Raw genomic sequence first — 72,089 nt, 5'->3', positions numbered from 1 at the left:
ACAGTTAATCTTATTGAGAGATTTGTTATCCAAACGATAGGATATTACTAATAAGTATTCCGTAGTGCATGAAATGAATGGAATTACTAACTAATCCAAGAATGCAGGTATCCAATCCAATCCAATTTTCTAAAACCAGCACCTTATTAATGCTATTTTGTTTTCTAACCGGTCAACTGAAATCCAATAATTTACACACGCTGTAACACAACCAGTCAACCTACATTTTGGAGCTCGGTTTCGTAGGCGGCGTCGCAGAGCTTGGGCTTCTCCTCCGGCGGCAACCCGGTGGCGACGACGTCAAACGCTGCCAGCCCCAAGGCAGAGGCTCCCAGGGCCACTCCTACCAGCCCAGTCTGGGTATTGCTGCCACCACCGATAAAGAACTCGTCAGCCACCCCGCATTGCGCCGCGCTTCCACCGACAGCGGCGGCCTTGCAGCAGCACACTGCCTCTGAGATCAGCGCCCTGCTCCTGAACGCGCCGCCGCCGCCGAAGCCACGCCGTCGCCAAGGCCGACGCATGCCTCGGCCCTTGTCGACGAAAGCTAGTCGGCAGTCTACCTTGGGGTATACCCACGGTAGTAGTTTATCGGTAGACGGTGCGCAAACTACGAACTCGATGGTGACGCAAGACACGGACAAGCTTTTTATCCAGGTTCGACCGCCGAGTTGGCGTAATACCTACGTCCTGCGTCTGATTGTATTGGATTGAGAGAATAATGTGTCCTAGGGAGGGTCCCTTGCCCCTCCTTATATAGTCTGGAGGGCAGAGTTACATTCCTATTCTAACCGACTAGAATGTTGGCTTGATCTCCACATCTTGTTTCCTTGCGCGAAACTCCAAGCTGTCGGATGAAGCCTGGAACTCGTCTCGTAATGGACCAAGCTTCCTGGCCCAAGTCTAGCCGTAAGGGTATAGGGGTTTATACCCCCACAGCTAGTCCCCGAGCACCATGTATTATGATGTAACACGCCGTCTTGAGCTTCTTCGATCAGTTAGACTTGACGTCTTCAATAAGCAGGGAAGTCGCCCGAACAGCTGCAACGGTTCTTTGACCAACTCAAAAGACAGTTGATCAACATTGACATCGAAGAAGCGAATTGTTCGAAGAATGCATGGTGCTCTAAATTAAAAAAGATTTCTTTCTTGGTGAAGTGTGCCCACTTTACTTTTTTGAAAGGTATAAACCTCAAAAGAGCAAGCAAATTCACCGCTAGGTGAAGTGTGCCCACTTAGTCCCCGAGCCTGGTAGTAGGTGACGTAGGCACGTGGTGCCAGGGTCAAAATAAAAGTCCTCAAAGAAATTCTGTATCTGAGATGTATCGCCAGATGCATCGTACCGATGTAGTCCCCGAGCTTGCTGGAAGGCGAAGTATAAGCCTTGTAGCAAGGTCTAAAAAATTGAATTTACCAGTCCGTCTTCAATTAAATAGACTAATCGACTAGTCCCCGGGTATATAATAGTATGACGACCAGTCCCCAAGCACCGAGTGCACTCCTTAGAATTCTGCGTTGCTATACTGTACGACCAGTCCCCGAGCATCGAGCGCTCAGTGGTCGGTGCGATATATTAAAGTTCGGAGCTGATAGACTGGGCGACCAGTCCCCGAGCATCAAGTGCTCGGTGGTCGGTGCAGTCCTTGAAGTTTCGAGTCGATAAACTAGACGACCAGTCCCCGAGTGTCAGGTGCTCGGTGGTCGGTGCAGTCCTTCGTGTTCGAGCTGATAGACTGGTCGACCAGTCCCCGAGCATCAATTGCTCGGTGGTCGGTGCAGTCCCCGGATTGTTGACTCTCTGCCATATTTGTCTTCTTGTTTTTGAAAAAATCTTCCCAGTTAAAGTTGACGTGACGAGACCTTCTGATGGTGTGTCAGATGGATGCATGAAAAGTTGCATCTAGCAACTGTGCAGCCGCCCTTTGCGTGGTTTGAGAAAAGGAAACCATCAATTGGTACGAAAACTCCGCCGCATTAATTGTCTATAGTCATTGAAAACCGAAACACCGCATCCACCGCATGGCCCGCCCACTTCCCGAGAATATAGGAAGTGGGAGGGGTGGAGCTGCGGGTTATAAGAGCTGGACAGTTCCGCCTGTACTGCTTACCCTGCCATTGCCATCAAGCCTTCCTCTTTTGCCTCCTTCAATCACCTTCATCCCCGTAACCTAAGTCCACTTCCTCACCTCCAATGGCGAAGAGCGACTCCAAGAAGAGGGCCGAACTGATGGCCAAGGAGTGGAAGAAGTCCCGCAGCACCACCAAGTCCCTCGGTGACCTCGTCGACATGGGACTCCTGCACAGCTCGGAGCTCGGCGGTTGGAGAGCGCCGGAAGGAGAGAGCTTCCCCGACCCTCGTGCCGGTGAGATCGTCGTGTTCGAAGATTTCATTAAGAGGGGTTTTGGGGTTCCTGTTCATCCTTTTCTTCAAGGTCTTCTTTTGTATTATGAGATCGGGATTTGCAATCTGCACCCGAACTCAATTCTCCTCATCTCTACTTTTATCCACCTGTGCGAGGCCTATGTCGGCATAGAGCCGCACTTCGATCTTTTTCGTTATCTTTTCTGCTTGAGGAAAAAGGGAGCAGTTGGAGGCTCCAAGGTTGCAGGTGGAGTATACCCTTCGTGATGGAATGAAGAATCGCTACCTGCACTGTCCATGGAACACTTCCTTGACCGAATGGTACAGGAAGTGGTTCTACATCAGGGAGGAACCAGGCAGCTCCACATTCTGCGATGTGGGATACATTCCTGAGAAGAGGGTGAGCTGGACAGACCGCCCGGATTTTGACGGTCAAGTGGCGGATCTCATGAAGCTGATCGACTGGTCGCGCCTGGACGGGATTGGCGTGGTCGGCAACCTCATTTGTCGCCGAGTGATGCCCTGCCAGAAGAGGGTGCACGCGGCGTACGAGTATGCCGGAAGCGTGGACCCGACCAGGATGCGGCCGGAGATCTTGGAGAAGGCGGAGGTACAATAGCTGTTGAACGAGCTGTTCAACTTCGCGGACGGAGGCTTCATCCGTGGCAGTGATCGGGTGCAAGCGTTCAAGTTAGGACGACCAGCACCAAAGGTATGTAGCAAATTATTTTGTTTTAGAACTCGTTTATCGTCTGCAGCTGACTTATCTTTGTTGCTTTTGCAGATCGGCGAAGTCGACCGGTGCATAGTGTATGTATCACTGGCACCGGGGATGGAGAATCCTGCGGGAGAAGACCCGCCAGAGGAGGACGCTGCTCGGTGTACTCATTACACCAGCAGTGAGGAGGACCAGGCCCGCCCCGTCCCGACCACCGAGGAGAGGGTGGCGGGGAAAAGGCCACTGGCAGCGGATCCTTTGCTGGTGCCAACGTTGCCGGCGGAGAGCAGCCAAGCGCCGAAGCGCCGTCAGCTCGTGCGGATCGTTGACGACGACGACGACGAGGAGGCCGCACCGTCGCTAGTTCGACGTCCTCGGAGCCGCCCAGATAGTGCGCCGGCCACTACTGATCGGTTGTCCAGCGACCCTCCTGCACCGCGTGTTGTCGAGATGGGAGCGCAGGTGCCAGCTGGCCGGACGAGGAGGAGGTTCACCGAGACCCACCGTCGATCGGACCTATAAGTGTTCGACCAGTCCCCGAGTCCCCGAGTGAGACTTGGGCATTTTTTTTGGCATTTTTTTTATTATACTTTTGTTCTTTTAGCGCGGCATCGGATGTCAACCCCGGCCATGCCGCCGGCCAGGGGACGGGTAAACCTGCCTGCGCTGCTGAAGATGCGGCGCCGCAGACCACGGAGCAGCCTGCGGCTACAGCCGTGCCTGTGAGCACCGAGGAGCCCCCTGCCGCGGCACCGACCACGGCGAGCAGCCCGGCCAGGGCTGAGGAGGCTACAGGGGCACCTCCCCTAGCGAACGCGACAGAAAGGGAGGGGAGAGCCCCGACCCCTCGTCCCGCAGAGGAGAGCGAAGTCCCCACGCCGCCCCGAGCAGGGGCCGCTTCGACTGCAGGATCCCCGGGTCTGGCCCGGGGGCCAGTGATGCCTTCGACTGCTACCGGGGGCAATACGACGGTTGAGGAGGAAACCCAAGCGGCCTCCGACGACGAGGTGGAGGAGATTGAAGGTCGTCCCCGCGATGGCCGCCAACACGTGTATGTGTGGCGCCAACGCGGGGATCACTTCATCGGGCATGAGGAGCTCGCCGAGACCGAGGAGGCCGCCAGAGTCGAGCGCGCGGCCAAACGCCTCGTCGACGAAGTCAAGGTAAGCGGTTCTTTGCGCTGTTGTACATTCTGTGCGTTGTCTTGCTTGGTTGTCATATGTTCGTTTTGTAGGGCGCGATGAAAACGGCGAAGTACCGGAAACGGTGCTTCGACCAGATAGAAGGCGTTGTGGCCGAGAACAAGGCCCTGGCCGCGGTGGTGGACCGGCTGCGATCGGAGGTTGGAGAGGAAGTGGCCGAGATGAATTCCCAACAGGAGCATCGTCTCGAGCTTACCCGTCGCTTGGCCGACCAGTACCGTCAGTGAGAAGGTTAGTCACGCGCTCCGAGCACCTGCGTGTATCTGTGTAGTTTGCTTTGCTGACCAGGTTATGATTCATTTAGACCTGGAGGAGGAGGTGACGCGCCTCCGACAGGAGAAGGAGCAGCTCAGCCAAGAGCTCGCTGGTGCACTGGAGTACGGGCGTCGAACAGGAGAGGAGTTGGGTCGTAAGGACCGGGAGTTATCTGGTAATACGCATCGCCTCATTATCTGCCCCTTGTAACCCCCTTTGTTTTTTGATATGTCGAAGATAACGTCCTGCTTGACTTGCAGTGCTCAAGGTGAAAGCCAAGAAACACCTGGATGAGCTGGTCAAGGACCGGGACTCCTGGAAGGTCAACTGTTGTAAGATCTGGAAGGGAGTGTCCCCGGTCCTGGATCTGATCAGTCCCGAGCTCCCAGAGAGCCAGCCCCGCGCGCCGAAGTTGACTCCGGTGGAGAAGGCGCAACGGGCGTGGGACTGGCTCCAGCAATTTGTGAAGGACGCCGGGGAGTTCGCTGGCGCGCATGTCCTTAGCATGGTGCGCGCCCACTACCCCCTGGTCGACTTGTCCAGGCTGGAGAAGGGGTACCCCAAGGAGGTCGGCCCGCAGGAGGCGGACGAGCTTCGGGGTGGTCTGTTGGACTTGTCGTCGATGGTGATCGGCGACATCAATCTGTGCGGAACGGCCACTCCCCCCGACCAGCCAGGCTCAGACAGGTCGGCCAGGGAGCTGTCGGGCGCGTCCGTTGCGGGAGATGGGCGGTCGACGCCTGCGGTCTCGACCAGCTAGGCGCCGGTGGCCCCGACCCCTTCGTCCGGGCGGCAGGGCCAAACGGGTGATCAGCCCGAGCAGTTAGGCCGATAGGGTAGTCTGTAGGAATAGACTAGCGTATGCCCGTCAGGGTATTTATTGTAAAATTTGTATGTAAAGTTTGTAACAAAGTTTGCTTTTGTCATGACTGTTATTTTGAGCGCTGTACAATTTTCTGAGTGACGTGTCACCGTATTCGACTTTGTAGTCGCTAGGAGCTTCCATTGCAGAAGGTTTGCCAAGAGTTCTGCATGCAACAAAGTATAGGCAAAAAATAGAAAACTTTATTATTGACAATTATAAGATATTTACAAGCGAAAGTTATTAGAATTTATGGGTAAAATCGTCGAAGTTTGTCTATGTGCCAAGAGTTAGGCACGCGTGTCCCGTCTGGGTATGCCAATCTGTAGGACGTGGGTCGTGTGACTTCGGCGACCACGAAGGGTCCTTCCCAGGGAGTGGAGAGCTTGTGCATTCCCTCTTGGCTTGTTCTCCACCTAAGTACCAGGTCGCCGACCATGAAGGAACGGTCCTTGACGTTCCTGTTGTGGTATCGCCTGACTGCCGCGAGGTACTTTGCTGTTCGGAGACAAGAATTCAAACGCTTTTCCTCCATGCAGTTGATTTCGAGTTCTCTGGCGTTGTCGGCTGTCGCCTGGTCGAAGTGTTCAATCCTAGGAGATCCGAAGGTTACGTCAGACGGCAGGACTGCCTCGGAGCCGTAGACCATGAAGTAGGGAGATACTCCTGTGTTTCGACTGGTCTGAGTTCGGAGGCCCCAGACCACGGCAGGTAACTCTTTCATCCATCGACCGGGTGCTCTGTCGTTCTCGGTGTACAGCATTTTCTTTAGGGCGTCAATGATCATTCTGTTTGCGCGTTCAACTTGACCATTGGCCCGTGGATGAGCCACTGACACATATTTTATGACTATGCCTCTGTCATCGCAGAAGTCCCAAAATGTGGTGCCAGTAAACTGAGTACCCAGGTCGGTGATTATGTTGTTCGGGATGCCGAATCTGTGTATGATTTGATTGAGGAACTCTACAGCCTTCTCGGAGGTTGCTTTGACCAGAGGCATGTATTCGATCCACTTGGAGAACTTGTCGATTAATACGAAAACAAACTTGAAGTTGCCGGGAGCTGGTTTAAATGGCCCGATCATGTCAAGCCCCCAGCAAGCGAAGGGCCAGGACGACGGGATGGTTTGAATTTCGTGAGCAGGTACGTGGGTCCTCTTAGCGAAAAACTGACATCCTTCGCAGTGTCGGACCAATTTTTCTGTGTCGTTGACCGCGGTTGGCCAATAAAAACCTGCCCGGAAGGCTTTTCCGACCAACGTTCTGGATGCGGCATGATTGCCGCAGGATCCAGCATGTATGTCTTGTAGGAGCTTGATACCATCATCTTGGGATATGCATTTGAGCAGTACCTCAGAGGCTGGTCAGGACCTCTCGCATCGTCTCGGATTAGTTTTTCTGCGTCGTCGGCGTCGGCATAATTTTTGGCCGTGGCGAGGAGCTCCGCCACCGTTGTTGGCCGTTTACACAACAGCTTGTTCCTTAGCGCTTCATGGAAGCGCAGGCCCTTGATGAAGGCAGAGATGGCCTCGTCGTGGGAAATCTTCGGGATCTTAAGGCGCATATCCGAGAATCGTCGGATGTAATCGCGCAGAGGTTCGTTCTTCCTGTCCCTTATCCTTTCGAGGTCATACTTATTTCCAGGCTGCTCGCATGTGGCGATGAAGTTGTCGATGAAAGCCTGGCGTAGCTCTTCCCAAGAGTCGAAGGAGTCCTCGGGCAAGCCGAGAAGCCACTGATGACCAGCCTGGTCGAGGACTACGGGGAAATAGTTGGCCATGACGTGCTCATCTCCCGCTGCTGATCGGATGACGATTTCATAGAGAGTGATCCAGTTCTCTGGATTTTCCTTGCCATCGTATTTTTTAAGTTTTTCGAGCTTGAAGTTGCGGGGCCACACGACCTGGCGGAGGTGTGAGGAGAATTGCCTTAGGCCCGGGGGGCCGTGTGTTGCATCGTACTCAATACGGCGCAGGTTTTCGTGGGCTGCTCTCTCTGTGGCACGCCTGTTGATGCGGTCCCGAGCATCTTTGGGAGGGATGTTGTGCCGGAGATCCCTGTGTTGGTTTACTTCTTGACCGCGTCTGCGGTTCTGCTCACGGTGACCGTCAGTGTCCCGACCACCATCGTCGCGCCGTGAATTTTTTTGATGGTTGTCGGGAGAGCGGCTACGGCGACGCCTGCTTGGAGGTGGTGAGGTCCGGCTACGATTAGTCTGGTCGGAGGTGGCTTCTGTGTAAGAGACGTCCTGGACTCTCTTGAGCAGAGTGGCTGTCTGTCCCATTGCGGCGATCAGGTGTGCTCGGATGCTGGTCCGGACTCCTTGGCACTCAGGGGTATCAGGGAGCCGATCTAGATTAGCCATGGCGACAGCCACGTTGGCGCTTGGCGTCTTGTAGACTGGCTGGTCCCCGACCATGTCAAAAGCGTCGTTGAGATTATGCGGTGGAATTTGTTGTTGCTCGTCCGCACGTCGTCGGGCGCGATCGGCGTTGCGCTGCTCGCGGAGTTGCCTCTGCTCGTCCGTTTCTCCATCGACGACCGGTTCGTCGGCGCTGACGTTGAAGACAATATCTCCTCGCCGAGGGGGGAATACCGGGAAACGAGGGAAACCCGAAGGGTGCGAGGGCAAATCCAGGTCGTAGTCCTCGTCTTCGGTGTTTATAACTTCGGTGGGGACGGAACCGGTGCTCGAGTTGGTGCTGGAAGCCTGGCCGTCCCGTGGTTCTTGGACTGTCACCATGTTGACGTAGTGTCGATCGTTCCTTTTTGGCGACCAACCCGCTTTGCTGAAAACGGATTGCATGTGCCGCGAGTAGAGAGAGGCCGAGTTGTTGAGGCCGCAAGGATAGTCTCCCTTCTTGAGCTTGACGGATCGTCCTGAGGGAGTTGAGGTTATCGTCAGGGACGTTCCCAGCCGTTCGTGTGTAACGACACGAGTTGGTCGACGGGATTTGAAAAAATCCGTTGGAGCAGCTTGATCAGGTTGACGCAGGATTCCGTCCACTAGCTGGGAGGCTTCAAGTAGCTTGGAATCAGCGCGATCGAGCGCTTGGAGAAGGTCCGAGCAGCCGATCTTCTTTCCCTTATAGCGCGGGAGCGGTGGTCGGGCGCTCGGTGCCGCCACGCGAGTGGTCGGAGACGGCGTGGTCTCAGATCGGATTTGAGTTTCTTTCGAAACTGTGGTTGTGAGGCCGTCGCTGCACGTCGTCCACGTGACCTGGCCGACGGTGAACGTGAGGCCTTCAGGCACGGTCGCGGAAGCTGGGATCGTAACCATCTTGTTCGCCAGAGAAGTTGCACGCACACCCCCTACCTGGCGCGCCACTGTCGACGAAAGCTAGTCGGCAGTCTACCTTGGGGTATACCCAAGGTAGTAGTTTATCGGTAGACGGTGCGCAAACTACGAACTCGATGGTGACGCAAGACACGGACAAGCTTTTTATCCAGGTTCGGCAGCCGAGTTGGCGTAATACCTACGTCCTGCGTCTGATTGTATTGGATTGAGAGAATAATGTGTCCTAGGGGGGTCCCTTGCCCCTCCTTATATAGTCTGGAGGGCAGAGTTACAGATCTGGAAACTAACCCTAGTCGGTTACAATTGCCATGGATAATTCGATATCAATTCCTATTCTAACCGACTAGAATCTTGGCTTGATCTCCACATCTTGTTTCCTTGCGCGAAACTCCAAGCTGTCGGATCAAGCCTGGAACTCGTCTCGTAATAGACCAAGCTTCCTGGCCCAAGTCTAGCCGTAAGGGTATAGGGGTTTATACCCCCACAGCCCTGTGGACAGGCAGCACATTCATCAGCAACGGAAACGGATGGAGTGGGCTCAGATTGCAACGAAAGAAGATATCTGAGGGGAGGAGGAGCGGCGAGGCAGAGGAGGACGCTGCTGCAGCCATGGACAGCGGGGAGAGGAGAGGACAGACGAAAGCAGGGAGAGAGACCTGAAGAGGTCGCCATGGGAGGAGCAGCGGCGGCGGCGGCATCGAGAGAGCGGAGCCAGCGAGGGGGAAGGCCAGGAGAGAGACCCACAGGCTACACTCGGGAGGAGATAAGGTGGACGGGCTGTGCGTGTGGTTAAGAGAAGCTAGAGTTTGGGAGGGACAATGTTCTCAACCATCGGATCGAGAGATCGACGGCTGCTATCAATCGAAGTTGCAACAGGGCCTATGACAAGTATTGGGCCCATCTCACATTTTGGGCTAAAATGGACTGGTCTTTGCCTAAGAATATTTCTATTTTTGTCTTTTCTTTTGCTGTTAGTAATGTATTAAATTCTATAAGATAGCATAAATGAATTCAAATGAAAATTTTGTCAATACAAAAGTAGTAGAACTCATCAAAGTTTCCTATCTTTGTCTAAAACTTATATATATATAATTTCAAAGTTTGTTCTTTAGAAAAACTTAAAAAATGCATGTAAAATATTTGACTTGGTCAAACTTTGAAAACTAAAACACTAAATGACCTCAGATAATTTCCTATAATACACACAAAATAAAACTCATCAAGATATACATTTTTTATAATTGTCAACTTTTCATTTGACAAAGTTTGAACCACTCAAATTTTGAATTTTGGAATTTTCACACCTACATGCTAGTTTTCGAAACCCTAGACTGTCTCAACTCAAAAATTCATAAATACCAAGATTGGTCCACTCATTAAGATCTACATTTTATACATAGGTCATTTTTGCATTTGAAAGTGTTAAGAAAGTGTAGTTCTAAATCCACAAGTCTCACATATAGTTTCATAAAGTCTATGTGAGGTTCAAGAGTTTGTGACTAGTGTTTACTAACACTTTCTCAAATGCAAAAATTAGCTATGTATCAAATGTAGATATTGATAAGTTCTAACACCCTTGTATTCAAAAGTATTTATTAATTTGAGGTCATTTAGTGCCTTATTAGACCAAATTTGATCAAGTCACATCTTGGATTTTTAAAACATGTGACTAGAGTTTGATAAAACTTTTCTAAATCGTAAAATGAACTATGTATAAAATATAGATCTTTATGAGTTATAACACCTTTGTATTCAAAACTTTTTCATTTGAGGTCATCTAGTGCCTCAATTGACCAAGTTTGACCAAGTCAAAACTTGGATTTTAACAAAAATACACTTTGACTGAACCCTAGATGGTCTCAACTACAAAAGTAATGAATACAAAGAATATCAAAATCATCAAGGTCTACATTTGGTATAATGGTCAACTCTTCATTTGACAAAGTTTGAACAACTTAAATTTTGAAATTTGAAATTTTCACACCTACATGATAGTTTTCAAAACCCTAGATGGTTTAAACTCGAAAAGTCATGAATACCAAGATTGGTCTACTCATTAAGATCTACGTTTTATACATAGGTCATTTTTGCATTTAATAAAGTGTTAAGAAAGTGTAGTTCTAAATCCACAAGTCTCACATATAGTTTCATAAAGTCTATGTGAGGTTCAAGACTTTGTGACTAGTGTTTAGTAACACTTTCTCAAATGCAAAAATTAGCTATGTATCAAATGTAGATCTTAATAAGTTCTAACACCCTTGTATTCTAAAGTATCATTTAGTGCCTTATTTGACCAAATTTGACCAAGTCACGTCTTGGATTTTTAAAACATGTGACTAGAGTTTAATAAAACTTTTCTAAATTGTAAAATGAACTATGTATAAAATATACATCTTTATGAGTTATAACACCTTTGTATTCAAAACTTTTTCATTTGAGGTCATCTAGTGCCTCAATTGACCAAGTTTGACCAAGTCAAAACTTGGATTTTAACAAAAATACACTTTGACTGAACCCTAGATGGTCTCAACTACAAAAGTAATGAATACAAAGAATATCAAAATCATCAAGATCTACATTTGGTATAATGGTCACCTCTTCATTTGACAAAGTTTGAACAACTTAAATTTTGAATTTTGAAATTTTCACACCTACATGCTAGTTTTCAAAACCCTAGATGGTTTAAACTCAAAAAGTCATGAATACCAAGATTGGTCTACTCATTAAGATCTACGTTTTATACATAGGTCATTTTTGCATTCGATAAAGTGTTAAGAAAGTGTAGCTCTAAATCCACAAGTCTCACATATAGTTTCAAAAAGTCTATGTGAGGTTCAAGACTTTGTGACTAGTGTTTACTAACACTTTCTCAAATGCAAAAATTAGCTATGTATCAAATGTAGATCTTAATAAGTTCTAACACCCTTGTATTCTAAAGTTTTTTATTTGAGATCATTGAGTGCCTTATTTGACCAAGTTTGACCAAGTCACATCTTGGATTTTTAAAACATGTGACTAGAGTTTACTAAAACTTTTCTAAATAGTAAAATGAACTGTGTATAAAATATAGATCTTGATGAGTTATAACACCTTTGTATTCAAAACTTTTCATTTCAGGTCATTTGATGCCTTATTTGACTAAGTGTGACCAAGTCAAATCTTAGATTTTAATGAAAATACACTTTGACTAAACCCTAGATGGTCTCAACTACAAAAGTAAAGAATACAAAGAATATCAAAATCATTGAGATCTACATTTGGTATAATGGTGAACTTTTCATTTGACAAAGTTTAAACAACTTAAATTTTGAATTTTTAAATTTTGACACCTACATGGTAGTTTTCAAAACCCTAGATGGTCTCAACTCGAAAAATCATGAATACCAAGATTGGTCCACTCATTAAGATCGACATTTTATACATAGGTCATTTTTATATTTGACAAAGTGTTAAGAAAGTATTGTTCTAAATCCACAAGTCTCACATATAGTTTCACAAAGTCTATGTGAGATTCAAGACTTTGTGACTAGTGTTTACTAACACTTTCTCAAATGCAAAAATTAGCTATCTATCAAATGTAGATCTTGATAAGTTCTAACACCCTTGTATTCTAAAGTTTTTCATTTGAGATCATTTAGTGCCTTATTTGACCAAGTTTGACCAAGTCACATCTTGGATTTTTAAAACATGTGACTAGAGTTTACTAAAACTTTTCTAAATGGTAAAATGAATTGTGTATAAAATGTAGATCTTGATGAGTTATAATACCTTTTTATTCAAAACTTTTTCATTTGAGGTCACTTAGTGCCTCATTTGACTAAGTTTGACTAAGTTTGACCATGTCAAATCTTAGATTTTAACTAAAATACAGTTTGACTGAACCCTAGATGGTCTCAACTACAAAAGTAATGAATACAAAGAATATCAAAATCATCAAGATCTACATTTGGTATATGGTCAACTTTTCATTTGACAAAGTTTGAACCACCCAAATTTTGAATTTTGAAATTTTCACACCTACATGCTAGTTTTTGAAACCCTAGATGGTCTCAACTCGAAAAGTCATGGATACCAAGATTGGTCCACTCATCAAGATCTAAATTTGATGCATAGGTCATTTTTGCATTTAACAAAGTGTTAGGAAAGTGTAGTTCTAAATTAACAAGTCTCACATATAGTTTCGTAAAGTATTCGTGAGATTCAAGACTTTGCGACTAGTATTTACTAACACTTTCTCAAATACAAAAATGAGCTATGTATCAAATGTATATCTTGATAAGTTCTAACACCCTTGTATTGAAAACTTTTTCATTTGAAGTCATTTAGTGCCTTATTTGACCAAGTCACATATTGGAATTTTAAAACATGTGACTAGAGTTTACTAAAACATTTTCAAATGGCAAAATTAACTATGTATCAAATGTGGATCTTGATGAGTTCTAACACCTTTGTATTCAAAAGCTTTTCATTTGAGGTCATTTGGTGCCTCATTTGACCAAGTCAAATCTTGGATTTTAACAAAAAGACACTTTGATTGAACCCTAGATGGTCTGAAATACAAAACTAATGGATACAAATAATGTCAAACCCATCAATATCTACATTTGGTTCAATGGTCAACTTTTCATTTGGCAAAGTTTGAACCACTCAAATTTTAAATTTTGATTTTTTTCGACGGTACATGTCTATATTCGAAACCCTGGATGGTCTCAACTAAAAAAGTCATGAATACCAAGATTGCTCCACTCATCAAGATCTACATTTGATACATAGGTCATTTTTAAATTTGACAAAGTGTTAGGAAAGTGTAGTTCTAAATATTGGATTTTTTTTAAAAAAGACACTTTGACTGAACCTGAGATTGTCATAAATACAAAAGTCATGAATACAAAACTATGTATCAAATGTAGATCTTGATGAGTTCTAACATATTTGTATTTATTTTTTTTCATTTGAGGTTATTTAGTGCCTTATTTGACCAAATTTGTCCAAAACCAGTGTAGGGGCGGCTGGGGATAAATTGAGCCACCCTATGACTAGTGTTTACTAAAACTTCCTCAAATGCAAAAATAAACTATGTAATAAATGTAGATCTTGATGAGTTTTATAATCTTAGTATTCAAAAGATTTTTATTTGACATTATTTAGTGTCTCATTTGACCAATTTTGTCTAAAACCACTGTAGGGGTGGCTGGTGATTGAGTTGCCCCTATAGTAGTCCACTGTAAGGGCGTCCAGTGATTCAGCCGCTCTTACTGTGACCTACCACTGTAAGGGCGGCTGATAACACTAGCCGCCCTTACAGTGGCCACTGTAGGGGCGGATGACCAGTTGGGGCCCGTCCAAGCCACTGTAAGGGCGGCTCCAAAGCCAGTCGCCCCTATAGTGGAAGGGGGTGGCGTTCTCTTAGTGCTTTTTTCACGTAGTGACAGCTTACTCATTAGCTCGAGTATAACATGGAGATATATGTTACTCTCTCCATCCACAAAAAAATACAATTCTCACTTATCAAGGAATCAACCAATTTGAACTTTAACTGAAGTTATATTTAAAAAAATACTAACATTTTTTATACAAAATAAATATCAGTAGATTAATTATAGAATATATTTTTTCATGAATTTATTTGAAGACAAAAATGCTAATACTATTTACTATAAACTTTATCAAAGTTGAGCAAAGTTAACTGGCATAGATCCCAAAATAGCATTCTTTTATGTATGGAGAGAGTAGATGTTAAATTATAAATGTTACTCAAATAATTTTGTCACGTTCTACGAGTACTTAAGGATGTTTGTCCAGTAGCAAGGCAAATTCCCTTCCCGAATGTCTGTACTTTTGTTTCAAAAAAAAAAGATGTTCTTTTAAGAAAAAAAGGTCAGCTTTTGTCTCGTGGTAGGGAACCTCCTCCCTCTTCTCCAATCTCCATGCCCCCGGATTTTTTTTATTTTTAGCCCAAATTTAAAATATATATTAGATCTGACCTATTTTTGAAAATATTTTCAAAACTAGTCCGTTTGGCCCCGCCACCATGCATGGCGGGGCAAATGAACTATACCCCACCATGCATGGCGGTGGGGTCAAGGTGCCACATAGTCTGGCACCCCAGAGGCCTGCTGACGTGGCGGGATACGTGGCAAAGTGTACCCCGCCACCCATCATGGCGGGTTAGGCAACCCCGTCGCACATCATGGCGGGTTAGGCAACCCCGGCGCGCATCATGGTGGGGTGCACCCGGCCTGACAAAACGACTGCCCCGTTCGCTTCCCTCTATTTTTTTTCTCCTTCCCCTGCCTGTTGTCTCTCCCCTGCCATCGTTTCTCCCCTGCCGTCGCGCCGCACCCCGCCCCCTTGAAAGTCCTAGTTTGGTTTTGGATAATTGATGAAATCCTAGTACTAAACTCTATACTAAGTGTGTAGACTTAATGAGGTTGGTACATGCTAAGTGATGGAGCAAGAGATGATCATGGTTATCATGGTGATGACCACAAGATGATCAAGTGCTCAACTTGGAAAAAAAGAAAGAGAAAAACAAAACCCTATGGAGATCAAGGCAAAGGCATTGCTTAGGGTTTTGGTTTTAGTGATCAAGACACTATAGAGGGTGTGATCACATTTAGGATAAATAGCCGTACTATAAAGAGGAGAAATCTTTGGCTAAGCGGTTATCAAGTGCCACTAGGTGTCATTGTTCATGTGCATGCATTTAGAACCTAGTGAGCTAACTTAACTCCTTCGAAGAAAATGATTGTGAAAATGCTAACACACTTGCACATCGTGGTATATGTTGATATTTGGTAACGCAATAAGGAATTGATCCGCAAGCACACGGATATTGGTGAGCACTTCACCCGAGATGTTATCCAGAGTATCGTATTTATATTTTTACCACTAGGAGAAAGAGTGCATCTGACTAACCCGGTCTATTACTACTAACCTTTAGGCTACAAAGAATGTGACTCGATGTGAGCGATGTATAGAGAAGACTACAATCGTAATCTCGTTCTAACCTTGGTAAGGATGATCTACTGTTCTGTTGGGGAGGCTGACGGAATCTAGACACCACAGAGGATGTTCAACCCGCACCTATAAACCCTATCGATCCTACTAACGGAATATGGGCTTCAAAGGTAACTCGGAAATGTCACGTTCCTCGCTACTACCACGGTCCAGCTAGTCAGGGGATATCTATGAGTATCCTAGCCCAAACACCACGTTTACGGTAGAGATGATTACTCTAAACTCTACGCGAAGAGAACAAAGTAAACTCATAAACCAAAGAACAATAAAACAAGAACTTACTAGAATTTAGAAGTCGAAATACTAAAGAATCCTAGGAGCAAGCCTCGGGTTAGAAGACTTGATCCCGCAGGTACAATCTCGGAGTAGACACCGACAGGCCGGGCTTCCTCCGATCTACACCTCCACTCTATCTCTCTCAATCTAGTAGATCTAGTCTACTCTCACATTGGATGCTAAGCTCTAAGTCTATGTAGGGGAAATGTTATCCTTCGAGGGCACCTCTCAACTCTATGATGAACTTGTTCTCTTTCAGGGGCCAGGAGGTCTGCTTATATAGTCCCCTCAGGTGAACGTGGGCCGTCGGATCAAATCGACATTGATTGAACGGTTATCCTTGATCCTTTAGGTCGGTGGAGCATGATCCGCGAAGTTGAATGCGATTGGCCGAAACACCAAGGCGGGTGCCCTGCCCCCGGGCCCGATCGCCTTCCCATTCATTCCCGTGGCTTCTGGAGTCTTCTAGATGATAGAAAATTGCGCGGTACGTTAATATCTCTATGTAATCCCAACATGTGGGCCTTTCTTCCCTATTTCCTGATAACCTCCTGTAGAAACAAATAAACAACAAAACTCGTGGAATTCTGTCATATCAAACCCTAATTCTAGGTGTTGTTTGTATATTGGTCCTTTTCCTTGTTTATTTGATAATTAAAATTGATACTTAAGAACCGTCAACAAACACCCCCATACTTAGGCTTTTACTCGTCCTCGAGAAAAGGATGGTTAAGAAAAATATCTACGGTTAAAACATTGTAAAGCATTTTCTTCATATCTGTAGGGTGTTGTAAAAATTCACTGTGTACCGTAGTCAGGGAAATATATGGTCAAGAGTAGAGATCCTTTCTTCTCAATCCTGTTACTTGGAGTTTTTGTATATTTTTTAAAAGAAATTTAGCATACCTTTATCCTCATATGTTCTCTCAGGTCACTCATTATCTTTTGTATATCTCACTGAGGCTGTTTTAATTTGTAAAAATTCTCAAGCATACTTACTTTATATTTATTGCCTGATCAAAATGGAATCCGAGGAGAGGAATGTCATACTCTTAGATCAAAGACTTTGGAAATTAAAAACGTGTCAACTCTTACTGGCATATTGCTTATTAGAGGGACCATGGGCTATCATTTTCTTTCTTTTCTCTCTTTTCAGGTGGATACTGAGGTACCCCTAATTCTTCTGCCGGACACTTGTCCATTTTTTCTGCGAGGTTGTCGAGCACTTGCTCCTTTTTATTTCCTCGAAATATCCTTTTTTTTGCATAGCCCATGCCTCTAACGCAATAATACTTCGGAAGAGTGAATCTTTCTAAATAAATGTCTTGATCTTAGGAGTATGATAAATCTCTCAATAAGGGTCTAACTCATTTTGAACAAACTCAAAACAGAGCAGATAGCTTTTATAATTATTAATATGTTCAGGTTTAGTAGGTATATAAAATACTGAGGATGGTAGCTAGAATTTTTGAATAAATTCTCCAAGCAACAATGATATCAAGAATAAGATACTCATACTCTACCATCTCACATTCCACAATGACTTAAGTGACACAGGGTTTTAAAATGTTTTTTCAATAATTGCAGGTTTTTAGGAAATATCACAGAGTGAGATTAATCATGATTAGAAACATTTTAATCTTTTTAATTTATCATGTCGGAGACAATATTCTGCATAATCCAAGATATATATGTATGTGTAAAGTGTGCAGAGTATGTACCTGAATCGTGGAGTGGTGTAGTCGAAGTACGTTTGGTGTGCCGAGGGATCTCCCCCATACTTGTTTTCTGCTTTCTTGCATAAAAACAAAGTAGAGACACACAAGACATAATAATAATAATACTCTTTATTAATCTTGAGGCATTTATTACAAATGACTAGTGATCTAATAATAGATCTAAACCGAATTTAAAGATAAATAACTAAGACGCATTGCCTCAAGATCTAATCTAGATAACTTACGGCGCTCTAACTCCCTAATCTTCTTATTGGCACTAGCAAGATCATGCCTAAGACCTAGTATAATGGTGTTCTGGTTAGAGAGCTGCCTAGTGATAGAGTTAACCAAGGACTGGAGCTCTATGATGACCCTGTCTAGCCTACGAACGTCCTCATCAATATCTACTATAGTCTTACGACGCTTAGGAGGTGTCTCGAGAGCGTTGAGAGCGTGCTTCGGGGCTGCCTTTGGAGGGATGAAACGGACTTTGGCTGCTCTAATCCCCTCAAAGTAAGGCCTCTCCTCCTCCATAGTGTAGCGGATGCTGCTGATCTCGCCGCTCCGGTTGGTCTTGACTCCAACGACCCGCTCATTGGGCTTGGGTGGCAGGATCCTCGTGTCGGCTGGCACCTTAACGGTGGCCTCCTTCTTGGCTGACGGTCCCTTGAGAAGTAGGGGCTGCGGCGGTGCGGTGAGAACTGGTTGAGCATTGTAGGATTGGGTGGAGCTGCGTTGGCGTAATAGGATGGCTTCTAGCTGTCGCTCTGTGTTGGCCGGGACGAGAGCGTAGGCGTCGGGGTCTTCCTTGGGCTTCTTGTTGAGGTCGTAGGGGACGACTTCGCAATCATCGTGGAACTCTTCGGCTATTGGAGTAGCGAGGGACTAAGCAAGCTCTAATTGAAGAAGGAGAGAAGGCTTGTATGAATTGGTGTTGAACACTGACGTTAGAGGTCTGTTTATATAGGGGTCAAAAAGTGCCTCTAGGGTTTGCTCAGGCTACTCCCGCTGCCGTGCGTGCGAAACTTTCCATCTGTATGATTATTTAGTTTATTATAAATGTGTTTATCGTGACGGAGTAAATCGGGATTGAGAGGGGACAGGGGTTGGGCACCCGCCCTCATCATCAGGGCGCCCGCCCTGTGTGTGGCCCCTCCGTGGGCCCGCTTCCTCGAGCGTGCTTCTAGATGCAGACTTTATTCGAAGAATATATACGTGGCCCAAAAACGTCAGACTAAAAAGGTCGGCCTCTAATTCTCCATGGGAAGGTAAAAATGGATCACGTCTATCTCTTCTAATTCTTTATTGGGCTCTAAACATAATTTAAGATGTTGACCATTTACCTTGAATAACGTACCTTCATCATTTTGAAGCATGATAGCTCCGTGGGATGATGAATTAATTACCTTGAATGGTCCTTCCCATTTACTCCGGAGTTTTCCATGCCCGAAAAGCTTCACCCTGGAATTAAAAAGTAATAACTTATCTCCGGGTGCGAATTCCTTCTTAATCCTCTTGTCATGCCACCTTTTGACTCTTTCTTTATAGATCTTTGAATTGTGATATGCTTTCTCTCGTCATTCTTCCAATTCTGATAGTTGCATTCTTCTATGATCTCCAGTGACATCTAGGTCCATATTCTATCTCCTTATTGTTGACGGTCCTTAAGTACCAAATATAATCATCAAATAAATAAAGAAAAGGATCCAAATGCAACCAACACCCAGACTTAGGGTTTTATCTAACAGAATTCCACGAGTTTTGGTGTTTGTCTATTTCTGCAGGGGGTTATCAGGAAATAAGGAAGAAAAGCCCACATGTCAGGATTACATAGAGATATCAACGCACCGCGCAATTTTCTACCATCTAGAAGACTCCAGAAGCCACGGGAAGAAAGCAGAGGCCGAAAGGGGCCAGGCCCAGGGCGCCCGCCCACCTCTGGACTCCGTTCGGGACTCTCTTCGCACACGATGTTCCACCGACCTAAAGGATCAAGGATAACGTAGTACCACATTGCCTACCGACCCAAAAACGCATAGAGGAGGAGGACTATATAAGGAGACTGCCCTGGCCCCTGGAGGAGACAAGAAGTTATCATAGAGTTGAGGGGTGCCCTCGAAGGAAAACCTCTTCTCTAAATAAAATTTCTTTTTAGGCTTAGCAAACAATGTAAGTAGAAATAGATCTTCTAGTTTCTACTAGATTGAGAGAGATAGAGTGGAGGTGTAGATCGGAGGAAGACCGGCCTGTCGGTGTCTACTCCGAGGTTGTACCTGCGGGATCAAGTCTTCTAACCCGAGGCTTGCTTCTAAGATTCTTCAGTAATTCGACTTCTAATTCTAGTAAGTTCTTGTTTTATTGTTCTTTGGTTTATGAGTTTACTTTAATCTCTTTCAGTTGAGTATTAGAGTAATCATTGCTAGCGTAAACGTGGTGTTTGGGCTAGGGTACTCATAGATATCCCCTGACTAGCTGGACCGTGGTAGTAGCGATGAACGTGACATTTCCGAGTTACCTTTGTATCCCATATCTTGTTAGCAGGACGGGTAGGTTTATAGGTGCGGGTCGAACATCCTTTGTGGTGTCTAGATTCCGTAAGCTTCCCCAATAGAACAGTAGATCATCCTTACCAAGGTTAGAACGAGACTACGGTTGCAGTCTTCTCTATACATCACTCACATCGAGAAACATTCTTTGTAGCCTAAAGGGATAGTAGCAATAGATTTGGTTAGTCAGATGCACCCTTTCTCCTAGTGGTAAAAATATAAATACGATAACTCTGGATAACCTCTCGGGTGAAATGCTCACCAATATCCGTGCGCTTGCGGATCATTTCCTTATTGCGTTACCAAATATCAACAAGCATTTCTGGCGCCGTTGCCGGGGAGAAAGACGATTTGCTGAGATAACTTTAAGTCTTGCTATTATCTTGTATTATACTTTTATACTTTTATTCTTTTATCTTTTTATTGTTTTCATCTTTATGGATAACTCAAATTCCATACCTGTTATTGAATTCTTTGCACCTTCGGAGACCAGCCATAGACCATGGGAGTCAACAAGTCCTGCCCCTAATTATGATGTGTGCCCGGAGTTGATTGCAATAGGTCAAAACCAACCCTTTTCTATAGCTGAGGTCCTATCTTTTAATCAAGAAGATAATGCACTTTTAGCTACACCTAGGGAATCTGTTAATTTTTCTATAAATTCTGGTTTAGACCTAGCCCTACAAGACCATGTTTTTTCTTGATATTTTCACATTGGTCTTAATTATATAACCATTGGTAGAGTCTTTCTTTCTTTATCTATTAGTAAAGGAAGGTATGTCTTCATTCGTGGACATCCTTCTTATACTAGTCTTCATAGAAAAATCTTAGAGATAGAGAAGGAATCATCTCCTAGACGAGGAAAGGAAGTTTCAATAGCCAATTTCCAAACATTTCAATCCCATGATTCGGCTATCCATCCCATCCTTGAGCTTAATAGTTTCTACTATGCTCTTTCTCTTGAACCTCTCGATAATCCTATGAATCTCTCTAGATATCCCATGCATAAGAAGGAGGATCGAGAAGAGCAACATCAATGGCTAGAGGGCATTTAAAATCCATGTGCTATCACCATTGAATGGATAGATAAAACAAACTTGAGAGACAATCCTAGAGGAATTTTAAGCATTCATGAAGAATCATCCTTGGAGTTTGAGAATGAGAGAAACAACATTGAGCATGGAAGTTATTTCATAAATACCTCACCAAGTCCTTGCTCATATAAAACATCTCCCCAATCAATTGGTCTCTCCAACATCACCACATTTGAGATCTCCAACCCCCTCTTCTTTTCTATTTATAAAAACTTTAAAAGGGCGGTTGTCGATGCATGTGTCTATAATAAATATTGCAGATCTCGTTGAGTTGATCTTGATATAGGTCAGCGTTAGAGGGGAAACCACTTCGCCGACATAATTTGATGGTTTCCCAAGGATAAGCTTAGCGTCCTTAAACAAGCACTTATCAGATCGTAACATGAATTTGCAACATTGCCTCGTGTATTGAGCATATTGAGATAATTGTAGAAATATTCCTTCGGGTATTCTTGCCACTAACCTTTCCAGGATTGGAGCAAGAAGATCGGATGAATGACAAGCACAAGGTATGTCCAACCAACCATCATACAACATTGAATTAAATTCATCCAAACTTGAATTTCGCAAAATTCAAGCTTGGGGGAGTACTTTACATAAAAACATCCTTTGCCATGTTGCTATGTTGGTTGTCCCTACCTTTGAGACATGCTCAATTTGTTAAGTACTAATCACACTACTTCAATAGATCTCTATAATTGTTGTCATGCCACCTTTATCTATTTACTAGCAAGTGTTGGTTTGGAAGTACTCGACATACTTCCATTGGCATTTAAATTAAGCATGGTGCTTAGGTTAAATAGCCTTCCTTAATCTGATTAGACATGGAGTCTAGTTTGGTTACTGAACTAAAAACTGCTTGAGTAGATATTGGTATATTTTGTGGGACTAACCCCTGCAGGAAAACTTTCAATATCAACCTAGGAAGTCCTGAGATAAACTCACATTGGAGATGAAGAAATTGACACATGAAGTTTAACAATTTGCACAAGAAAGACGTAGCTCATAAGAGATGATTCATGGAGGGTGCCACAAACACGATGCACAACTGCTAAGAAAAGGAAAGCTTCCACAAGGTGATACTATTCCATCACACTTCAAGTAAGGTAACATCTTAAGGTACTTGACTATTGCTTTTATAAGCTTCTCCTTGGTTCTAACAATCACATAAATAAAGAGACAAACATGTATGATTTGTAGCTCCAAATTAACCAACCCAACTGATTCAGCATGTTTAGTCCTTTACTCTGTGTTCTTAGTACTACCTTCGTGATCCCACGCTTCTAATCATATAAGCTAATATGTTGCACATTCAATCTTTGGAAGATATAAACAAAATATATATATAGATAGATTATCTTTCCATTAGGTCAAGCAATCTGATCTGGCAAATGTTTTAAATGCTACACTCATGATCCATCAACTTTGTCTTGCTCACTATGCTTAAGGAAGAACAATTACACTTCTGGTTCTGTTGGTGTTTTCCACCAACAGGGCCTATGCACTTGATCTCTGCCTTGTCTCAGTGAATAGGTACACTTCAAGCAAAACATGAAGGAGTTTTACAACTCCTAGATTCCACCAAGTGAAGGACTTGGATCTACGAGCACAAACACACTGAGCAGGATATTGCCAACACCGCACTTCGAACTGCTGGGCAAACAAAGAACATGGGTGACACCGTATCAAGAGGTACAGATGTCAAGGTCCACACCTAATCAAATGATGCACCTAAAGGATGAAGACAGTGAGAAGTCTTGTCCAGAAGATTTAAAACTTTAGATCCTTGTCAGAGGAGGTCAAGATCATCGACTCAAGTCACCTTTCTTGATCAAGAAGGACGACCCTGGTGTTCCAAGCATTGAGTGCACAATCAACAGATACTCTTTTTAGAAGACACTCTACGACACCGGATCTGACGACAACATAATGGCCGCAGTCACTTATCCGCTCCTGCATGGAACCACGCCCCTACAATCAATATATATTCAGCTCCAGATGATTTTCAGGTCATTAACATGGGAGAAGACGAGTACGATCCACCCATCATCCTTGGAAGACCATTCCTCAATACTATCAAAGTTATCATCTACATTGGAATCGGAGAAGTCCACGTGTACTTCCCCTCTGAGAAGGTACGCCGCTATTTTACTGACCCTAACTATATAGTTGAAGACTCTAAGTAGGTCAGGACAAGAAGAAGACAACGCAACCGCAACCAGAGGAGGCAAATCATCAAGAACGGATGGGTAGACTACGAAGGAGAAGTGATAAGGTCTAAAGACATATAGCTTGAACAGAACTATCCTGAGGAGACCGTAGCACCGAGTCAGGTGTGGAGAGAGAAGATAGTTACACACGAAGAGGAGGCGCCGCCGGAACCACCGACTACGCCATCCAGCGAATCCCAGGACGACTGAGAAAATGGAGAGTCCCGTTCGGAGGACTTAAAAATACCGAACGCCTTGCCAAGAGGTAAACTTGGTAGTTATCCTTTTCCATTCAATAGTTTTCTTAGTTAATCAGGTTCATGCTATCTTGAAAAAAAAATAAAAATGTTAAAAAAATAGTAAGCCCCATGTGAGTATGCTCATGGCATAAAACCCATAAGTACATTCACTGTGGTGGCATAAAAATAAAATAAATAAGTTTTCATCTTACAATAAAAATATAAAAATAATAAGTGCACGATCCTGCTAAATAAGTAATATTTATTGAGGAGGCTCAACATGATAAAGGCTAGATATTTATGCTAACACTTAACCAGTTCCACAAAGCTTTGTTGTCTATTTGAGCTCCACAGGATTCAAGGATCAAAAAAGACTAGCAGACGGAGGACATCCTAATCGTTGTTAGGGTGCTGCCGACTTTCAAATACACCTCCATCACCTGCTAGCTACATCAGAAGAAATTACGTCAAAATCCAGCTTGGGGGAGAGCACTCCCATTTATCTAGCTAAGTGTTTCTACTCGCGTTTATACTTTACTCAAATAATAAAAAGATGCATAATCATAAAAACCCAAATAAAGATTTTGTGCTTTTATATATATCTTTGCTTAGTTTGCTAAATAAAAAAATAAAGTTTGCTATGAACCCTCATGATAAGCTTTCACATGCAAATAATGAATAGTTGCTCTGCCATGACTAGTTCTCAAAATTAAAATCCCTCTCAAGTTTAGGCATAACTGTTATAATTCAAACCTGCTCTAAACCTTAGCTTGTGGGAAGAGTACTTGATCTAAAGTCTAAGTTGTTAACGGATATGATATGGGAAGGTTGAGCTGTTGTTTATCTGTTCCTAGAGATGCTAGAATTCTGGAAAATTTTATTTTGAAAATCTTTAAAATAACACATGATGAGTTCCTGTATGATGAGAGTTTAAAATCCTACCACAGCCATATATACATGCTTATTAGACTTTGAGCCACACATTTACTTTACTGCTTATGAGCATTGAGTGTGGTCTAGGAGCTTGTCATGTGGTTAAAATCAAGATTCACTTGCACGTTCACTCACACATGATGCTTCTACTCCGGAAGTACGCATCCACATATATCCACTCATTTCCATCTCCAGACCAACCCAAAAGTATTCTACTCCTAATCCGAGAGAGAATAGCCAAAAACATTCTCCTATTTCTGTTTTCCCTATGAAATAAATGCTCAAGTTATCTTGGTTACTACCACTTGCTATATTATTTCAGGAGATGAGTGCTCTAAAAAAAATAAAAAAAAAAGAAAAAAAAATACGAGGAAATAAAAAGGGGCAAGTGCCCGGAACCTCGAAGAAAAGAAAAAGTGAGACGAGAGGTAAAAATGGACAAGTGTCCGACAGTAGAATTAGGGGTACAAGATACCCACCTGAGAGGAAAGAAAAAGAAAATATAGAGCATCTCATTCTCCTCAAAAAGCTTCAAAGTGCAAGAAAGGTATGTATCTCCTTAAAAGAGCAAAAATAGAATTAGACTTTCACCATTGTTATCACCATCATCACCATACACCATTCATTCGCCACACATGCACATCTTGATTTGACTTATTGACTTGTTTCTCTGGATCCATGGTTTGACTATGCAATAAATGTCTTGTAAGTATGTATTAGCTGTCTCCCACCGATGAGCTCCAGATATCAAAACCTTATTAGAGTAGGGTGAGAGAGAAAGCAATATCACTATGCCTCATACCACAAATACTACATACTTTGAGAGAAGACATATACCATTATTGCCTTGGTAAGGATCCAGAAATACCACAAAAGAGAGATCTGAGAGAGTCATACAAGGAATCTCTGAGTTTTATTTGGAAATCTGCAGAAACTCCAGAGCTATAGCTGATCAAGAATAAGAGACACGGCGCTTGACTTGACCGTTCTATCTTTTAACTGCTCAAGACACAGGTAACGGTTACAAGCCCCATGGTGAAAGGTAAAATGAGTAAGTTTTAAGTCTTAACAGTTTATTCTAACTCAGAGATGAGATCTTGCTTGAATGCATGTGTACTTTTAAGGCATGAAACCACTGCAGAAACTCTTGAGTTCATCCTTGCTCAGGGACGAGCAAGAGGTAAGCTTGGGGGAGTTGTTGACGGTCCTTAAGTACCAAATATAATCATCAAATAAATAAAGAAAAGGATCCAAATGCAACCAACACCCAGACTTAGGGTTTTATCTGACAGAATTCCACGAGTTTTGGTGTTTGTCTATTTCTGCAGGGGGTTATCAGGAAATAAGGAAGAAAGGCCCACATGTCGGGATTACATAGAGATATCAACGCACCGCGCAATTTTCTACCATCTAGTAGACTCCAGAAGCCACGGGAAGAAAGCAGAGGCCGAAAGGGGCCAGGCCCAGGGCGCCCGCCCTGAGGACCTGGGCGCCCGCCCACCTCTGGACTCCGTTCGGGACTCTCTTCGCACACGATGTTCCACCGACCTAAAGGATCAAGGATAACGTAGTACCACATCGCCTACCGACCCAAAAACGCATATAGGAGGAGGACTATATAAGGAGACCCCCCTGGCCCCTAGAGGAGACAAGAAGTTATCATAGAGTTGAGGGGTGCCCTCGAAGGAAAACCTCTTCTCTAAATAAAATTTCTTTTTAGGCTTAGCAACCAATGTAAGTAGAAATAGATCTTCTAGTTTCTACTAGATTGAGAGAGATAGAGTGGAGGTGTAGATCGGAGGAAGGCCGGCCTGTCGGTGTCTACTCCGAGGTTGTACCTGCGGGATCAAGTCTTCTAACCCGAGGCTTGCTTCTAAGATTCTTCAGTAATTCGACTTCTAATTCTAGTAAGTTCTTATTTTATTGTTCTTTGGTTTATGAGTTTACTTTAATCTCTTCCAGTTGAGTATTAGAGTAATCATTGCTAGTGTAAACGTGGTGTTTGGGCTAGGGTACTCATAGATATCTCCTGACTAACTGGACCGTGGTAGTAGCGAGGAACGTGACATTTCCGAGTTACCTTTGTATCCCATATCTTGTTAGCAGGACGGGTAGGTTTATAGGTGCGGGTCGAACATCCTTTGTGGTGTCTAGATTCCGTAAGCTTCCCCAATAGAACAGTAGATCATCCTTACCAAGGTTAGAACGAGACTACGGTTGCAGTCTTCTCTATACATCACTCACATCGAGAAACATTCTTTGGAGCCTAAAGGGATAGTAGCAATAGATTTGGTTAATCAGATGCACCCTTTCTCCCAGTGGTAAAAATATAAATACGATAACTCTGGATAACCTCCCGGGTGAAATGCTCACCGATATCCGTGTGCTTGCGGATCATTTCCTTATTGCGTTACCAAATATCAACACTTATGGCCCAGTGTGCTTTGAATTCTAGTTCACCAGGTAGATGGCAAGTCTTCCCGTACACCAATTGGTATGGGGACATTGTAATTGGAGTCTTGTATGCTATTCGGTATGCCCAGAGTGCATCGGGTAACTTGTCTTTCCATGCTGTTCCCATCTCATTGACTGCTTTCTGAAGAATATTCTTGATTTGCTTGTTGGGAGTCTCTGCTTGGCCACTTGTCTGAGGATGGTAGGGGGTAGCGACGTTGTGACAGATTCCATGTTTTGATAGATATTGCTTGAAGCGTTTGTCGATGAAGTGTGCTCCTCCATCACTTATCACTACTCTGGGGACTCCAAATCTTGGAAATATAATTTCTTCAAACATCCTCTTTGAACTGATGTTGTCGGCATTCTTGCAAGGTAGTGCCTCTACCCACTTGGAGACGTAGTCAACTGCCACTAAGATGAACTCACACTTCTTTGATGGGGGAAATGGACTCATGTAATCTATTCCCCAGACATCAAAGAGCTCAATCTGTAGGTTGTTGGTGAGTGGCATGGCATCTCTTGTGTTTATGTTTCCATGCCTTTGACATGGCCCACATCTTCTGATATATTGCTTCGTGTCTTCATACATTGTAAGCCAGTAGAATCCACACAGCTAGATCTTTGAATGTGTACGGAATGCTCCATAATGACCTCCATATGGTGATGAATGACATCTGTCGATGATCTTCCATCCTTCCTCAGTGGTCACACATCTCCTGAGTAAGCCATCAGAGCATACTCGGAAGAGGTATGGCTCATCCCATATATGTGAACGACTTTCTTGAATAAGCTTCTTCTTGTTTGCTCCTAGTGGTACATACCCTGAAACCATAAAATTAACAATATCTACATACCAGGGGTCAAACCTGTTAATCCCGTAGAGCATGTCGTCCCGGAGTGAATCATTGATGGGGGTTTCCTGTGGATTCTTAAAATACATTCTAGACAAGTGATCAGCAATAGAATTTTCTACTCCCTTTTTATCTTTTATTTCTAAGTCAAATTCTTGAAGTAATAAGATCTATCTAATCAGGTGAGGTTTAGCATCTTTTTTAGTGAGTAGATATTTTAGTGTAGCATGATCAGTGTAAACAATTATTTTAGCTCCAACTAAATAAGATCTAAATTTATCAATGGCAAAGACAGCAGCCAGAAGCTCTTTTTCAGTGGTTGCATAGTTAAGTTGAGCTCCTGTCAAAGTTTTACTGGCATAAGCAATTGCATGATGCTTCTTATTTTTAGTTTGTCCCAAAACTGCCCCCACAGCATAATCACTAGCATCACACATAATTTCAAAAGGCAACGACCAATCAGGGGGTTGAATGATTGGTGCAGAGATGAGTGCATTCTTTAATAAATTGAAAGATGTTAGGCATGCATCATCAAATTCGAAAGGAGCATCCATTGCTAGCAAAAGAGTAAGTGGTCTAGCAATAAATGAAAAATCTTTTATGAATCTGCGATAAAAACCAGCATGGCCAAGAAAGCTTCGAATTCCTTTTATAGTCACAGGTGGAGGTAGTTGTTCAATTACTTCAATTTTAGCTTTGTCTACCTCAACTCCTCTTTCAGACACTAGGTGTCCTAGCACTATTCCTTCCCTAACCATAAAATGACATTTTTCCCAATTAAGGACTAAGTGCTTTTCTTCACATCCTTGCAAAACCTTGTTTAAGTTTTCAAGACAACTATCAAAAGTTTTTCCATAAACAGAGAAATCATCCATGAAAACTTCCATAATCTCTTCAATCATATCAGAAAATATAGACATCATGCATCTTTGAAAAGAAGCTGGTTCATTACATAACCCAAAAGACATTCTACGGTAAGCATAAATTCCGTATGGGCATGTAAAAGTGGTTTTGCTTTGATCATCGGGATGGATCGGGATCTGGTGATACCCTGAATATCCATCTAAGAAACAGAAGAACGAATGGTTCGCTAATCGCTCCAGCATCTCATCTATGAAAGGTAAAGGAAAATGATCCTTTCTCGTGGCTTTGTTTAGTTTTCTATAGTCTATGCACATCCACCACCCTGTGACGGTGCGTTGCGGAATTAGCTCGTTCTTTTCATTCATAACGACAGTCATGCCTCCCTTTTTAGGCACAACTTGAACTGGGCTCACCCACTCACTGTGTGGTACAGGATATATAATCCCTGCATGCAGCAACTTTATAACTTTTTTTTAACTACCTCTCGCATCGCGTTGTTCAGTCTAAATTGGGGCTCTCAAGAAGGTGAAACAGAAGGATCTGTCGGAATACGATGGGTACAAATCATAGGACTGATTCTTGTAAGATCTTGGAGTGAGTAGCCGAAAACTGAGTGATGTTTCTCAAGAATGGCCATCAATCGTAGAGTTTGCTCCAGAGTGAGTTTATCACTAATGATCACAGGAAACTCTGGATTATTGTTTAGGAAAGCATAGATAAGACCGGGTGGTAAAGTTTTAAGCTCTATGGGAGGTCTAGGCGTTTCTGCAAACTCGTCTAAGGGTTCAGGTTCAGATGGTTCAGCTTTTTCTTCTATGAAGAAAGGAGCTTCGTCTTCTAAGTCCGGTTCATCTAAAAGCTCTAGAGATGCAGCCTTTACCTCCTCCATAGGATCGGCAAAAGATATGACTCGACCTTATTATTTAAGGAGTGTGAAATCATTATTGGAAATTTAAAAATTTTTCCAAAAGAAATGTGTAGCTTTCCAGTATGACCTTCATAAAGGAGTCTTCTAAAAGGTTGTCCTATCAACAGGTCAAAGTCCCATGTATCAAAGATATAGAAGTTCCAATGAACCATGGAGCCTTCTACCATAAGGGGTAGGACATTAATAATTCCAAGACTGGGGACTAATCGTCCCGAAGATTCCTTTATGACCTTTGTTGTGGGGGTTAAAACCAAATTTTTAAACAATTTAAGTGCAAAAGATTCAGACATGATGTTGATCCCCACAACAAGATTATAGAGAGCATCAAATTGATCAGAATCATAAGCACAGCGTATAGTTATAGGAGGTGTGTCCAAACGGATCACATCAGAGGAAAGCTCTGATTCCTCCAACCATTCGCTACTCATGACTGCGATAAGCTCTCTCAATTGATGTTCAGTTGGCAAACAAATGCTAAAATGGCCGTTTTGGGGTCTGTCTATAGAATGGTAGTTTGAAATGTTTCTAAAATTGGCAAAAAGATCAAATTCTATATCCAGGATGAAATCAGGTGGTGGAATTTCTTCCTTTTGTGGCTCAGAACTTGGGATAGCTAAAGTAGATGAAGAATTTGGCAGAGTGTCTACTTTGGCTTCATGGGTTTCATCATGAAGGGTATTATCCATCTCAGCTTCTAGGATTCTATCTAGGATCACTCTAGCGTCATCAGTAGGGATGCGAAAGAAAGAACCTCTAGACATTGTATGTAGCATTTGTTTAAGATCTTTCTGAAGACCTCGAAAAAAGTGAAATAAAAGAACAGGGTCTTCAAGATTAAGGTTTGGACTAGATTCTAAAAGATTAGAAAAACGTTTCTAGGATTTTCCCAAAGTTTCATTATCTTTTTATTTAAAAGATAGGACTTCGAGTCTAAGGTCGCCGATACGGTCGAGGGAATAAAAATCTAGGCAAAAGTTGGCTCGTAAAACTCCCCATTCACCTCGTTGTTGACTTACCTTTTGATTATACCATTGTCTAGCTTCTCCCCTTAAAGAAAAAGGAAAAAGCTTCCAACGTAAAGTTTTATCAGAAATGCCTTCAATGCGAAGACAATCACATGTTTGCTCAAAATATCTATTATGAAGGTAAGGGTTTTCATCTTCCTTTCTTAAAAAAGATTGGTTTTGAATCATGGCAATCAACGTGGAACTTAACCTATACTGGGATGCTTGGATAGGCTGTGATGACTCCCGTGGTAAAAGGTCAGTTTCCGAAGGTGTTGCAAATTGATAGATCGATTTAGAATCTTTGTTTTACATAAGGTAAGAATAAAGAAAATAAAGAATATAGAAAGATAAGAAAAGATACAAGCTAGTAGTAAGACTCAAGGTTATCTCAGCAAACCGTCTTTCTCCCCGACAACGGCGCCAGAAATGCTTATTGATATTTGGTAACGCAATAAGGAATTGATCCGCAAGCGCACGGATATCGTTGAGCACTTCACCCGAGATGTTATTCAGAGTATCGTATTTATATTTTTACCACTAGGAGAAAGAGTGCATCTGACTAACCCAGTCTATTACTACTAACCTTTAGGCTACAAAGAATGTGACTCGATGTGAGCGATGTATAGAGAAGACTACAACCGTAATCTCGTTCTAACCTTGGTAAGGATGATCTACTGTTCTGTTGGGGAGGCTTACGGAATCTAGACACCACAGAGGATGTTCAACCCGCACCTATAAACCCTATCGATCCTACTAACGGGATATGGGCTTCAAAGGTAACTCGGAAATGTCACGTTCCTCGCTACTACCACGGTCCAGCTAGTCAGGGGATATCTATGAGTATCCTAGCCCAAACACCATGTTTACGCTAGAGATGATTAATCTAAACTCTACGTGAAGAGATCAAAGTAAAATCATAAACCAAAGAACAATAAAACAAGAACTTACTAGAATTTAGAAGTCAAAATACTAAAGAATCCTAGGAGCAAGCCTCGGGTTAGAAGACTTGATCCCGCAGGTACAACCTCGGAGTAGACACCGACAGGCCGGGCTTCCTCCGATCTACACCTCCACTCTATCTCTCTCAATCTAGTAGATCTAGTCTACTCTCACATTGGATGCTAAGCCCTAAGTCTATGTAGAGGAAAGGTTGTCCTTCGAGGGCACCTCTCAACTCTATGATGAACTTGTTCTCCTCCAGGGGCTAGGGGTCTGCTTATATAGTCTCCTCAGGTGAACGTGGGCCGTCGGATCAAACCGACATTGATTGAACGGTTATCCTTGATCCTTTAGGTCGGTGGAGCATGATCCGCGAAGTTGAACGTGATTGGCCGAAACACCAGGGCGGGCGCCCTGCCCCCGGGCCCGATCGCCTTCCTGTTCGTTCCCGTGGCTTCTAGAGTCTTCTAGATGATAGAAAATTGTGCGGTACGTTAATATCTCTATGTAATCCCGACATGTGGGCCTTTCTTCCCTATTTCCTGATAACCCCCTGCAGAAACAGATAAACAACAAAACTCGTGGAATTCTGTCAGATCAAACTATAATTCTAGGTGTTGTTTGTATATTTGTCCTTTTCCTTGTTTATTTGATAATTAAAATTGATACTTAAGAACCGCCAACAGTGTACACTTGATGGTGTTGTCACACTTTGAGAAGGAGGTGGAGGTTGAAGGGTAGAGAGGGGTTTGGGTTCCTCTCTTCCTCCTGCCGAGCTTGCGAGGTGGGATTCGGCGCTTTTGAGAAAATGAAATGCATATTTTCTATTGCGTCGGTGGGAAGTTTGGAGAAGTCGTGGGAGTGCAGGACGCAGGCCGTGGAGGCACCGGACGCAGAGCCTACGCATCTGGTGTGCTGTCGTGTTTGGCTCGGTTAGGGTTAAGCACCGGATGCAGGATAACTCCTGTTTATGTGTCCGGTGCTGCCTATCTTCTGCGGGTGTCTTTGGCTGAGAGCACTGGATGCTCAGGGCACGTCTGGTGATTTGCGTCCGGTGCCCTTGAGCGTTTGCAGTGCTCTCTGGGTAAGGGACTGGACGCTCAGGGCGCGTCCGGTGGTGTGGGTCTGGTGACCCCGCGCATTTACACACCTCTCTAAGTACGTGACCGGCATGCACCGGACGCGTCCGGTGCTAACTTGAGCGCGTCCGGTGGTTCAGTTTTGACCATTAGAGATCAACGTGCTAGGTTCAAAAGGTTGACACATGGCTCTATTCCAAGCACCAGACGCACAGGTTGAGCATCCGGTGGTCACTGGTTGTGCGTCCGGTGGTCCTGTTTTTAGCATAGTGAAGGAGCCAACGGTTCTATTTGTTTGAGGGGCTTATAAATACGTGTTGGTCGGCTTGGGGCTCTCTCTCTTGGCATTCTAACATACTTGACATCCTTGTGAGCCTAAGCAAACACCTCCCACTCATCTCCTTTATAGATTAAACATCTTTGTGAGCTTGGGAGTGATTCCAAGTGCATTTGCTTGAGTGATTGCATCTAGTGGCACTTGGAGATCATTCTAGCTGCAGTTTTCTTGTTACTCTTGGTGGTTGCCACCACCTAGACGGCTTGGACAGTGGAGGAGCATTGGCACAAGTTGGTGATTGTTTGTGGCCATCTCTCGGTGATTGTGAGGGGTTTGTGCCTACCCCGGCGGAGAGCCGAAGGCAACTCTAGTGGATTGAGCGTGTCATTAAGCTACCTCACTTGTGGGTAGGTTCTTGTAGTGTCCTAGTGAGGATGAGGTTCGTGCTACACCTCTTAGCCACCGAACCACCAAGTGTTGGTCGACACAACCGGGACGTAGCATGCCGACAAGCACATGAACCTCAGGAGAAAAATCGTTGTATCTATTGTGATTGATTGGCATTCTCCCGGTGCTTTATTGTTTATATATTGGTGATTGGTTCATCCCCTACATGGCGGTATAAACATCTCTTCGTCTTCATTTACTTACCGCAAAGTAGTGTAACTAGTTTAGTTGCTAGTATTGCCTTGTGTAGCATAGTTCACTAGTGTAGCTTGTAGTGACATAGTTTGTGTGTGCCTAGTGATCATATCAACTAGAATTGTTCTTTAGGTGGCTTGCAAACACCCCATTAGAGCTAGAGCAAAAAGCTTCGCTTTGTTATTTACTAACCTCTTGCTCTAGTGAGTTTGTAGAATTTTTAAATAGGCTATTTACCTCCCTCTACCATATTAGAACCTTTCACCCCTCACCTGCCCCGCCGCCACACCGCGCCGCGCCCCCTCACCCACCCCGCCGGCCGCCGTTCGTGGTCGGGGTGGCCGCGGGCGCCTTCCTCTAGCTGGTACCGGGGGGCCCTGCCCCCTCCCTCGGCGGCCTTGGAGGTCGCCCGGCCCGCTGCCCCCTCCCTCCGGCTGCGGTGAAGGTAACTTTTTATTTTTGTTAGTTAAACTATTAGTTAGTTAACAATTATTATTAGTTATTAATAGAGATTTTTGTTAGCTAAACCTACCCTCCAACTGCACTGTTAGTTAGTTATTTTTGTTAGTTAAACTATTTTTAGTTAGTTAGTTAGTTAGTTAGTTAGTTAATGTTATTAGAGTTAATAATTTAGTTAGTAAGTTAGTTAGTTATGTAGTATTTAGTACTACCATATTGGTTAGTTGATGATCAGATGTCAAATTGTTTTGTAGATGGATTATGGTGTAAGAGTTTTTTACGGAGGAATTGTTAGGAGAGAGGATTGCTAGTTTGAGGATATGTATGAAGAATTAGAATGGTTTGATGGCCCCGTAGTTTCAGCGATCTTTGTGACCGTTTGAGTTTGAAGTTTGGCGATGCTTTCACACTAAAGGGTAGGTTTGATGTTGGAAAGAATAGGGCACACTATGTGATGATGCACTTGTGCAACCAAGCTGAGTGGTCCCGATACAATAGGGTCATCCAAGGTTTGAATGTCGATATGGCTGAGTTGGTGCTGGAGAATGTTGAGACTGAGGAGCCATCCTTCGATGGTGGTACTCTAGGAGATTGTGGTGTGCAGGTGCAACAAACTATGGAGAGTATGGACTTAGATGGTAATTTGATGCAGGAGCGGGTTCATTCTCCTCCAGTTGGTCATATAAGCAATGATTTTGATGTAGACGAGTTTGGACAGGAGGAGGAGGAGGCGACAGAGGAGGAAATGATTGGTGATGATGTTAGCACTGATTCTGATGATTCAAAAAATGAGGAAGAAGGTCCACATGCCATGCGAGCACCGGTTCATGCCATGCCCTTAGGAGTACTGCTTGTGGTACTTCATGCCATGTAGACTAAGGGCACATTAGCCATAGGGTATCTAGGTGATGAAGAGGAATATGAAGGATGGGGCACGGTTAGGAGGGCCCAACATTACATTGCACCACCCTCTTATACATCGGCAGAGCTTACACAACTGAGGAAGGCTGGCTTGCCCTTTACTGGTGTGCCAAATTATAGAGATTTCAACATGTCGCATATGGCAGTTTGTGACACAGGTTTGCAGATGTGTAAGCAATCATTGTACAACCATAAAAATTTAATACTCAGGAAGGGAATGCTTTTCAATATGATGTCTGAGATGAAGTTGTTCCTTCAGGACTATGTTGTGTATCATCATAAGCCTTACATGGTTCGGCATTCTGACAAGGAGGTAAAATTCCACATAGTATGCAAGGCAGGATTCTCGTGCTCGTGGAAGTTGAATGCACAGTAGAGGCAGAGTGATGGGAAGTGGAAGGTAACTTCAGTGGAGCAGCCCCACAGATGCCAGACTAACAAGGGGAAACGCTAGCATCCCTAGTTGACGGCTCAGTAACTTGCCCATCGTATATTGGGTCTTGTAGGTAAGGACAATGATGTATCGGTGTCTTTCTTGCAGGAGACCATAGTCACTTTTGTTGGGTATGAGGTCACGTATGGAAAGGCTTGGCGGGCAAGCAAATTGCCCTAGCAATTCGCTGGGGTAGCAGGGAGGAAGCCTACAACAGGGTTCCATGCATTTTATGTGCAATGGAACACTTCAACCCTGGCATGAGATCGTTCATATACACAGAAGGGTTGTATCTTTAGAACTCATTATTGAGGCATATTCTGTACCATGTGTTCTAGTATTTCGATCAGTGCAAGCATGCATTTTAGTATTGTCGGCCAGTTGTTCTTGTTGATGGCACGTTCCTCACCGTCAAGTATAGGGGCACATTGATGATGGCTGTTGTTGTAGACCCAGAGAACCAGATTGTGTCAATGGCTTTTGCTTTGGCGGAGGGGGAGAACAATGATTCATGGTCATGGTTCATGTGTCTGCTCCGTGTTCATGTGCTTGGGCCTTATTGCACCATTTGTTTCATTTCAGACCGTCACATTGGAATTCTTAATGCTACCGGTGAACACATTGATGGGCGCTCGCCCCTAGTGCACCGTTGCTGCATGCGGCATTTTGCCGCAAATTTCTGGTGGCGTCAACAGAAGAAGGAGGCGACTGACAAGTTAAAGGAGCTTTGTAATAAACATATGGAACACGAGTTCAAGGAGACAATGGTGGAACTAGACAAGATGCTAAACCAAGCGGGCAAGGCATGGTTAGATCAGCAGATGGAAAATAAAGTCAAGTGGGCATTAGCATATGATGAGGGCGGCTTTCGGTATGGCATCATGACAACGAACTCCTCTGAGTCTTTCAATCATGTGTTCAAAGGCGTTCGATCTCTACCAGTGTCCGGTATTGTTGAGTTCTCTTTAAGAAGTGCAATGAATATTTTGTTACGTGGTATAGCCTAGCGCTGAGGAATGAAGAGGAGCTTGGAAGATGGGGGAAGGCTGCACATAAATATTTGCAGGAGGCTGAGGAATTGGCCAAACAGTAGGTTGCCGAGGCTTATGGATGAGACAGGCTTGTTTTCAGAGTACGAGCTAGAGGGGGCACAAACCTTGGCGGCGAACAATTTGGTGGGCGAATGTATCATGTGGATCTTGATAAAGTAGAATGCAGTTGCAACGTCCCTTAGATCATGCATGCCCCTTGCTCACACATGATCACGTCTTGTTGGCTTAGAGGTTTTAACCACACAGTTGCACCATACATGTCACCCTTGTATCTCCATGCCAACACCCTAAATGTTTGGGAGAAGAGCTTCGAGCCATACCTTGACGAGTCATAGTGGCCTCCATATTATGGTGAGGACTACGCGCCTTATCCAGACCTAAAGAAGGTAGGGAAGGGAAGGAGGAAGAAGAAGCACCTGAAAGGCGATATGGACAATATGAAAGGTTACAGCGATGATATGTATGGTGGCAGGGACTTTGATGAAGAACATGCTCAGAACCTTTGCTCCATTTGTAAGAAACCTAGTCATAATGCTAGATTTCATGGGCGGGCAAGACAAGAGGTGGTTTATATTACTCATCGAATTTCATAGTAAACAAACATTTTTGATATTAATGTTGTTACTATTTTTTTGTACTAATAGTAAACCCTCTACTTGATTTTGTTTTTGTACTAATGTTATTTATTGTATTAATGTTGTTACTTCCATTTTGAAATAGGCAAGTTCTGGGGCGCAAGATGGAGGTGCGGGCACATCATCTGCGCTTTAGACTCGTTGAGGTGGACTATGACAAGGACCACTGGGCCAAGGCCTTGTCAGAGCAGCAGAGGCCCATGCGTGTGCTTCGTGTTTGCATGCACCACCCACACAGCTAGGACGAGCGATACGCGACGTACATACGTCGTGCAGGCTTTCTTGAGATCATTCGGGTCTACAACAGTACACTCCTCACTCTAGACCCTACACTTCTTACTGTGTTTGTTGATAGGTAACATATCATTTTGCGTTAATTGACTTTCTTTCATAAAATTGTGCCATCAACTTGTCTATAACCAGAACCTTGTAATGATGCAGGTGGAGACTGAAGACGCACACCTTCCACACACCTTGTGGGGAAATGACTATCACATTGAAGGATGTGAAGATGATATTATGTCTAAGTTTGTCTGGTCATCCGGTGACTGGGGTTGTTGATGAGTCTACTTGGATACACTTGGTGGAGCAGTTCTATGGTAGGAGACCATCGGATGCTGAAGTTAAAGGCACAAAGTAAGTTCATATTTGTGTCGTGTTTAAATCACTAATACAACCATTTTAGGTACATCAATTTTTATAGAATAATACTTTACTTGTAATTGCAGGAAGACCTCAGGAGTGTCGACCTCATGGATAACCCAGAACTTTGGGGTAGGGTCACCGAATGGTGCACCAGATCACGAGGTCAAGATGTATGCAAAGGTGTGGTTTGGCACTTCTTGGGTGCTTTCTTGTTCCCTAACTCCTCAGGCGACAGCATCAGCTAGATTTTCCTGAGGATCCTTATGCAGCCACTGGAGAACATTGCAACCTATAGTTGGGGTAGCCTGGTCCTTGCTTGGACATACCGTCAGCTTTGTAACGCTTGCCGTCGCTAGTCGCCCAATGCCAACCTAGGTGGCTGCTCCTACCTACTTCAAGTCTAGATTTGGGAGCATTTTCTGGTTAGAAGGCCCACTAAACCTCTGGGCTTGCTTGTGAGTGCATTGGCTACTTTGATTTCTTCATAACACTTAAGGAATTTGTGACACCATGTTTGTGTTAATTGCAGGTTTGGGAGCACAAAGACGTTAGACCCACCGCTCTTTTCATCTGGAAAGACACTAAGGTAGTTAGGGGCAAACTAGACAGGAGGTACAGGCAGTACACAGACAAGCTAGACATATTGACACACAACTACGTAAGTTCAATCGACATTTTGTACTAAAGGCACTATCCAATGTGATTGATCTAGAAAAACTAAATTAAGTTTGTTAATTTGCAGGTAACATGGGCATCATGGTCTAGGTGGGAGCTCGAGGACTACCTTAGTCCATGTTGCGAGGAGGATTGGGACGAGTGGCTTTACGAAGGCCCATTGATCTTCTTCCATGTGGTCAAGATGCACTACCCTTGCAAGGCCTACAAACAGTTCGGGAGGTTGCACGGAATTCCATCGCTGTACTCCACCAACGCTGAGCTACATGGGTACGATGGCACTTTATTTGTTCTACTTAAGTGCCACATTGCTAATAGAATCTTTCACTGTAGGAATGATCGAAAAAGGATTGGGTGGTCAAGCATGAAGCACATTTGCTTAATTGGTACCACAGGCAGGATCCCCGCCTCAATGAACTACCACAGCACCACCTGGCAAGATGGATGGAGTACCTACAATGGCTGTAGCGGAGTACGAGGACTCATCTCATGGTCCCGTACACCAACAAGCCTGTAGATGAGGGCGGCGAGGATGACATCGCTGATGCATTCGACGAGGCGCAAAGGGTGGAAACACAACTTCTGAGGGGCCCTCTAAATAGATACGTGGTAAGTACCTTTGCATTGCATCTTCAATCGAGTTAAGGGTTTTGCAATCCATTCAAAATGATCGAGATAACCTTGTGTGTGATGTTGCAGGCACAATAGTTGTCAAACTACTCCGAGGAGGCTTCCAGGCACCTTTTCCGGACTAGGGACGACAAGAGCAACCCTCTTCGCAACTTTGTCAAAGTACTTTTGACAACAACATTCGTTACTACAACTCAATTACCTTCAAAATTCACGCTCAATAATGCATGTTGTCATCTTATCCTATAGAAAATTAAAAAGGGCTGCAAGAAGTTGGCTTAGAAGCTGAGCTGTGTAGACACGACATGCGAGGCACCATACAACCCCACGTTGTCTAGGAGCCAGACAGCCTCGATGTCCATCGCAGCTACTTCGGCTAGCAACACAAGGGCTACATCCTCTGTACGTACTCCACAGTACACAGAGAAGGGTCTAGCGAACGAGGATGATGAGGATGAGGAACTTTAGTATGACACACGAGTGGCGACGAGGATGATGTGGGAGTACACCGGTCACGAGGAGATGGGTCCCTCACAGCTACACGGTGCTCCTATTGGTACACAGGGGGTGGAGTACACACAGTAGGAGAACTACACACTGGCCGAGCAATAGGTGCCTATGCTGTGCTTTTTCTTTGCTACAATTGTTAATAGTAAAAAACTAGAGTTGCTCATTAGGGTGCTTGCTTGCAGGGTACTACCTCCATGTAGCAGTTGGAGCGTGTCGATAGGTGGCAGCGCGAGAGGCAGCAACGGGACGGCACGGACGTGGGGTTGAGAAGCAATGTGGTGCCTACGAATCCAAAGAGGCAATGGAAACCGCGAAACCCCTACACCCCTAGCGATAACTAGAAGAGTCATGTTTAGCAGTTGAACCATTATCCTAGATGTTGGACACCTGTTATCTTAGTTATGTAGTGGCTATAACATATTATTATCCGCAATACCTTGGTCTTAGAACTGATGTACTTGGTTATTTCAATTGGATTATTTTAGTTGTTAACACTCATCTAGTTCTTTGCGTAAATGCATTACTTCATGCCATGGCTAACATATAACTTGCTGCAAACAACTCTTTCTTGCCAAGGCTAACGTATAACAGCTGTAATGGCTTGCAAATGCAAAATTTAGGCAGTGGTTCTGCATTTCAGTAGATTCTAGGACACCCCACCATGGCTGGGGGCGGATTAGGGGTACCCCGCCATAGGCAAAAATTGCACTGATAAACTACACCACACAACAATTTCACCGAGTGCAGCAACACATCGAGCATATGGCACAATTTTAGTGAGTGGATCAACACATGGAACGAAGCAATACATCAGAATGCAAATTATTACAATGACAAGTTTCAAAGTACAACACTCTCATCCCTAAGCCACTGACAAACACTACTACATCAATCAAACTGTGTGCACCACTGCGTAAGCAACTCGTCCTCAGACTCTGAATCCTCCACACAACCTCCTTATCCATACTCGCCTCCGCTGCCTTGGCCTGATAGGCCTATCGCCGATAGTAAGCCGCCTCTGCCTCTTCCGCGGCCTGAGAGTACAACTCTCCCTCTTCCTCGGTCATGTCTGTTAGCCCCCATGCATTGAACAACAGTGTCTTCTGGCTGTGGTATGTAGCCTCACCCCCCCTCTAAGGCACCGACAGGCTCTGTGACAAACACATCACCATCATCCCCAGGCATCAGTCCTAACTCCTCTACAAGACGAAGTAGCTCAGCTATCCTTCCCATGTTATAGTCATCCTCATCCTGAGGGTAGCCCAAATCCTCAGCTAGATGAATGAGCTCACCTATCCTCCCGGTGTTGTCGTCTTCCTCCGGCTCGGCCTCCTCTTCGACCACAATCGGACGGCTAGCTGTGCCACCAACTCCAGCGTCCCGATGTAGTGTCCTCTTCTCCGTGTACCTAGCATGACCCACATCTGCTTGCCAGTTGCTGGTGCATCCAATCTCTACAAGTACAAAATGCAAACAATTAGCACGATGTTCATTCAAGTGAAACAAAGAAGTTTGACTTTCAAAAACACAATGACTGACTCGCACATAATGAGGCAATAGTATCGTTCAAGCCTTGCATCTCTGCTCTCTTAGCCTCCTCTACAGCCTTCCTTGCATCCTCTTCATCCTTCCTTACCTGGTACTCCTCTACCTCCTTTTTCCTCTTCTCATACCACTTCTTCCACACAATACTCTCAGGGTTACGAACACACATCTCTTGGGCCATTCAAGCATTTTCTTCTTATGGTCCTTCACGAAATCAGTGACGTAGTTTGTAGGATAACCTCTCATCTTGTGAAGTGCCACTCTTGTCTTATACTCATCCTTGAACTTAAACACATCATCATATGATTCCCATTTGCATTTCTAAGTGCTCTGTTACAACAAATATATGAATACAAAGTTAGCATACAAAAACAAATATATGAATACATTAGTACTAAATGTCCATAGTCCTAGCAAACCTCATCATAATCGATCATGTGGCCACAGAAGTGGCCAATCCTAAGACCTGAAGGGACTAGGCCATAGCTAGCTTCGACACCACATTTACACATCACATGAGGTGCAGTAGACATCCTCTTCTTCTTCCACTCTAGCACCTCCTCCTTCTCTAGCTCTGGCCAATGGCTCTTTGGACCATAGACCCACTCCGTGAAACAGCACTTTAGAAAATCACGATCCTACAAAGTCAAAACATTAGAACACACATATAGGACATGACATTTCAAGGTTAACTTAAAACTTACTTCACGATGCAGAGGACAAATGAACTCTTGTTCATTTCGTGGGTTTATCACGGCTTGCTCTCCGCAGTGGCACTTTGGAGGATCCTCGAGCCGTCGTGCCAAGGCTACGGCCTTCTCTTCCTCCGTCATAGGAGGAGGGTTAGGAGGGGGCGGAACCCAGCGAGTAAACACCTTACGCTTGCAATGATCAATGTCGGGGTAGAAAAGGAGAATTATTGGGTCAAACTTGTCTAGACCGTCGATCCATTGGAAGAAAAAGCACCGGAAGTAGGGCTACAAAAGAGTTTCAATTATCTCATTGTGAATACAACATCACAAACCAATAAGAAAAACATAACATGTGTAGAAGCAACGTGCCGCAGTATCCGGATGTCTCGACGAGCCCACGTGCGTCGGATGACCACAGTCACAGTTAGGAAAAGGTTCCTCGAGAGGCACGGGGGGATCCTTGCAAGACACGTCGGGGTACATCTCTCTAGGGCGACCCTTTTTCCGCCAAATCGACTCACGATATGAGTCCTCCATCTAAAAACGCGAAATTATTTCAACACAAATCATAGATCACTTATAATTCTTGAAATTCAAAAATAATCCACAATATCAATACGATTAAAACTAATATAAGTTTACTAACTAGTTTAACCAAACATATTATAACTAACCAAACTAACATGACTAAACTATAGAAACGGAAAGAAGATAAGAAATTTTACCTTTCCATGATGGGCGGCTGCCGCCGGGGAAGGGCGCTAGGGGGAGGGCAGCCGCCGGCGAAGTTCTGGGGCTAGTGCGTAGCGAAGTTCTGGGACTACCGCGTGGCGGAGTTGGAGGACGGCGGGGCTGCGGCGGCAAGCGCGGGGCTGCGGCGGAGTATGGAATGAAGCAAAGACAGAAAAAAGAAGGCCCTGGCCGTTTAAGTGGCCCTGGTCGTACTCCGCCATGATGGGGAGCGGGGTTGCCTAACCCGCCATGATGGATGACGGGGTACACTTTGTCCCCGCCACGTCAGCAGGCCCCTAGGGGCGCCAGGCCATGTGGCACCTTGACCCCGCCGCCAAGCACGGTGGGGTATAGTTCATTTGCCCCGCCATGCATGGTGACAGGGCCAAACGGTCTAGTTTTGAAAATATTTTTTCTCCAGATTAGTTTTAAAATATATTTCAAATTTGAGCTAAAAATAAAAAAAAAATCTGTGCCCGTAGGATGGGTGCGGCGCAAAGAGCAGGTTAAGGGGTGTTTGGGTGTGGGAGGTAAAATTTTATTTTATTTTATAATTAGTATCCAATAATAAACTACTTAGACTTAAAAGAATCATCTCGTAAATTATTCTCTGTGTTTTAATTTTATAAATAGTCTGTATTTAGTCTTGCAAATTATTTGACTTCTGTAAACGGAGGTGCAGCTTCAGGGTTTTCTTTTGAAAAGGTAGATGCAGCTTCGGGTCTCGCGAAACCAGGTAAGATTGACTCGAGGTTGACTGAATGCCTACTACTCCCTACATAAAAAAAAGCAATTTTCACTTTTTAAGAAGTCAAATAATGAGTTTAACCAAAGTTGTGGTAAAGCATGTTGGCTCTACCTGTTGAATGTGGACTAGGTAATTAAGGGGCATGGTAGAACTCCGAAGATCCGACCAGTTGAACAAAGGACAAGCTGCTCCCCTTATTTGCAAAATTGTCACATAACAGGGTAGAATCATCAATACTAGCAAAACACTACGTTGGGAACATACACTCGCCAAGAAATAAACAAGGAAAAAAAAAACTCTGATTGACCATAGACGCATTTACAAGGACACGTTCCAGAGTAGGTAACTAGGCGTCACTCCACAAGGATAACTCAGTTTCCCCGAAATTTGGATGACAAAAAGTTTTGGAACTTAGAAATTTCGTCCATCGCATCCGGAAGAGGAAGTGTGAAGGGAGGAAGAACGCTTTGTCCAGCCTTCAGACCCGTCACACCTGTGGCAGGCGGGAGCGCCAGCGCAGGCTGCTGCTTGTTTAGCTTCTCAATGATGTAAGAGAAAGTCCCAAAGGTCAGGCAGCTCTGAATCAGAGTTTGCGGAGCACCTGAAACCCAATAAAAAAATGTGATATTGATTTCTACAATTACTGCACCAGGCCATCGTTCTAAGAAATCAAAAACAAGTGAGCATAATAAATTTACTTGAGTGGAATGCGAATAGTCAATGTATGTCATGGACATCAACAGAAGATGAGTAATTGGAATCTAAAAATTGATACTCCATAGTGCGCAAGAAACAAACCACAACTGGTTATGGAGGAATCCTAAGCAGATATCTAAATGTGGAATTGCTAAGCATAATAAGCATCAAACTTTCTATTCGTGACAGACAGACACTAAGGACATCATATAAGGATGCATGTTTCTCAAAACCATTCAACCTAAAGAAACCGGCATGCCATCAACTAACACAAGTTTACAACCAGCTTCCTCTAGTCCCTGGCATAGGAAGGTTTCTATGCTATGCTCCAAAGGTCAACCAGATCAGGGGTTGCAAGCAAAGGTACAACCCAAGAACCACACATATGAGCCAGTTATCATAAAATGTTTTTAACACAAACATTGTGTTTAACTTTTCAACAAACAGTGTGAAAATTGCAAAGAGCATATACAAAAAAGAGCAATTGTCTCGTAGACAGAACTCGGCATAAACAATGTGGCTATTGTTTATGTGATCTTAGTCGTCACCAGGCCAATAAGAAACTGGCTGTGCAGCAATTGTACATTAAAACAGTTCAAAGCTATTGATTGCACATTTCCTGAAACTTTACCTGGAAAGCTCAAAGCAAGGCCAGTACAACAGCCTGCGACTCCTGCATTGATTCCTGGAAATAAAACAGTTGACATGTTAATGATTCATGCATTTCTTTTAGCATTTTCTTAATCCAGATGAATTAAAAAATAAACAAACAAAACACAGACAAATACAAACCATCATCTTTTCCACGAAGTTTTCTCAAAGAGCAAGCTACCAAACTTTGAACACCAGCAAGAACAGCAAATATCTAGATCAAGAAGGCAAGATTTACACCATGAGATGTTGGTAAACAATAGGCACAAAGTGATATCCACATGTGCAAAGAATAACCTTATACCTTAGCAGATGATGCAGCATCAGGAAATGATCCTTTAAACCCCTTCATCATAACCAAACCTTTACCTGTAAAATTAAAGAAAATAGAAAAGTGGAGCTATCTGATTATACATGTAGGCTTCACAGCAGAAGACCAAAAAAGGATAACAAAAACACAATCTGGTGCTAGACACCACCAGGAGCCCATCTAGCATTTTTCAGAACACTGTGTTTTTTTTTGGGTTAGTTAAAATATAGGATCTTGTGCTCACTAATCCAGTAAGTCATACAGGGGTTATCTCTACCAATTGTGTGATTCTACAGTTGTTAACCCTCTAAGAAAGAGCATAAAATAAAGCTACAGCCAAGAATATATGATTTAAGCAGACGGATACTGATGCACTACCAGTGCTAACACAAATAAAAGTATAATCATTTTTTAGAAAGAGCTTTATGGTGCCAATTTCATTCAATATGGTAATGACTGTAACATCAGTTAAAACGATTAAGTTCTTCATATCTCAGTCTTGGTTTCTTTTTGCTTCTTCACAAATCAAGGTAGAAGTTATTTGGATAAATCTTTTTCTTTTACATATGAGGATTCAGATCAGGCCAGCATTGCTCACGTTGAACCATATATGCATTTGAAGGGCTAAACCAGATTTTGGATATAACTCTATGGATAATTTATGTATTACTCAAGTGAATTGTAGCTTTGATAATACCAGTAGTATTTCCTATTTGATACAAGCATCTCTGATTCCCTATTCTGGTCTTCTCTGAAAAAAAGCTATCTTTCAATTTCTAATTGTAAGCAGTGACTCAAATAATAAGCTGGGGCCCAGACTGGCTCGAACAAGAGAAGATACAAGCTATGTTACACGGATACTTGCAGGAAGGCGCGTATCGCGTATCCGATACGTTTCGGATACGGATACGTGTCCGATACGGCATGGATACGTATCCTGGAAGTATCCGAATTTTTATTATTTTCGCAATTATCAGATACATGGGCTGATACGTATCAGCCTTGGGGATACGGCCCAGCCCAATAACAGGGGCATATCCTATCCCCGACGCCACGCCCTAACCTGGACACTACCGCACTCTGGCACGGCCGTGCGTGCCTCGCGTCGCATCCCCGCGCGGCTGCGCATCCCCTGCTCACTGCCCGCCGGCCACCGCGACGAGCCTCCGCCTCCGCTCGCCGGCCACCGGCGACGCGCCTCCGCCTCCGCTGCCGGCCATCGGCGACGAGCCTTCGCCTCCGCTCGCCGGCGACGAGTCTCCATCCCTGCTCGCCGGCTGTCAGCGGCTCAGCGCCCAGCGACGAATTTCCGCCTCTACGACGTGGATCCGGGGAACTCCTGTGAGTTCACTCCCTTCTCTGTTCTCAATCTCCTCTTCACGTGAGTTCATCCCCTTCTTCAGTTGTTCCTCATCTTGTGGTTCCAGTGACGAATTTCTTTGCCCCCTCGATCTGTTGCTTGTATTCTTGTATGCAGTAGATGGCATCTCCAAATATGAGCAGCGCTAGTGCAAGTGCTAGTCATAGCATAGGATCTGCAGCAATTTCCCCTATGACTTGGTGGACAAATCATGGACAGTCTGCTCCCCAATTGATGAGTTTGGCCATGAAATTGCTTAGCCAGCCAGCGTCATCTTCTTGCTGTGAAAAAAACTAGAGCACCTATAGCTTTGTCCATAGTGTCAAGAGAAATGCCTTAACTCCAGAGCGTGCTGAAGATTTGGTCTTTGTGCACTCAAATCTGAGACATCTATCAAGAAGAACTGATGCATACAAGACAGGAGAAACAAGGATGTGGGATGTAGGAGGGGATTCTTTTGATTCACTTGGTGGTGTTGGCATTCTAGAAGTGGCTGATCTGTCCCTTGATGAACCTGAACTGCAAGCGGTGTCTTTCGGTCTGGATGAGCCATCGGTTGATATTGTGGATGACAATGACAATGAAACAAATGAAGAATAGCCAAACAGGAATCTGCTGCTGCATGAATTGCAAGCCACAGTGCCTTATTATTATTTTCAAAATTTGAGACTACTATATTTGAGAGTTGATGAGACTTCAAACCTGCTACTGCTATGTTGTAATAATAATACTCTTGAGTAGTTCTTTGTGATGTTTTGTTGTTATCAGTTTAAAATTCAGACATGCATTATTATTATTTTAATTTTATTTTTTAAAATAGTAAACGTATCCACGTATCGGGTTTTTTAGGAAATTGCCGTATCCGCGTATCCGTATCCTTCGGATACTGATACACGTATCCGTATCCGTGTAACTTAGATTCCACTTATACAACCTTAATTTAACTTTTGCAGCTCACTTTATCCAATTTGATCACTAATATAGACCCCCACTTGCATAGGGTTGTAACAAGACCCAATTTTGCAAATCAAACTAATCCTCACCCATGCAGGGCAGGTAAAATAACAGAGCAGCAGATGTGAAATACCCCAAACACACCTCCGGACCTTCTTTTTTCTTTCATTAAAATACAGATATGCTACAAGACAAAAACTCCAAAATCATCCAACTCACCAACTAACTATTCAACTATGGGCATACATCAATTCGAAAACAGATTGAAAGCAGATTAGCTATAATTTGGGTTTCTGTAAACTGTTTCAGATAACACAAATACCCATGCAAGTGAAGCTTTTTCACACTGACGGTCCCAGCCCAATATAGCAGATTAGAAGTCAAGTAATATCTGACAGTGTGAATCAAGCTTGAGTTTCTCAAATTCAGACATTTATTGAAACCAAATAGTTCCGTTTCTATGGTTAAAATAGTGAGTCCAAAACACACACATGCATGTAGCTTAAATGTCTCACTCAAATCAAATATTCTCTACAATCTGTAACACTAATCTAACAAAAAAAAGTTCTAAATGGTGCAATTATAGACCAAAAAAATGTAAGCAGTTCCTACGAGCAGAGTTGTACACTAAAGACCACACATTGAACCAGGGCACAAGTACCTGGCTACCCCCAGGATGAACAATGCCCATAGCAAAACAATACTTATCACACCAATTGGGAGGCTAGAATTGGGGAAACATAACCTAAGCCGCACGGGCTCCAACCTCATCATCCCAAGTCCGCACCTGAGGCCTGAGGGCCTCGAAATGGCGCCACAACCACACGTTACCTCGCGGTCGGTGAGCCATAAACCCTAGCGCGAGGTTGAGGTTCCATTCGAACGGGGAGGCAAGGGGAGAGCGGAGACGACGGGCGGCGTGGGTTTACCGTATCCAACGACGGCGCCGACGAGGGAGCCCGCGGCGGACTCCCAGGCGAAGCGGAGGAGGCAGACCCCTGGGGCCGCGGTGGCCGCGGCGAGCGGGCTCGGGTTCCGCGACACCGCGAGGCGTGTCAGGATCGGGTTGGAGGTGGCGCCGGGGCGTCGAGCCCCCATCCCCTGCCGAGGGGACTCGTCGGAATCGGATCCGGTGGTGTCGCCGTCGGAGAAGGGGTCATCCTCCGGCCTCGGGCCGCCGCCGCCGCCTCCTCTCGCCATGGCCGCGCGCGGTCACGTGTCGTGTCGTGTTCGCGCGCGCGTGTGTGTCTAGCGCGCGGGCGCGGCTCGTCACGGGGACCGGGTGGATCGGTGCGCCGCGCACTGTCCGTGTGCACACCGCACACCACAGCCTGCGGGGTGCGGCTGCGGCCCTGCCGGGTGGCGCCACACGCTCGTAGGATCTGCGGGCAGTGGGTGTGAGAACGCACCGTGGCCCGTGGGAACGAGTCAAGTAGGGTTTTTTTTTATAACAAGGCCGTGTTTTGTTCCTCAAGTGATTCGCGACACTATAACACTTTTGTTTATAGTAATTATTGTTCAACCATGGACTAACTAGGCTCAAAAGATTGGTCTCGTAATTTTTGACCAAACTGTGCAATTAGGTCAGTCTCAATGCATAGTTTCATGGTATAGTTACCAAGACTAAAAACTAAGTAACCGAGCTATATAAGTTTCATGGAGATGAAACTCCTCTCTCATCTAATGAAACTCCTTCATTTAATGATTCTGTCAAGTCAGCAATTTTGCTTATGTGGCATCCTATTTAATGTGCATGACATTTTTATGAAACATGTATTGAGACTGGCCTTAGTTTTTATTTTTGTTTATATTTAATATTTTATGTATGTGTCTAAAGATTCGATGTGACGAAGAATTTTAAAAAATTTTAGATTTTGGGTGGAAGACCGGAAGTAAACAAGGCCCAAGCAAAGGCAGTTGAGTCCTTGACACGAGGCTTTTGACTGTCCACCGGATTTTTTTTCTTTTCCTCCCGAAAGTTTCAGATCGAAAAAAACAGCTCTATTTCTAGATCTTTTTAACGAGACACTCAACTTTATACCCACCAAACACATTGATCTAGTTACCAGATCTATGAAATCCATTGAGCTTCTCAATTGGTGCCATTAAAACCTCTAATCCGTGGAGTTGAAAAAATTACTTACCATGCCATTAGAGCATCCAACCGTTTGACAAATAAACTTTGCATTCATGTATTTGTAAGAAAATCTAAAAACACCTATCCAATGGGTTGGCAATTGGCCTTTGCAATTTTGTTAACTTGGCAAATAGAGAAGGACTCTCATATATGCCAAGCCCCTCCGTGTTTGGCATCGCGTCCCTCGCGTGAAATCTGTTGCCCTCGCGCGTGGTCGCGGCACTAGTCCCTCCTCCTGCCGCCAGATTTTATTTTTTGCCAAGTGATTAATGCCAAACCATTGAAGATTATCTCTTTTTATCTTTTTCATATTTATTTAGGATTTGGCAAACTCCCTCATTTATCAAACGAACTATACAAAACGGTTGGGATGCTCTTAGGCCTTGTTTAGTTCCAAAATATTTTGCAAAATCGACACTGTAGCTTTTTCGTTTGTATTTGACAAATATTGTCCAATCATGGACTAACTAGGCTCAAAAGATTCGTCTCGTCAATTCCGACCAAACTGTGCAATTAGTTTTTATTTTTGTCTATATTTAATACTTTATGCATGTGTCTAAAGATTCGATGTGACGGAGAATCTGAAAAATTTTGCAAAATTTTTTGGAAACTAAACAAGGCCTTAGTTACACAAGAACAGTGCCACAGTGGTTTGTTTTTTTTATGCAAAATCATCTCCGACGCACGTAGTCCCATACTATGCCTGCACCATGCTTGGACTTGACTTGCCCCGTGCTAGTAACGGTGCCCCGTTCACGATTCCCCATGAGGAATTCACCCGTTAGGGGACGGAGATGGTATAGATTTTGCCTCCACGGAGAACTAAACGGAGCGAAAGTTGTCTCTGTCGGGGTTCACGGGGACGGGGATGGTATGCATGCCCCCATCCCCGCTCCCCGCGGGGATCTGACTCTAAAGACCCATATACTTGCAAGGTCTAATAATTGTGATATATAAGCAAAATTAAAACTCTGATCCTTCACTTTCTCAGTCTGAAATGTGAAACTTTGTAGAAGGAATGTGTTTGTATATCATTAATATGAATTCGTGAATATGTGAATAGTTAACATCACATAAACTAATATGAACTAACGCGGATACGGAGAACCCACGGGGATTATTCCCCGCACGGGGATGAGGACAGGGATGGGGAGAAATTTTCCCCCATGACATTTCGCGGGAACGGGGATGGGGGAAGTTTCTTCCCTACGGGGACGGGGAATTCCCCGTTGACATCTCTACAGTGCTACCTTAACGCAGTTCTCTAGCCTTGTTTAGTTCAACCTAAAACTTTTCAAAATTTCTTGTCATATCAAATCTTACGGCATATGCATGAAACATTAAATATAAACAAAAATAAAAATTAATTTGCACAGTTTGTTTGTAAATCGCGAAATAAATCTTTTGAGCTTAGTTAGTTCATGATGGAACAATAATTGCCAAATAAAAATAAAAGTGCTACATTATCTAAAACCAAAAAATTTTGGGAACTAAACAAGGCCTGAAGGTACTTCCCTAGATGCCCTAGTACTGTCTTTTTTTCTAGCATTTTTTCAAAAAAATTTCACAATTACACCTCTCGTAATTTGATTTCAGAATCTAGATCAGGACTTGGCACCATTATCACTGATGCCAAGCTAACACTACTTAGCGCCAGTGGCAATGACGCTAAGCCCACAAACCACGTGCACATCTAGACACACTTGGCGTCATGGTGGATGCCGTCAAGTAGTGTTAACTTGGTGCCACTAATAATGGCACCAAGCCCTGGATCCAGATTATGAAATCAAAATACCAAATACGTAATTGTGAGAATCTTTCGAAAAAAGCCAGAAAATGAAAAAGACGGGCCCTACTACCCGTCTCGTTGTCACCCCCTGCCTTCACTGCCATGCCCTGGCTGTCTTTTTTGTTTTGTAGCCTTTTTAAAAAAAATTCTCTCAAATATGCCCCTAACGAAATACTTTCAAAAAATAGACATCAGTTTGGCGCCATCGCCATTGTGCCAAGGTTACACGGCATGACGCCAGCCCTATTAACATCAAGATCCTTATGCCAACGCATACATGGAGCTGACATGGCATGTATCTTGGTGCCATTATTATTGGCGCCAAGATTAACGTCGTTGGCGTTAGCGCCAAGCCTCTCGCGGATTTGGCTTTTTTTATTTTAACCTTTTTTTAAACTATTTCTAAATTTGACACTAAATATTTAAAAAAACTAACCCTTTTGACCGCGTCACATGCCACGGTGCGGCACTCTAACACTGTCGTGCCATGCATGTTGGTGCGGCAAGGGTGGTGACGTGGCAGGCCGCCCGAGGTGCCATACTGACGTGGTCGCAGTAGGGCCGTATAAAAGTGGGCGCCACGGGCACCTGAGCGTGCCTTTCTCTTCTCACCGCTGTGGGGGTATAAACCCCTATACCCTCATGGGCCTATATGGGCCGCACCATCAGAGGTGGCTCGACCCACAGGATGAAGACATGCGGCGCACGACTGATCGGCGTGCACCGCAAGGCTACAAGATATTGTACCAAATAGGATACTTCGCTTGTAACTCTGTCCCTTCAGGATATATAAGGAGGGGCAAGGGTCCCCTAGAGGACAGATCATACAAGTTTATCTCTCAACACAATCCAATACAATCAGACGCAGGACGTAGGTATTACGCCAACTCGGCAGCCGAACCTGGATAAAAAGCTTGTCCGTGTCTTGCGTCACCATCGAGTTCGTAGTTTGCGCACCGTCTACCGATAAACTACTACCGTGGGTATACCCCAAGGTAGACTGCCGACCAGCTTTCGTCGACAGTGGCGCGCCAGGTAGGGGGTGTGCGTACAGCTCCCGACGAACAAGATGGCCATCATCCCCGACTTCGCGGTCATGGCGGGCGGCTTCATGTTCACCGTTAGCTTCAACAGCTTCACCACCACGAGCGCGAAGGAGGCGTAGATCCAATCTGTGCCGATCACTTCTTCACCGACGTCGGCTGCAGCTCCAACCACGTTGGCTACGACTTCGACCACACCAGCAACGTTTCCGACCACGCCGACAACGCGTCGCACGCTTCCCTGCTACAAAGGGAGGCAGATCGACAACACTGACCTGCTCGGGCCATCGACCAAATTGTTTGGCCTACTTGCTCTGACCACCAGTCGCAATAATAATCGCCGCGAAGAACGACCCTATGACAACAGCGACCACCGTCATGACAAGTCGAAAAGCTCGAGGGCCGGACAATTTTGTCGTCACCGACTAGACTTTCTTTCAAAGATAAGTACACTTCTAATATTTTATTTATTTTTAGCATAATATTTTCAATATTATTATTCTTCAAAACAACTTTTTTAGCCGACTAGTTTTTTCTCCTACACGAGCTTTCCAGAGCCGGTACTGTCTCCGACTCCTCCCTACACGTGCACGAGATCCGCTCTCTGCGTTCCGGGTGGTCGGCAGTACCTCTCTGACGTGGCTGACAATCCTACGCGTGCCTAGGTTCCGCACTTCATGCTGATTGTTGGCTAGACCAGAGCTGGTACAAGCTCTAGGATGAATTAACAACTCGTGCTAATTTTATAACAAAAAATCTAAAACTTATCTCAGTACTGATTTTTTATCTAAAGTTTATTTATACATCATGTACTACCTATTTTTTATATTTATTTTTCAGGAGTTTGGCCCAGTCGACAAGCTACGCTCGGAGACTCGTCGACTATTCCTTACGCTGTGCCCGGGGACTGCTCCGACCACCGAGCACGTTTACGTTCCCAATCACGCTCGGGGACTTGTCGACTAGTCTCTATGCTGTGCTCGAAGACTGTGCCGACCACCGAGCACGTTTACGTCCCCAACCACGCTCGGGGACTCGTCCACCGGTCCCTACGCCGTGCTCGGGGACTGTGCCGACCACCGAGCACTATACGCTCGGGGACTGGTCGACCAGCTCACCAATTTGAGAGTTTGGGGATTGCACCGACCACCGAGCACTATACGCTCGGGGACTGGTCGACCAGCCCACCAATTTGAGAATTCGGGGACTGTACCGACCACCGAGCGTTATATGCTCGGGGACTGGTCGATTAGTCTATTCAATTGCAGACGAGCATGATATGCTCGGGGACTGGTAAATTCAATTTTTTAGACCTTGCTACAAGGCTCATACTTCGCCTTCCAGCAAGCTCGGGGACTACATCGGTACGATGCATCTGTCGATGCATCTCAGTTTTAGAATTTCTATGATTTTCTTTTTAGACCCTGGCACCACGTGCCTACGTCACCTACTACCAGGCTCGGGGACTAAGTGGGCACACTTCACCTTGCGGTGAATATGCTTGCTTTTTTGAGGTCTATACTTTTCAGAAAAGTAAAGTGGGCACACTTCACCAGGAAAGAAATCTTTTTTAATTAAGAGCACCATGCATTCTTCGAACAACCTGCTTCTTCGATGTCAATGTTGATCAACTGTCTTTTGAGTTGGTCAAAATACCGTTGCAACTGTTTGGGCGACTTTCCTACTTATTGAAGACGTCAAGCCTCACTGATCGAAGACGCTCAAGACGGCGTGTTACATCACAATACATGGTGCTCGGGGACTAGCTGTGGGGGTATAAACCCCTATACCCTCATGGGCCTATATGGGCCGCACCATCAGAGGTGGCTCGACCCACAGGATGAAGACATGCGGCGCACGACTGATCGGCGTGCACCGCAAGGCTACAAGATATTGTACCAAATAGGATACTTCGCTTGTAACTCTGTCCCTTCAGGATATATAAGGAGGGGCAGGGGTCCCCTAGAGGACAGATCATACAAGTTTATCTCTCAACACAATCCAATACAACCAGACGCAGGACGTAGGTATTACGCCAACTCGGCAGCCGAACCTGGATAAAAAGCTTGTCCGTGTCTTGCGTCACCATCGAGTTCGTAGTTTGCGCACCGTCTACCGATAAACTACTACCGTGGGTATACCCCAAGGTAGACTGCCGACCAGCTTTCGTCGACAACCGCCCGAGCAGCCCAAGCTCACCCGCCAGCCGCCCCCTAGCTCATCCACCACCGTCCGAGCTCATGCACGTGCTCCCATCTTTCGCATTTGTTGCCTCCCTCCCCTCCCCATTCGTTGGTCGTTCATTCGCATCGTTTTGTGGAGATATTCACCAACATTCTATAAACCAATCTCACTATGAACAACCCTGACTTCTCACAATGCCACGCCCAAAAATCACCTAACGTTGAAGTAGAGATATTCGTGATAACTTTGACATCCATCGGTAAGAAAAATTCATTCACCAATTGATTGTACCACCTCCAAAGAGTCTAATCAATCAAATTGCTAACCTTTTAAGGGGCTCATCTTTAACACAACATATCGACCTCATCAGGCCATGTCTTAGCAGCCAATTTCATGACCAAATATCATTTTGCTCCCCTATGCCAATCCTTCTAATCAACCCCTGAACTAAGGTATCTCTTCTCTCAATTATTGACCTCTAAGTGCATGAAGGGTTCTAGCTAGTGTTGCTCCCAAGAACTCATCCTCCGCAAAAATAAACGGCCTTGAGAATCCAAGAATAGAGAGCCCTTGGGTCCTACAAAATTCACCACTCTTAGCGAGCGAGAAGAGCTAAGTTCAATGTTTCTTAAGGTGTGGCTTTGGCGTCACCTAATCGCTAAGGCACTCCAGGTGAGACGATTTGGCAGACGACTGGCCTTAGATTCGTATGGCATTCACCTTACGGTTGTGGCATCTAAAAAACGTCACTTTGGCGTTCGATTCTAGATCAAACAAGGCGGGTGCCATACGGGGATGCTCACAGTGGGAAAACATGAGAGCACAGGAGAAAGGACAAGGGAAAAGAGCAGGCATGTTGGAAATATGTCGCACATGTAGAGATTAGGCACACGTGGAGAGAGGAGCACGGGAGAAATCAGAGAGCAAATAGAGAAGCGCTCATGGGGGAGACGAACCTCCCTGCTTGCCCACACCGTCGGGAGAAGTTGTTGCCGCCTAGCCCCCGTCTCCCCTTCCCCTCTTTCCCATTCACGCGAGGAGTAGCCACCTATGGGTTGTTGTTTCCCCACCACCTCCTCTGGTTCTCCATCGAGTAGGACATGACCCGCTTCGCCTCCCCCTCCCCTCTTCCCTATCCTCGTGAGGAGCAGTCGTGAGTGGCTGATGTTTCCCTACCGCGAGAGATAGGAAGGGGAAGCAGAGAGGCTGTTGGGAATATGCCCAAGAGGTAATCATAGAGATGATGATATTACGATTGTATCCATGACATATATTATGAGTTCAGTGAATATCCATTATAGATAAACTTGTATTGATTAACAATTATGTGAATTGTTTGTGAAACTCTTTTACTTGTATGGTTATTCTAAAGTTGTCTCTGATCAGAGTTTATGTGAGGATACACATGAACATTAGATTAGGACATGTATTAGTTGATGACTTTGTTTCACAAGTCATAACATAGAGATGTCAAACTAATAATGTGAGCACATGTATGACATGGGGCTGGACTGACCCAACATGAGATGTTCTTATTATCTCTTTATACATCATGTACGTTATGTCCTTAGACCTGAGATTGTCATATGTTCTCAAGATGTGAAACGACCTACTTAGGGACTATTAAACGCCACTCCATTACAGGGTAGTTATAAAGGTGGTCTTCGAGTTTGTCGAGGAACATGCTGTGAGACATAGATGATCAAAATGGAACTTGCCCCTCTCTAAGTGAGAGAGATATCACTGGATCACTCAAGTGATTGAATCAACAAATGCATGGTCGTGCTTGGGTTAAGTATTAACCCACGAGTTGGACCAATTATCGTGTGGCAAGGGAATAACATGTATATGTATGTAGTGGTTCGTCTGATATGATCTTTACGTATGTATAGGAGTTGTCACGCCTTGCTAGAGGCTGCTGTCAACTATTGAGCGAGTAGGAGTACTCGGCCCATGTCTATATGTACGTGAACTCATAGGGTCGCATGCTTAAGGGGCTGGAAACCTAATTCGGGTTGAACCCAAATTAGACAAGGCTTAGGGGGTTTCTAATTGGGCCCCCAATTTGGGGCTGATTGGAGGACGCCTATATAAGAGAGGGAGGGGGAGCAGCCAGGGTTAATCCCATGCCATTAGGCAGCCGCCGCCGCTCACCCACGCTCGTGCCTTTTGCTCCTCGCGGACCTAGCAGTCCGGAGGCGCAACGCTTCTTCCCCGCACGTGTGGGATACCTCAGAGGTGCTGCATCTGGAGCACAAGGATGAACCGCGGGAGAGGGATTGTCATGGTGGACGACCACACAACTGCACGGCATTGCTACTACGCGCATAACTACACCGAGTCGCTTCCGCTGCGTATGCACGTCTAGTGATAATCCCATGATCTATAACTTACAGTTGATCCTTGTTTATGAGGTCGAAATTTTTGTTTCCTAGCTAGAGTAGCGTCCTCATAATCCATCAGAGGCGAAGGGAAGAGGGGAGAGGGAAGCAGAGCATGGCATCTAAAAAGGGGCAGAGGGAAGTAGAGCAGCCACTCGTGTGGTCGTGCCATCGTGCAGAGGCGGAATAGTAGTAGGGAGCTATGGCGCTGATGGGGGTCAAGAACTCGAAATAAGGACTTCAATGAAGCCACGTGCTAGGAGGGGAAGGAGCACATGGGCTGCCTAGTGGGTTGGGCGAACCCACTTCTTACTCAACTCCTTTCTTTTTCTTTTTTTCTTTCCTTTTTCCTTTATCTACTACTCTAAGATGTTGTCTTTATTTTTTTTAATTAATTTCTTAAGGTGTCGCTTCACTCACGCTTTAGTCGCTTAAGCCTAAGGCGGAAGTTAGTTGCCTTGCTGAAAGCCCTAGTTTGGTTTTGGATAATTGATGAAACCCTAGTACTAACCTCTATGCTAAGTGTGTGTAGACTTAATGAGGTTGGTACATGCCAAGTGATGGAGCAAGTGATGATCATGGTGATGATGGTGATGACCACAAGATGATCAAGTGCTCAACTTGGAAAAGAAGAAAGAGAAAAACAAAACCCTATGGAGATCAAGGCAAAGGTATTGCTTAGGGTTTTGGTTTTGGTGATCAAGACACCATAGAGGGTGTGATCACATTTAGGATAGATAGTCGTACTATAAAGAGGGGAATTCTTTGGCTAAGCGGTTATCAAGTGCCACTAGGTGTCATTGTTCTTGTGCATGCATTTAGAACCTAGTGAGCTAACTTAACTCCTTCGAAGAAAATGATTGTGAAAATGCTAACACACGTGCACATGTTGGTTTACACTTTGTGGTGTTGGCACACTTTGAGAAGGGAGTTGGAGTTTGAAGGGTAGAGAGAGGATGGGTTCCTCTCTCCCTCCCACCGAGCTTGCGAGGCGGGATTCGGCGCTTTTCGAGAAAATAAAGTGCCTATTTTCTATTGCGCCGGTGGGAAATTTAGAGAAGTCGCGGGAGTGTTCCTCGTAGAGAAACACTCACCGGACGCTGGCCGTTGAGGCACCGGATGCAGAGGCTGTGCGTCCGGTGTGCTGTGGTGCTAGGGTTAAGCACCGGACGGTGAACACCGGACGCTGGGGAGCTCCTGTTCATGCGTCCGGTGCTTTCTGACTTCTGTCGGAGTGTTTGACTGGAAGCACCGGATGCTCAGGGAGTGTCCGGTGGTTAGCGTCCGATGTGCGGGCGTTCTTGCGACCCTCTCTGTGCATGGGTCCGGTGAGCACCGGATGCTACCGGTGCTTAGCGTCCGGTGACCCGCAGGTTTGCGGAACTCTCTGCGCATGAGTTCGGTGTGCACCGGACGCGTCCGGTGCTAACTTGCTCAGCGTCCGGTGCTCTGCAGGTTACCGTTAGACTCTGACATGCGGCTGACGTTGGAGCACCGGACGCAGGAGTTGAGCGTCCGGTGCCCCTTTAAGAGCGTCCGGTGACCCCGTGTTTTGCCCAGTGAAAGAGCCAACGGCTCTATTTGTTTGAGGGGCTATATATACGTGTTTGGCCGTCTTGGGGCTCACTCTCTTGGCATTCTAACATACTTGACATCCTTGTGAGCCTAAGCAAACACCTCCCACTCATCTCCTTCATAGATTAAACATCTTTGTGAGATTGGGAGTGATTCCAAGTGCATTTGCTTGAGTGATTGCATCTAGTGGCACTTGGGGATCGATTTGGCTGCGGTTTTCTTGTTACTCTTGGTGGTTGCCGCCACCTAGACGGCTTGGAGCAGCGGAGGAGCATTGGCACGAGTTGGTGATTGTTCGTGGCCATCTCCCGGTGATTGTGAGGGGTCTTGTACCTTCCCCGGCGGAGAGCCGAAAGGTAACTCTAGTAAAGTGCTCGTGTCATTGAGTTACCTCACTTGTGGGTAGGTTCTTGTGGTGTCCTAGTGACGACGAGGTTCATGCTACACCTCTTAGCCACCGAACCACCAAGTGTTGGTCGACACAACGGGGACGTAGCGTTCCAGCAAGCACGTGAACCTCGGGAGAAAATCGTGTGTATCCATTGTGATTGTACTTTGTATTTCTCCCGGTGATTGGACTTCATTTTATTGATTGGTTCATCCCCTCTACGCGTTGGTATAAAGATCAAACCATCTCTCTTACTTTCTTGCAAACTAGAGTAGCTTACATACTTGTATAGAAACTTTAGGTAGCTCTCTAGTGTAAGTAGAGACATAGCTATTGTGTGCCTAGTGATCATATCAACTAGAATTGTTGGATAGGTGGCTTGCAAACACCTCTTTAGAGCTAGAGCAAAAAGCTTTGCTTTGTTATTTACTAACCTCTTGCTCTAGTGATTTTGTAGAAATTTTAAATAGGCTATTCACCACCCCTCTAGCCATATTAGGACCTTTCAAGTGGTATCAGAGCCGTGGTCACCGTTTTGTGAAGGCTTAACAACCTCGGTGCACAAATTATGGCTCAAATAGTGTTCAACCATGTTGGGGGCAAACCACCGTTCTTTGATGGCACAAGTTCCTTTGACTATTGGAAGAGAAAAATGAAGATGTACCTTGGATCAATCAATGATAGAGTGTGGGAAGTCACGGAGAATGACTTTGTGATCCTTGACCCCGCCAACCCCACCGACAATGAGAGAGCCAACAAGCAATGCAATACTATGGCTCTCAACATAATCTATAATGGCATTGATTCAAAGGTGTTTGAACAAGTCAAAGATCTTGAGAAGGCTAGTGAAGTATGGACAAGGCTAGAAGAAACATATGAGGGCACTACAACGGTAAAAAGTGCCAAGTTATATATGCTCAAGGACAAGCTATCCAACTTCAAGATGAAGGATGATGAGTCCATACCGGAGATGTTCTATAGGCTCCAAGTCATCATCAATGATCTCAAGGGCCTTGGTGAGAAAGTGAAAGATGAGGACTTCATTCACAAGTTCTTGATGTGCTTGCCCAAGAGGTTCAAGACATTGAGAACCATCATATTTAGAGGAGGATTGACGGGTGTATCTCCCAATGAGGTACTTGGAGATGTCATGACCGAAGATCAATATGATGACAATGATGATGATGAGGTCATGAAGAAGGATGATGATGACAAGAAGAAGAAGAGTGTAGCATTCAAAGCTAGCTCTTCATCCAAGAGCAAGAACAAGGGCAAGGCCAAGAAAGAAGAATCAAGTGATGATGAGTGCTCCAATGATGATAGTGATGATGAAGCACTAGCACTCTTTGTCCGCAAATTTGGCAAGATGATGAAGAAGAAAGGCTATCACACAAGAAAGAGAAGAGATCACTTCAAGAACAAAGAGCATGTGAGGTTATGCTATAAGTGCAAGAGCCCCGATCACATTGTGGCGGATTGTCCTTGCAATAGTGACAATGATGAGCATGACAAGAAGAACAAGAAGGAGAAGAAAGAAAAGAAAGAGAAGAAGATGGTCTTCAAGAAGAAGAAGAAGGGTGGATCCTATGTTGTGACATGGGATAGTGATGCTTCTTCGGATGATGATTCTAGTGATGATGATAAGACATCCAAGAAGAAGGCACTTGCAAGCATTGCTATCAACAACAAGCCATCACTCTTCGACACTCCTTCATGCTTCATGGCCAAGGGCCACAAGGTACAATATGATGAGAGTGAGAGTGAAAGTGAACATGAACATGATAGTGATAGTGATGATGAAAATGAATTCACCAATGAACAACTCATGGACATGCTAGAACAAGCCGATTCTCTCATTCAATCTAAAAACAAGAAGTGTCACTTGTGATACCTCACTAAAGGTTGAGAATGAGACTCTCAAGAGAGAGGTGGATGAGCTCACACATGCCCTAGGCAAGGCCTATGGTGGTGAGGCCCGCTTGCTAAAGTGCTTGGGTAGCCAAAGGTTTTCTCTCAACAAAGAGGGATTAGGCTATACCCCCAAGAAGGGCAAGAAAGCCTTTGCAACTCACAAGCCTAGCTTTGTGAAGAGCAATGGTCGGTATTGCAACAAATGCAAGCAAGTTGGGCACTTAGAGCTTAATTGCAATAAAATGAACAAGAACAAGAAAAATGCTAATATATCTTACATTCCATTTGATTCTTGTTATGTACTTACCAAGGGTGAGAAGGGTGTGCATGCTAAGTTTGTTGGTACACCAATTGTGGGTCCAAAGAAGAAGGCCATTTGGGTACCAAAAAGCTTAGTCACTAACCTCCAAGGACCCAAACAAGTATGGGTACCTAAGAAACATTGATTTGTTTTGTAGGTAAACTATAAAGCCGGAGGAAGGCATTGGGTGCTTGATAGTGGGTGCACACAACACATGACCGGTGATTCAAGAATGTTCAATTCAATCAATCCAAATGATGACAATGGTGTTGATAGTATCACATTTGGTGACAATGGCAAAGGCAAGGTCAAGGGGCTTGGTAAAATTGCTATATCCAATGACTTGAGCATTTCCAATGTGCTACTAGTAGAGAGCTTGAATTTCAACTTGCTATCCATAGCTCAACTTTGTGATCTTGGTTTCAAATGCATATTTGGAGTTGATGATGTAGAGATCATAAGTGTAGATGGCTCTAACTTGACATTCAAAGGCTTTAGATATGAGAATCTATACTTGGTTCATTTCAATGCTAGTGAAGCTCAATTATCAACATGCTTGCTCACTAAATCTAGCATGGGTTGGTTATGGCATAGAAGGCTTGGTCATGTTGGTATGAAACAATTGAACAAGCTAGTCAAGTATGATCTTGTTAGAGGCTTGAAAGATGTCACATTTGAGAAAGACAAGCTTTGTAGTGCATGTCAAGTCGAAAAACAAGTAGGTAACACTCATCCAAAGAAGAGCATCATGAGTACATGCAAGGCATTTGAGTTGTTGCACATGGACTTGTTTGGACCAACCACATACACAAGCATTGGTGGAAATAAATATGGATTTATGATAGTGGATGATTTCACAAGATATACATGGGTATTCTTTCTTAGTGACAAGAGTGATGCTTTTGCAACCTTCAAATCATTTGTCAAGAGAATACACAATGAGTTTGAAACAACCATCAAGAAAGTAAGAAGTGACAATGGAAGTGAATTCAAGAATACAAGAGTTGATGAGCTTTGTGATGAATTTGGCATTAGGCATCAATTCTCGACCAAGTACACTCCACAATCAAATGGTCTTGTTGAGAGGAAGAATAGAACCTTGATTGACATGGCAAGATCAATGTTGAGTGAATTCAATGTGAGTCATTCTTTTTGGGCCGAAGCAATCAACACGGCTTGCTACTATAGCAACCGACTCTATTGTCACCCAATGATGGAGAAGACTCCATATGAGCTCTTGAATGGAAGAAAGCCCAACATTGCATACTTTCGGGTTTTTGGTTGCAAATGCTACATATTGAAGAATGGCACTAGATTGAGTAAATTTGAAAAGAAATGTGATGAAGGTTTCTTGCTTGGTTACTCAACTACTAGCAAAGCTTATAGAGTTTGGAATTTGGCTAGTGGTACTCTTGAGGAGGTGCATGATGTTGAGTTTGATGAAACCAATGGCTCTCAAGAGGAAGATGAAAATCTAGATGATGTGAGAGGCACTCAATTGGACGATGCAATGAAGAATATGGACATTGGTGATTTAAGGCCTAGAGAGGTGATTGATGTTGAAGATGACAAAGATCAAGTGTTTCCTACCTCCAATGTGCAAGCTAGTGGCTCTCATGATCAAAATCAAGCTAATACAAGTGGTACTCAAGTGCAAGATCAACAAGCTAGTACATCATCTCATGATCAACCAAGTGCAAGCAATCAAGTGCAAATACTCCAACCAACCAACATAGCAAGAGATCATCCATTGGATCACATCATAGGTGACATTCAAAGAGGAGTGCAAACTAGATCAAGATTAGCATCATTTTGTGAGCATTTCTCCTTTGTGTCTCACATTGAGCCAAAGAAGATTGATGAAGCATTGAGAGATGTTGATTGGGTTAATGCTATGCATGAAGAGCTTAACAAAATTTCAAGAGAAATCAAGTATGGGAATTAGTTGAGAGGCCTAGTGATCACAATGTCATTGGTACTAGATGGGTCTTTCGCAACAAACAAGATCAAGATGGGATAGTTGTAAGAAACAAAGCAAGATTGGTAGCACAAGGTTATACTCAAGTTGAAGGACTTGACTTTGGTGAAACATATGCCCCGGTTGCAAGATTGGAAGCAATTAGGATCTTGCTAGCCTATGCTTGTGCTCATAATATCAAGCTATACCAAATGGATGTGAAAAGTGCATTTCTCAATGGCTATATCAATGAAGAAGTCTATGTTGAGCAACCTCCCGGTTTTGAAGATGACAAGAAACCCAACCATATCTACAAGCTAAGAAAGGCATTGTATGGTTTGAAGCAAGCACCAAGAGCATGGTATGAGAGATTGAGAGATTTCTTACTCTCTAAAGGATTCAAGATGGGAAAGGTTGACACCACTCTCTTCACCAAGAAGATTGACAAGGACTTGTTTGTGTTGCAAATCTATGTTGATGATATCTATTTGGATCAACCAATCAAGAATTTTGTGAGGAGTTTGGGAACATGATGGCTAATGAGTTTGATATGTCAATGATTGGAGAGCTTAGTTACTTCCTTGGTCTTCAAATTAAGCAATTAAAGAATGGCACATTTGTGAGTCAAGGCAAGTACATAAAAGACATGCTCAAAAAATTTGGTATGGATGATGCAAAGGCAATTAGCACTCCAATGGGAACAAATGGAAGTCTAGATAGTGACACAAGTGGAAATATGGTGGATCAAAAGTTATATCGGTCTATGATTGGAAGCCTACTCTATGTGACCGCATCAAGACCGGATGTCATGTTTAGTGTATGCATGTGTGCAAGATTCCAAGCCTCACCAAGAGAAAGTCATTTGAAAGCAACAAAGAGAATATTGAGGTACTTGAAGCATACACAAAATGTTGGTTTGTGGTATCCCAAAGGTGCAAAGTTTGAACTTGTTGGATATTCCGACTCGGACTATGCGGGATGCAAAGTTGAGAGAAGAAGCACATCGGGCACATGTCAACTATTAGGAAGATCACTTGTCTCATGGTCATCCAAGAAGCAAAATAGTGTGGCACTATCAACCGCCGAAGCGGAGTACATTGCGGCCAGTAGTTGTTGTGCACAAATCCTATGGATGAAGGCAACTTTGAAGGACTTTGGAATCAACTTCAAGCAAGTGCCATTGCTATGTGACAATGAAAGTGCCGTGAAGCTCACCAACAATCTGGTTCAACACTCAAGAACAAAGCATATAGATGTCCGCCATCACTTCATTAGAGATCACCAACAAAAAGGGGACATTTGCATTGAGAGTATAGGCACCGATGATCAACTTGCCGATATATTCACCAAGCCACTTGATGAGAAAAGGTTTTGCAAGCTAAGGAATGAATTGAACATACTTGACTTCTCAAATATGTGTTCATGCACCCCCACTATATGACATGCTTCTCCTTCGAGCAAAGCAAAGTGAAATTGATTGACATGTCATCCATCTTTGCTAAGGACTTGCTTAGTGCATCTAGTCATTCCTTACATGTCTTAGGATCATTCATGAAAATCAAATGAATTTGATACTTGTATGGTACCACTATTGCTTCTATGCTTGACTTGATCTAGTGGTAGCATATGACATGTTTGTGGGCTTACAATCCTAGTGTTTGATCTAGAATATGAGCTATAAGTGTTTAACTCAACATGGTACAAGATAACCCTTATTTGAGGTGTGAAGAAGCTTGTCCTTGGATCAAACCGAGTTAAATATCTTAGGCAAGTAATCTAGATTGGACCAATTTGGGAAAATGATCTCACTTCACATGGTTTCACACTAACCTATCTAAAATTTGAGCTCACCTTTTGTGGTCATTGATGACAAAGGGGGAGAGAATTTCCCAAAGATTTAAGATAGGGAAGTAACATAATAAAAGAAGGGGATCAATTAAAATTTGAAGCACACAAGTAGGGGGAGCAAGCTCACAAACTTGTATGTTGCATTTGAATGTGCTTCACATATGTATGCTTGCATTTGCATTAGCTTTAGAAGCTTTCTCTCCAATGCCTTGCTTGTGTGGTGTATGCTAGTTGTAGGCTTGATTGATGAAATGAAAAACTAGCATGCATAGGTAGTGTAACTAGACCTTTAGTTGTTTCACAAGTGGTACTAGAACCTTGTTTATTATGTTGATCTCACGAGGTGTTCTAGTTTTGTGAATGGCTAGTTACTAATGGTGCTAAGGATGGTGTATATTGGCAACTCCGATTGGTATCACGCTTCAAAGGTCCATTCTTTACACCTTAGCATCATTTGGTAGAAATTGACACCTATATTTCCTACTCAAGCATATGTGCAAGCTTTCAATCCAAACTCTTAGCACATATGTAGGGGGAGCAATTGCTACCAATTTGGGTTTATGAAACTTGTCCATAATATTTGCACATGGTAAAATGCTTGGGCAAGCAACATGAATCCAAGAAAATTTTATTGAAAATCTTTGTAAAAAGGGTTGTCATCAATTACCAAAAAAGGGGAGATTGAAAGCCCTAGTTTGGTTTTGGATAATTGATGAAACCCTAGTACTAACCTCTATGCTAAGTGTGTGTAGACTTAATGAGGTTGGTACATGCCAAGTGATGGAGCAAGTGATGATCATGGTGATGATGGTGATGACCACAAGATGATCAAGTGCTCAACTTGGAAAAGAAGAAAGAGAAAAACAAAACCCTATGGAGATCAAGGCAAAGGTATTGCTTAGGGTTTTGGTTTTGGTGATCAAGACACCATAGAGGGTGTGATCACATTTAGGATAGATAGCCGTACTATAAAGAGGGGAATTCTTTGGCTAAGCGGTTATCAAGTGCCACTAGGTGTCATTGTTCTTGTGCATGCATTTAGAACCTAGTGAGCTAACTTAACTCCTTCGAAGAAAATGATTGTGAAAATGCTAACACACGTGCACATGTTGGTTTACACTTTGTGGTGTTGGCACACTTTGAGAAGGGAGTTGGAGTTTGAAGGGTAGAGAGAGGATGGGTTCCTCTCTCCCTCCCACCGAGCTTGCGAGGCGGGATTCGGCGCTTTTCGAGAAAATAAAGTGCCTATTTTCTATTGCGCCGGTGGGAAATTTAGAGAAGTCGCGGGAGTGTTCCTCGTAGAGAAACACTCACCGGACGCTGGCCGTTGAGGCACCGGATGCAGAGGCTGTGCGTCCGGTGTGCTGTGGTGCTAGGGTTAAGCACCGGACGGTGAACACCGGACGCTGGGGAGCTCCTGTTCATGCGTCCGGTGCTTTCTGACTTCGGTCGGAGTGTTTGACTGGAAGCACCGGACGCTCAAGGAGCGTCCAGTGGTTAGCGTCCGGTGTGCGGGCGTTCTTGCGACCCTCTCTGCGCATGGGTCCGGTGAGCACCGGACGCTACCGGTGCTTAGCGTCCGGTGACCCGCAGGTTTGCGGAACTCTCTGCGCATGAGTCCGGTGTGCACCGGACGCGTCCGGTGCTAACTTGCTCAGCGTCCGGTGCTCTTCAGGTTACCGTTAGACTCTGACACGCGGCTGACGTTGGAGCACCGGACGCAGGAGTTGAGCGTCCGGTGCCCCTTTAAGAGCGTCCGGTGACCCCGTGTTTTGCCCAGTGAAAGAGCCAACGGCTCTATTTGTTTGAGGGGCTATATATACGTGTTTGGCCGGCTTGGGGCTCACTCTCTTGGCATTCTAACATACTTGACATCCTTGTGAGCCTAAGCAAACACCTCCCACTCATCTCCTTCATAGATTAAACATCTTTGTGAGATTGGGAGTGATTCCAAGTGCATTTGCTTGAGTGATTGCATCTAGTGGCACTTGGGGATCGATTTGGCTATGGTTTTCTTGTTACTCTTGGTGGTTGCCGCCACCTAGACGGCTTGGAGCAGCGGAGGAGCATTGGCACGAGTTGGTGATTGTTCGTGGCCATCTTCCGGTGATTGTGAGGGGTCTTGTACCTTCCCCGGCGGAGAGCCGAAAGGTAACTCTAGTAAAGTGCTTGTGTCATTGAGTTACCTCACTTGTGGGTAGGTTCTTGTGGTGTCCTAGTGAGGACGAGGTTCGTGCTACACCTCTTAGCCACCGAACCACCAAGTGTTGGTCGACACAACGCGGACGTAGCGTGCCGGCAAGCACGTGAACCTCGGGAGAAAATCGTGTGTATCCATTGTGATTGTACTTTGGATTTCTCCCGGTGATTGGACTTCATTTTATTGATTGGTTCATCCCCTCTACGCGTTGGTATAAAGATCAAACCATCTCTCTTACTTTCTTGCAAACTAGAGTAGCTTACATACTTGTATAGAAACTTTAGGTAGCTCTCTAGTGTAAGTAGAGACATAGCTCTTGTGTGCCTAGTGATCATATCAACTAGAATTGTTGGATAGGTGGCTTGCAAACACCTCTTTAGAGCTAGAGCAAAAAGCTTTGCTTTGTTATTTACTAACCTCTTGCTCTAGTGATTTTGTAGAATTTTTAAATAGGCTATTCACCCCCCTCTAGCCATATTAGGACCTTTCACTTGCCTCGCCTTACCACCTTGAAAACATTGTCTAAGTTAACAACTCCATGTCTTGAAATCCAAGACCGTACCACCCATATACTTTGACATAGTCATATCTTCTCAAGCAACCTAACGTGTCCGACATTTCCCATCTTGACTTCCCCACCAAAAACTGGGCATCAAGCTGACCATATGGGCCTCTTCATAGTTTAAAGCGAGACATTAAATAGGTTGGAATAGCCTATACCATGGACTTAATAAGCACCTCTTTTCCTCTTGCCGGCAGACACTTCTCCATCTAACCTTTAATCTTGTTCGGGATCCTATCTTTTCGATATTTGAATGTCCCATTGCTAAGATACCCACATCCATTGGCATCCCCTGATACTTGTCACTTAGTGCTTCAGAGTGTATACAACATCACTTTAATCTCCTCCCTCACCTAGGCAGTACACCCCTTCGCGAAGTGGATAGATGATTTCTCCATGTTTACCATGTGCCCGGAAGCTTGACAATAAAGGCAAAGAGCATCCTTCACCTCCTCTTATTCTTACTATTTGCCCTAAAAAATAGTAGGTTATCATCCACAAACAAATAGGTGACTTACCATCGGGGTTGACAATGCCACCCTAATGCCACTTAAGTTCGATGACTGAATTCTTGAATTTAACAGGCACAAAAGGCCCTTTGCTATTAGGAAGAAAAGATCAGGAGGGAGAATTTGGATCTCCTTGACAAATCCCCCGTGAACGTGATGGTCTGAAACTTTCTAGTCTTTCACCATTAAACACCAAAAGAGTGATCGCCTTCAATAGCCTCATAACCATGTGCACCCATGAGCTAGAAAAAAGTGATGCGGTCATGACTGTGATACGAGAGAGAGAGAGAGAGAGAGAGAGAGAGAGTCAATGGCAAGAGGAAAAAGGAGCCAACAACTTTGGGTTGTGGTCCAAGAAAAGAAGGTGAGAGGAAAAAAATTGAGCTAGGCCACTAATGGGTTGTGGCTAGGAAGGAGAGGAAGGGAGGCCTATAGATATGAACCGAAAGGAGAATGGGAGATGAGCCACATAGGAAATCAGCCCATGGTAGAAAACAAAGGGGGGAAAGGTTGGTATTTGATTTCATCTGTGATTCAACCATAAGTCATAACTGAAACATCATATCTTGAAGGAAAAAGTTCACTTTAGGTTGCTTAACTTTTGCAAAAGTCTACTTTTCATCCCTAGACTCTAAAACCAAGCAAAATACATCTCTCGATTTTTAAAACCGTGCACATTACATCCCTAACATGGTTTTGAAAGCGGTTTTGTCCTTTTCTTTTTATTTATTTTGGCTGAATTTTAAAAAAATCATAGTAAATTACATAAAAATCATAAAATAGAAACTTTAATTTTGTTGGACTTTAGATGAGTAGATCTACACATTGATATATAATATGGTATGCTTGAGTACAAAATTTTCAATGTAGCTTTAGATCTATGCTTTTCTATAATTAATTAGAAATAATTATAGCTACAGTTTTTGTGGTTCAATTGTGATGAAATTTATATGGTGGGCTAATTATTTTATGCTTGAGTTACAGTAAAAATTTCATACTCATTGGATCATGTATTACTTAGTTATTGATTTATTTAGGTTTATGCTTATTAAATCTTAATAAATCTAAGTTATACATGATCTAATAAGTATAAAATTTTTACCGTAGTTTAAACATGCAATAATTAGTCTAACATAAAAAATTTTACCATAATTGAACCATAGAAACTATAGCATATTCTAATTAATTACAGAAAAACACAGATCTAAAGCTAAAAAAACTTTATACTAAAGCATACCATATTATATGTTCATCGTGTAGATCTACTTATCTGGAGTTCAACAAAATTAGATTTACTATTTTATAAATTTTATGTGATTTACTATGATTTTACAAAGATTTAGCCAAAATAAATAAAAAAAACAAAGACAAAACTGCCTTCAAAACCGCTCGTAACCATGTCAGAGGCGTAATATACACGATTTCAAAAGTTAAGTGATGCATTTTGTCCGGTTTTAAAGTTCAAAAATAAAAATAGACTTTTACTAAAGTTGTGGGACATAAAGTGGACAGTGAATCCACTATATTAGTACAAAATGAGAAATTGGGGAGAGTCATAGTCTGAAGAATTGATTAACTGCTAGTTTCAGCTACTTTAGCCAGTAAACACTTACCAAACATGCTTTAGACTTGGGCCTTGTTTAGATGTGAAAAATTTTTGGATTCCGCTACTATAGCACTTTCGTTTGTTTGTATTGAATATTGTCTAATCATAGACTAACTAGGGTCAAAAGATTCGTCTCGTGATTTATAGTCAAACTGTGTGATTAGTTTTTGTTTTCATCTATATTTAATGCTTCATGCATGTGCCGCAAGATTTGATGTGACAGAAAATCTTGAAAATTTTTTGGATTTCGGGGTAAAGTAAACAAGGCCTTGGACCCGTTTGCTAGAGCTCCGGTTTAGGCTTCTTTGGTACTGTAGCGACAAACCATTTTTATGTCTCCTATCGAAATGAATTAGGAGGTAGTGAATCCACTATTTTTGCTTCATTGTCTTATCCATCGAAGCCTGAAGGTGTCTATAGAGATAATAATATATAATTCACAAGGATAAATTTATTGTCGCCGGATGCTAAAAATTATGAAAACACTTGAATCAATATCATTTTTCGTAACTGTAGAAACATGAGCCTACAAAAACACTTCGGACTGAACTAAAAATCAGCCTATAAAAACACTTTGGACTGAACTAATATTTCATCACAAAAATAATACACTTCCCATCTGAAATCATTACTTTTATTAGTTAATAAAAAAGCGTTTTTAGAGCATCTCCAACACATGTGGTAAAATAAATAGCCAAATTGCATAGTTTAACTCTTTTGTAAAATATAGAAGTCTTCAAAAAAGAAGAGTTTTCCAATAGACTTGCTATTTCTCATCTTGTATATTAAAAAAATTGCCAAGTCAGCAACTACCACGGACCTATTCCACCTGCCGCTTGAAACTTTCCGTGACCTATCCCTTTGGAGTCGTATCTCGTCATGTTCTAGGCTCCTGGCGGCCCACATCGTTGCAGTTGAGCTCACAGTTGAGCTCAGCTCAGCTCTGTTATGCTATGAGCTATGCTATGCGTGCTTTACACTTTGTGTGTAGATAAACTGTGTCACTCTGTGTGTAGACAAACTATGGCCAATTTATTTGCAAGCAACCAGGAGGTCCCAACTATGAAAATTTAGTTTTTATGGCTTCACCCAACGACCAAGCTGTTGAGTGCCAATATGCTGCCAGAGTGTCAGTTGACATCCAAAGAGCAAGGTATGAATTGCAGAAAAATAAGTGAAACTCATCTATGATACAGGCAACTAAAATGTTTGATCTTAGTTGGTTCCCTTGCTGTTTTCAACTAAACTAACCCTTTTATACATCCATTTGTCAAGATCTATTACAATGAAGTGAAGAAAATCGAGTGCCCATGACTGAACATTGTGAAGTCAACTCACTGCAATTTTCAAAGGTAGGCCACAAAGAAATATTTAGGCTATAAAGCACTATTATGCAGTAGATCCGTAGTTGAGGATAACTGCATATCACCAATCATATGAAGATGCTGATGACCTCCCTGCCAACTATTGGCCAGGAGTGTAAACACGAAACCATGAAGCATGCACCTCCTCACCTGAGCACACATCGACGTATGGATTCGATGTAGTAGCAGCAGCACTGTTGGGTGGAAAGACTCGTCGTTGCTGGCCTCCTTGCGCTGCATTCTCCAACCATGACAGCGCCGGTGAGTCTTGCTCCCATCCCCCCGATGCCGAAATAATGGGGAGCGACAACGAGTTGAAATCTCCCCCACGCAGTTGGGATCTCCCATCCACCTGCTGCTCCCATCCCAACTGCTGTCGATCCACCTGATGTTGCTCCCATCCGCCTGCTGCTGACATCCGTCTAATGTCGGGATAATAGGGCGGCGCAATTGGGATCTCACCGGCACTCGGCAGAGGCTGTCCATGACGAGGATGATCCGGCCGTGCGGCAGAGCAGTGATTCAGAGGAAGCCGCCTCTCCATGGGGAAGCGCCTCCGCTAGAGCAGCAGGGAGCGGCTCACAACGAAGACAAAAACGACGACTCAATGGGGCTCCGGCGCTGAAGTGGTTCACGACGAAGAGGAAAATGGCGACTCCAGAGCGGCTCATATGGATACAACGAGATGGGGAATTGTGGAATCGAGCGGGTCGTGCTAGATAGCCATGAGGGAAACTTCAGCGCACGCGGGAACGCCGTCTCTGCGCGCGGGAAGGATCGCGCGCACGCGCGGGCAAGTGACGTGGCGAGCGATTTCGGGAGATGGCGAGCGGCGCAGGCTTGCTTTCTTTGCCTAGCGAAATCCATGGGATAGCCAACTTGGTATTTACCAAACAAGATAGCATATCTC

The 72,089-nt window shown here is 44.1% G+C and overlaps 1 protein-coding gene across 1 annotated transcript; it reads right to left on the bottom strand.

Annotated features, from left to right (window-relative positions):
• LOC8067210 (mitochondrial import inner membrane translocase subunit TIM22-2) lies at positions 43,623-48,763 on the bottom strand. The gene is made up of 5 exons (XM_002442182.2): positions 48,354-48,763; positions 45,105-45,169; positions 44,942-45,014; positions 44,781-44,834; positions 43,623-44,054 (listed from the first exon to the last, which is right to left on the bottom strand). Exons 1-5 carry the CDS (start codon positions 48,622-48,624, stop codon positions 43,825-43,827), a joined length of 693 nt encoding a protein of 230 aa, XP_002442227.1. The 5' UTR covers positions 48,625-48,763; the 3' UTR covers positions 43,623-43,824.

This window comes from Sorghum bicolor, chromosome 8 (assembly GCF_000003195.3).
Source record: "Sorghum bicolor cultivar BTx623 chromosome 8, Sorghum_bicolor_NCBIv3, whole genome shotgun sequence".
Taxonomy (NCBI): Eukaryota; Viridiplantae; Streptophyta; class Magnoliopsida; order Poales; family Poaceae; genus Sorghum; species Sorghum bicolor.
The sequence above is the reverse complement of the archived record's forward strand: the minus strand, read 5'-3'. Positions and strand labels throughout refer to the sequence as shown.

Coding starts and splice junctions, on each gene's coding strand:
- LOC8067210 (XM_002442182.2), bottom strand. CDS start 48,624: ATGGCGAGAGGAGGCGGCGGCGGCGGCCCGAGGCCGGAGGATGACCCC. Junction 45,015..45,104: donor ATGCTGCATCATCTGCTAAG/GTATAAGGTTAT, acceptor TTCTTGATCTAG/ATATTTGCTGTTCTTGCTGG. Junction 44,055..44,780: donor CCTTGCTTTGAGCTTTCCAG/GTAAAGTTTCAG, acceptor ATTGGGTTTCAG/GTGCTCCGCAAACTCTGATT.